We start from the raw sequence: 72,089 nt of genomic DNA on the forward strand, positions 1-72,089 counted from the left end.
AATAGAGGAGTTAAAAACCTTAGGGTTGCTTTTAGTGCTTTCCCATTCTCACCCCTGGTCTGTCAGCCCCCACTTTTAGGAACATGAGACATTAGTCTGGTGTCTCAACTCTAAGTGACCCTGTTTTTCACCAGTCCTCCAAATGATCACATGTTCATCCTACTAGTATGTATTTTGCCAAGATTATTTGCTATTTATGATGGGTCAGAGGCTGTGCCAAGCACCGAGGACACAAAATCCTTCCTCAGTCATAGTTTATGGCTGAGGCTCAGAGCTTGAAATTTATTCCTTCTTTTAGTTTTTTACATGCCAGGCATTCTTTCCGAATTCTGTTCCAATTTTTGTATAATTCATTTATCACCGTAAATCATTCATTAACTCGTTACTAGTAATCATTAACTCATGAAGATCATAATTGCTGGTGTAATTATTAAACATAAAATATTAACTGCCTATACCTCCATCGATTTAATAATTACCATTAACTCTATGCCTTCTCACGTTGGCTGCTTTAGGCTCTCTGTCTTCATATTGAGGCTCTTCCGGATCCTTCTGACCTGTGAGTCCAGGTAAGTGCATTAACTGCTGTCCCAAGATCATGCATCAAATCTTGATTACCCCAGGTCCCTTCTAGTTTCTTTTGCTCAACACCCACATTGTATTTATACCCTGTGGATTGATCTGTTTTCTTTAGTTAACACCTGGCTCTTTATAGCATTACCATTCACAAACCCCCTTAATTAAACATGCATAGGATTATTATTTTCAGGAATAAGACCAACAAAATTCGAAGGTGTACATACTTAGACATGGGGGTTGGGCCAGTCATGACAAAGTGATGTCTGGAATGGGGGTTTGGGTACGGTGCGTACATACATATGCATTCAACCGTAACGATTGCAAATGGTTCAAGAGCAATTCCACTCTCTAAATAATATCAGTTGAGAACTCTTAAATGCCACCCACTCTGAACATGAGGTATTTTACAAAAGGCAGAGAACAGTGAGTCCTCTACAATTGCAAGGTAGAAGGTGGAGAGAAGTGCGCATGCTGTGTGAATGTGCAAGTTAGTATCCTTTGATCAGAGGGCTGTGTATCTAAATCTTTCCCTCACAGCAGCTTAGGGATGGAACTTGTGGTCCTTGTGATCATGGCACTACATGAAAGGACATCCCGAGTGGGGATGCTCTCCAAGTCGGACGGGGACCTGTGCTGGTATGCAACAAACAATAGCTACTACACGTAGAAGCACAAGTCTTACTTTAACTTCTCTGTAATCCAGATGGCGAAACTGATTTCCCACGGTTACCTTTACTCTCCTTTTAGTATAGTTTTGCCACTTTCTCATGCTGGAAATTGATATGGAACACAAAAATGTTTAGACAGCTCCCTGGGAAATTTTTAAAAGCCATTAATTTAGAAACAATTTTGCTTCTATATTTTATTTCTTAATTGGTTATGACGGAAGTCACTGTCATACCCCAAAGGGGAGCATCGTGACTTCAGACAACACAGAAACAGCTACTCTCTTTGGAAACAAAGTCTTGTTTTCATGTAAATGCCCTCAGTGAGGAAGAAAAATAGAATCAGTCTGGAGAGCATAATACTTATGCCAGAACCTTTTCTCAAAAATAATCAAAGTCGGGGCGCCTGGGTGGCTCAGTTGGTTGGGCGACTGCCTTCGGCTCAGGTCATGATCCTGGAGTCCCGGGATCGAGTCCCACATCGGGCTCCCTGCTCAGCGGGGGGTCTGCTTCTCCCTCTGACCCTCTTCCCTCTCGTGCGCTCTGTCTCTCAATCTCTCTCTCAAATAAATAAATAAAATCTTTAAAAAAAAAAAAATAATCAAAGTTGTCAGGTAATAAGAGAAAAGGACGTATTTTATTCATCAAGTCTTTATTTGCTCCAAACGTGTGATTAGGTCAGGTTGTACCTACATACTATCCACTCATTCTTTGAACACTCCACAAAGACATTCTTGATGTTACCAAACACCTGGGATTTCAGTGGCAAGAAAATAAGTTACCTAACCTCTCTGAATTTCGATGTGTTATTTTAAGAGTGAGAACAAAGGTCCCTCCCTTGGGGAATTGTTGGGGGACATAGAAAACAACACATTTAAATCAGCTAGTATGTGCTTTGTGAATGCTTAATGAATGATAACTATTTCTGCCTATGAGTAGATAGGGTTTGTGTGCATTTATGTTGCAGATCATCAGAAGGACAATAAATTCTGGTCCTTCTGTTTTTGAATTTGAATTACAAAAAGTGGCTGTAATTGTTAATGGTATTACAACAGGTTTTTTTCACTTCGTGATATATCATAAAAGGCTTTGTTCACAACAGCGCTCACTGAAAATCTAACCGTGTTACATAAATCTAATGCAACTGGTTTTATCTGTGATGCTCAAGAGATAACATGGCATATTGATATACTAAACTAATTGGGGAGCTATTTCAAAAATGTAAAACTGTTCTGCTCGTACACCTAGCTTCCAGTTGTCTGTGCTGCCATTAATTTTCCTATTTAGAAAACAACAATTCAGCAAACAGCCATTGAACATCTATAATGAGCCAGGCAATCTGAGAGAGAAAAAGATACATGTCACATATCTGAACAGAAATTAATTGCAATTCAGTTTCCCTTAGGGAAGTAAGCCTTCACCAAATTGCTTTATAAGACGAACTTAATCAAAAGCCTAGGGGTTAGGTGAAGACACGATCCCCAAGCTGGAAACTGTGTTTTCTGCCTTCTTTGCCATGAGCTTGACCGAAGATGGGTCAATGGGATATGAAAAGTAATATGTACAGCTTTAAGGCAATATTCAATTGAACTGCTCTCTCTCAAATTCCTTTTTCATCTTCTTGTGCACAAGTCAGAGATCCTGACCTTTGAGCTGGAGGCAGGAAGAGGACAGGTCTTGGGAGTATAAATTCTGGGGAGGAGGGTTGAGGAAATGTGTGGGGAGATGAGTTCACCTGGATACTTGAGTGACCAAAAAGTACCTCCCATGGCAGATGCTTCTATTTGTGCCCTAGCACACATTTCCTCTTTTATCTTTTTAATAAGAGAATCCTTAAGTTTTAGCTGGACACATGCATGACCATATGGAGACTACATTTCCCAGCTTCCCCTGCAGCTACTGGGGGCAGTGACGTACCAAAGTGTCAGCCAATAAATGCCCGAGAGGATAGATCCCCTCCGTGGCCCAGAATTTCCTCTTCCCCTTCCAGCCGGCTGGAAGATGGTTATGGCTGCGATCGTGGTTTTGATGGGCGTGGTGGTAACTGTGTAGATGAGGACAACACCCCAGAAGATGGTGGAGCAACAAATTGAAAGACATGTGGATTCTTGAATGGCATCATGGAACACAGTTGCCCTGCTAGCCCTCACTCTATTTTGGGGTATCTTTGTACATAGCACTCTATTCCATGAAGAATGTAAGTCCCTCGTGTATATGTTGCTTTACTCTTTCTAAACACTTCTAAATGTATTAATTCATTTTACTGTTGTTTTTTTTTAATTGAATGCCTAAGGTAGGGTCAGTCTTACCCTAGGTTTGGAGGATACAGAAATGAATCACACATTCATCACGATGGGGGGTAGCTGGAAAAGAAAGAGGATTTTTTTTTAGGGTGATAGAAATTTGGAAAGACAGGGCAAGGTGGGGCTTGAACCACAGATGCTGGGGTTTCCCTTATGCTGAAGGAGGTCCATCTCTTTTCCTTTAATTCAGTGGTTCCCAGCCCGTGGTTTTTGGCCCAGTAGCATCAGCTGCATCTAGAAATTTCTTAGGAATGCTAATTCTCAGCCTCCCTTACCCAGGCCTACTAAATCAGAAACACTGGGGCCTAATCATCTGTGTTTTAACAAGCCCTCCAGGTGATTCTAAGGCATGCTTAAACTTGAGAATCACTGCTTTAATCCTTATAGCTGGCCTGGAATCTAGTCAAGGAAGTTTATAATGTACCCATTTTATGTATGGAAGAATGGAAGTTTAGGGGATTAAACAATTTTCCTGTGGCTAGTGGTAGATTCTGGGTTAGAATCCATGTTCCGATCTAATCTCCATGTACTAGCACAACTTCACTGTCCCAATTCTCCATTTAAAGGTTTGGGATGATTCCATATATAGTATTTCAACAGAGTAGCAGCACGGAAGTGGATTTTAGACTAGAGACAGAAGGTACGGTGACTGTTGGCTTCTGCAGATAGAGAGAAAAGACAAGATTTTGCATCTGCTGCCTGGGTGTGTTTCATATCGACCCCACACTGGGCCAAAGTGGGCTCAGGGGCCTTTCGACCCAAATCCGTTTTCCATTGCTGGGAGGGTGTTGGTAGTGCAGCATGCCCAGAAGGACCGTTCTGCACAGGCTTATGTGGCCATGGTGACTAGAGATTGCCTTTTATATCCTCCTGATCGGCAGATGTCCAGGTGCTATCAGTTCAGAAACAGTCTATTGCAATACTACCGTGACTCTTCAGAAGGTACCGTAAGCGGAAGTTAAAAAAAAATTCCTCCACATCCCCTTTCCAAAGGAGATAGAGGTGACAGGCACCTGTCACAAGCCGACCTTTCATCACGGACAGAGTCGACGTGCATACGTATGTTTAAAAAGCAGGACAAGCCGCGTTTCTTGGGGTTTTAAACCAGATGACGATTTCAAAGTTGTCTTATTATCCACCCTAATGCCTACAATGAATGAATACGAAAGTCATCTTTTTTTTTTTTTAATTTCTAATCTTCCTCTTTCTAAGCTCTGTTAAGGGGAGTGTTGTGGTAAGAGAGTTTTCTATATAAAGAGAGAGATGACAGAACCCCAGAGGTACAATGGCTGTTGCTTCTGTGAAGCTTCTGAGGGAAAAAAAGAAAACGTGCTCGAAGGACAAAAGGCCAGGACAAGGAATAGTGGGTTATTAGCTGGGGCCTTGGGCCCAAACTGCATTATGAGTCGTGATCTTGGTTTTATTGCAGGCAAGGCAACTTTAATCCAGACTTGAAACAGATCTATGTTCTCCAAATATGTGAGAACTGTCCCTTTCCTCCTAAGTACACCCAGGAGTCTCATCCCTCTGTGGGGAAGCAAGCAAGCCGGTGAGGAGTAAATAAGAAAGCAATGACCTCAAAATTCTGACTTCTACTGGTTTGGGCAGGCCACCCTCAAGAGGAACCCTCTAGCAAGTGTAGCATCAAAGAAATCTTGCCAAGAAGAGAGAACACCTTCCAGCCAGGCTCACGGCAGCAAGACCTCTACACTCAGGCACAGCTGACCAAGAAAACGTTCTTTCCCTTGACCCTGACCCATTCTTGGTAGAGAGCCGAGGATGGGGTGGAGGTGAAACCTCTGCCCATGCCTGCCGATTAACGCAGTAGCCAGGCTGTTCAGAAAACTCAGTGGGGGAAGTATCAAACCAATGAGAGTTGCCTGGCAGACAAGTAACTTAACCAATGGAATTTTTTACATTTAGACTTGTCTTAGGACCCAGAAAATACGAATTTCTTCATCCAACAAATTTCTGCATTGAGCACTGCCTACCAGAATAGCATTTGTGGTTGCAAAGATCACTAAGAAAAAGTCTTGGCATTGAGCCTTCTTCCTCCCCCTGTGAGGAGGTGACCACGCAGATACTGAACCAGCAGAGCCAAATCATGGTAAGCTCTGCCTTACGATTGTAACTGCAAATTTCCTGGAATGGAGCCATAGGCCAAGGGCAGAAGAATTTGGCTTCTTGAGGAATTCTGGGGTACCTGTTTGCACTGGTTGGGCAGACCTCCACCTAAGAGCAAATGAAAAGTCATGACCAGCTTCCTTGGTTGTATGGGTGACTGTGCAAAACATGATTTCAAGCTCCTTTCACCTTCGAGAAGCACCGTATCTGAGGAAGATAACAAACCGAGTGACTTGATCCAAAATGACGGGAGAAAGAGAGAATGCCCGCTGAGCCTTGGTGCAGGATGGGCATTCTCATTTCCTTGGAAAGCTAACCCTTAAGAACTCCAAGCTCCACACTCCGAAAGACTATGTCAAACAGCTCCAGTGTCTCCAAGATGCCTGATGTTTTTTTGCCTTTGTTCTTTGTTTTTCCGAGCTGACCTTTTCTTAATGATATTTTAGTGTAACCCAGGTTCATGTTCCATCAAATGGTATGTTTAAAAAAAGAAAATCCCATGGGACTTTTCTGGTAATTTTGCAGCAGTTTATTAGAATTTTAAATACTTCAGAAAATGGACTTAAAGAACTCACTTGAAAGAATTTGAAAGCGAAAAAATATTGACCTTTATAATAAATTGATATTGTTATAAAAATATACCCTAGAGAAGACTGGAAATGGTCATTTAGAGCTGGACACTAGCAAAGTAAGCTCTTTAATGTATCTCATAAATATATTTTATATGCCTTTCAAATGGTGAGAGAATAGTACAGGGTATTTTTTTTTCATCCATAATTATTTTCTTCTCATCATAGGTATCCATCCAGTATAATTTGTCCATGACATTTAGGTAGAAGTGGGAACATTTCCACTCCCTGTTTCTAAACACTGCAGCATTAACAATGTCAACTAGATCCCGTGTATTATGATAATGTTGATTCTAGTGCTGGTCACACAGTGATAAGAATTGCATGATGCTTTTTCCGAGGTTCTACCTCCAGAAAAGTGGTCATGGTGATTGCAGTTTTAACACAGAAATAATATGTTGCCCTTTCAAGTATATAATGAAGATCCTGGTTTGAGATTAAATAGAGTTCACCTGGGCATGTTTAGGTATAGAAGAGGATTCCTCCTGGATCTCTTCTTTTTTACCCCCTCAAGTTCATACTCTGAGTACCGGTGGATCAAGAAATGAGGAGAGATCTAAAAGATCAACTAGAAACTAGGAGTGGGACCCTAAGTGAAGAACAGACAAGCCAAGGAAAGGGATTCATTAGCAGAGACTGGCAAGGTCTGCTGAGACAAAGTAGTTGTGTTAGGATATAACGCTGTGAAAAATGAGTCCTCAAATCTTATGACTTAACGTGACAAAAGTGTAGGTTTTACTCTTTAAAGTGCAACAGTGGTTGGTGGAGGGCTGAATTTTCCCAAGACCCAGGAGAGCAAGAACATCTCAGTGTGCGAACTCCGCAGTCGCTGCAACAGAGGTAGAGAGGGCCAGAGGGCTGCTCATCCTTTCTTAAATACTTTGGCTCAGATTGGATCAACATATTTTCCATCATTGTCAATTGGCTAGTATTAGTTAAATGGTCCCATTTGCAAGGGGTGGGGGCCTATGCATTTAGTGAGTGGTACACCCGTCTGCCATACATTTTAAAGGATGGTCCCCAATTCAGAGGTTGTACATATGGCTGAGCCAGCAGCTCAGAGGTGCTGCTTGGGGCTTGCAGTTGGTTCTCCCACTGGCTGGTTATAAGCTCAGCCCCTTGGTTCCCAATTCTGCATTTGCCTGGGAGGTTGCTGCTCTCCCTTGGGCGAAAGCGACCCTGGGTCAGCCTGGTGGGCAGAGACCACACACCAACGTGCTGTAGGTTCCTGATTTGTTTTGCCAATGATACTGATGGAGCCAGGAGTCAAGGCAGTATATTTGTGTGTGGTATCTCCTTTGTCTGTTGTCTCTCCTGGGCTACATAGTTGCCTACGACATGTTTAGTCCAGGGAAGAGTACCCCAGAATTCCTCAAGAAGCCAAATTCTTCTGCCCTTGGCCTATAGCTCCATTCCAGGAAATTTGCACTTACAATCATAAGGCAGAGCTTACCATGATTTGGCTCTGCTGGTTCAGTATCTGCGTGGTCACCTCCTCACAGGGGGAGGAAGAAGGCTCAATGCCAGGTAACCTCTCGGCCTCCAGCTCTATAGCAGCTAAGAAAACCTCGCCAGTCCCCGTCTTCAGACCAAACCAGAATCTTGACCCCTGTTTGCCCTGGTTGGGCAAACCTCCACCTAAGAGCAAATGAAAAGTCATGGCCAGCTTCCTTGGTTGTATGGGTGACTATGCAAAACATGATTTCCTTTGTTTGGGCATCTTCTGGCTAGCTCCTCGGACTCGTGTCCAAAGCCTCTCCCTAGAGGGCAGCAATGGAAGACCAAGAAATGTTAACAGGCTTAGAGCACGGAGAATGCAAAGCATCAGCAGCATTCATGTCAAAAGATCTCAAGCACCAGAAGACAATGCCTGCAGCTTTTGTTAGGACAAGAGACAGGAAATCAAGCCCAGATAACAAGGCTCGTGACATCAGTCACAGTTGCACTCTGCTCAAATGTCAGTCCTTGACACGGGGCACCGGCAGCCCGGTGGGGAGGCTGCCAGGCACTGGAGCTCTCTGCGGTGCCCTGCTAGGGCGGGTGTGAGTGCCGTGCTTTCGGAAGGTGCCAGCCGCAGATGTCCTGCCCTTGGTCTTGGCAGAGACAGGGGGACTGGATCCATAGACAGCAGGGCCCAAGGGAGGAGTCAAGTGGCCTACAGCGTGTGGCAGGCAAGAGGGCTGATTCACAAAGCAAACCAGAGACTGTTCACAATTCTCAGAATCACCTGGGAGAGATCTAAGGGGTGGAATGTGCAAAAAGACTTTGGCCTATGAACGTGACCTCGGACTCTACAGAGACATATGGGCATCGAGGTGGTTATTCTTTTTTTTTTTTGAAGAATTTTTTTTAAAGATTTTATTTTATTTATTTATTTGAGAGAGAGAGAGTGAGAGAGAGAGCACAAGAGGGGGTAGGGTCAGAGGGAGAAGCAGACTCCCCACCGAGCAGGGAGCCCGGATGTGGGACTTGATCCCGGGAGTCTGGGATCATGACCTGAGCCCAAGGCAGTCGCTTAACCAACTGAGCCACCCAGGCCCCCAAGGTGGTTCTTCTTAACTTTTGTTTCTTAAATATTTGTTTAGCACTTAGTGGGGGCAAGTAAAAGATATAAGCCCTTTTTTTTGTTATTAACATATAATGTATTATTTGTTTCAGGGGTACAGGTCTGTGATTCATCAGTCTTACACAATTCACAGCACTCACCACAACACCTACCCCGCCCCCCAGTGTCCATCACCCAGCCACCCCATCCCTCCACTCCAGCAGCCCTCAGTTTGTTTCCTGAGATTAAGAGTCTCTTACCATTTGTCTCCCTCTCTGGTTTCATCTTGTTTCATTTTTCCCTCCCTTCCCCTATGATCCTCTGCCTTGTTTCTCAAATTCCACATATCAGTGAGATATGATAATTGTCTTTCTCTGACTTATTTCACTTAGCATAATACCCTCTAGTTCCATCCATGTCATTGCAAATGGCAAGATTTCATTTTTTTGATGGCTGCATAATATTCTAGTGTGTGTGTGTGTGTGTGTGTGTGTGTATCTTTGGAGTAAATACCCAGTGGTGCAATTTCTGGGTCGTTGGGTAGCTCTATTTTCAACTTTTTGAGGAACCTCCATACTGTTTTCCAGAGTATAAGCCCTCTTTATTTTAAAATAAGGGATTTTACATTATTTTATTTTATTATGATGTATAATTTGCATTTCGTCGATGATACTCATTTACTATGTGCAATTGTTTTGAACCTAACAACTTTTGGGAAAGCATTTGGCACCACATCAGTTTGTAGGATAAAATGAATAATTTATCCCTATTGGCAGCCCCGGTCCCAGAATATCAGTTGGTTCAGTGACGTCCATCAGATGGTAGTTTGAAATCAGCTATGGCGGAAGTAGTCACACTTACGGGAATCAGTGACTGTAAAAATTAGGGCTTTTTTGAGAGGGAAGCCAACAACGCTGTCCCCATTTACATTACTGTCCTCAACTAATATTATGAGGCACGAAGAGTTGAATCAAGTTGGATTTTTCCTGTAGGCAATTGAGAGCTTTTGAAAAGAGGAATAATGTTTTCAGAGAGAGTATTACAGATATGGATATTAATCTGGCATTGATACATAAGAAATGCAAGAATTGAGAGACTTGTGTAGCCAGTAAATAGTTATGAGCCTCTTAAAATAATCCAGGAACAAGGAATTAAGTACTTGAAGTTGAGTGCTCATGGTATAAATAAAAAAGAAGAAATGAGCCAAAGAACCTTTTAGTTAAGACCTTAATTTTGGCAAATAAGGTCAGGATGATTGGCCCTTAGTAGATATTCTTTAAATATGTGTTGTATTAAATTGAATTTGAATGAAACTTTTGTTCATAAATTTAATTCTCTGTTCTTTTTCTTTTCCCCTGTCCTGTCTTGGATCTTTCTTCATTCTTTTTGTTCTTTGCCTATGCCAATTTCTGTTTCTTGGGTTGCTCATTTTTTTCCCCCATCATTCTATTTTTCCCCACTTCAGTTCTAGAACAGTTAGTAACAGATCTTATTTTCTGCGCAGAAATTTGGATAACAAAATCTCCTGGCAGATGGGGTGATAAAGCTATCCCTCCCAGAGATCAGGTAGTTGGTATTCCCCAACAAAGGTATATCAACACAGGGTATTTCTGGATTGAAAAATACTTCCTACTCTCAGCATGCTCTTTCATCTCATTTCAGTAACATATTTTATAGATGGAAACAACAAAATGAATGAAATATGAATCACCTTTAAAACTTGCAGCGTGCCTGTCAAATTAATCGCAAAACCTACACACCAAATTCACTCCTTTAATTGAATGTCTTAGAGGTGCCACCCTTCAGCATATGCTATAGTTAATGATCAATTGTTGCCATAAATGATTTAACATTTGTGTTCACATGAGATGCCATGCCATAATTCATGGAAATGCCAATGCCGTAAAATAACGACAAACAGTGATAAATGGGCTGTCAATTTCTATATAATTACCCCAGATCTATCATCTCACTTTGGTATGTTGAAATGCATTAGTGCACAACAAATGTGCATCATCCCAGTGATCAATATCCTATTTCAAATGAAAGTGTGTTACTGTATAATTATCATGTTATATTTTCTGATGAGTTTTCTGTCCAGCTATGCTGTATTTCAATTTAAAGGTAAAATCACAGATTGTCTACCTGGATTAGAATGCCTACACTGGTCATAATTAGCACATGGTTTGATATGTGCAATTTTAATTTAGACCTTAATTATGGCTTGTGACATCACTTGATTGTTAGATGGTTTAATTTGTCCACTTGAAGTAGTGTCTTTGAAATAGCTATCTTTGGGGCGCCTGGGTGGCTCAGTTGGTTAAGCGGCTGCCTTCGGCTCAGGTCATGATCCCAGGGTCCCCGGGATCGAGCCCCGCATCGGGCTCCCTGCTCGGCGGGGAGCCTGCCTCTCCCTCTCCCTCTGCCTGCCTCTCTGCCTACCTGTTCTCTCTCTCTATCTCTCTGTCAAATAAATAAATAAAATCTTTAAAAAAAAAAAAAAAAAAAGAAATAGCTATCTTTTGCCCCAAATAAATCTCACTCTCTGAGCCTTTGATCTGAAAACTTTTTTTTTTTTTTTAGTGTATTAGTGTGGTTTTTTCTTCCTTCCCTTCTTTACTTTGCTCTCTGTTTCTTGATTCTGTTTATTTCATTTTGCTGAGGTAGGATTTTCTAGGTTAAAGACTGAGGTCAATCAGAACCAGTAATGAACAATTTAAAACTACCTCTTTGACGGGCAAAAAAGACCATTTTCATACATTCAGATACTTCAAAAATTTTTCTGATAGCTTCTAGAAAGAATAGAGGGAACATAAGCACCTCAGTTTTGCAGGCATCCCTGGGCTAGGCATGTCCTCATAAAGGGGCAACAAGCTACACCCTTGGCCTTGCTCAGCACCTCTAAAGATGCATGACAGGGAGTCACCAGTAATTTGATTGACACATGAGCCTGGCTTGCCCCTACTAAGACTGTCACTCAGCTAGTGAGAGCATGACTGATTCCTCAGCAGCTACCTCCCAGGGCTGCTCTGTTGTCCTCTTCTTGCCAAAACAACCGATTTCATTTATTTTTTTGAAATTTTTTTATTGGGTAAATTTGACATGTAACATTGTGTAAATTTAAGGTGTATATGGTGTTACTCTGATTATATATTGTAATATGGTGGCTGTTGTAACAATATTTATCATATTACGTATTAAACAATATTATTGTCTATATTCAATTAACTGTACATTAATTATCTATGGCTATCTTAGTACTTGTTACAAGTTTGTACCCTTAAATACCATCAATCTTATCCCCCCAGCCTCTATTCCCTGATAACCAGTTTTACTCTGTATTTTTTTTTAACATGTTTGATTTTTTTTTTTTAGATTCCACATATAAGTGATATCATAGAGTAGCTGTCTTTCTCTGTCTGGCTTATCTTGCTTAGCATAATGTGCTCAGGGTCCACCCATGTTTTTGTCCAGGACAGGAGATCCTTCTTTCTCATGGCTGAATAATATTCCATTGTGTATATGTGTACTGTATCATTTTAATTCATTCATCCGTTGGTGGGCATTTGAATTGTTTCCTTATCATGGCTCCTGGGAATAGTGCTGCGGTAAACATGGGGATGCAGGTATCTTGTTGAACTCCTGTTTTCATTTCTTTTGGTTATATTCCCAGAAGGGGAATTGCTGGATCATAGGGTAGGTCTATTTTTAATTTTTTGAGGCACCTCCGTATTGTTTTAGTCCTCCATATTGTTTAGTCCTCCATAGTGGTTGGACTAATTTACATTCTCATTGTGCATAAGGGCTCTCTTTTCTCCATATCCTCATCAGCACTGCTGTCTCTTGTTTTCTTGATAGTGGCCATTCTGACAGGTGTGAGGTGATAGCTCATTGTGGTTCTGATTTGCTTTCCCCTGATGATGAGTGATGTTGAGCTTCTTCTCCTGTTCCTCTTGGCCAATTTGATGTCCTCTTTGAAAAAAAAAGTCTATGTAGTTCTTCGGCCCATTTTTTTCAGATTTTTTTGTTATTAATTGTGTTTCTTCTTTGCATATTTTTGATATTAACCCCTTATCTGATATATGGTTGGCAAAAACTTTCTCCCATTCTTCAGGCTGCCTTTTCGTTTTGTTAATTGTTTCTTTTGCTGTGCAGAAGCTTTTGAGTTCGACTGAGTTCATTTGTTAATGTTTGCTTTAGCTGTTTGTGAAAAGCAATCATTTTTAGAAGTTATATAATCTGTTTCTTTTTGGAAAAAAAATAGTCATTCACTGAGAGAGTACTCTAGTAAAGATTTTTTTAAAAAATGAATTAAATTGTGGTCTGAACGTCTAGGCAGGAAAAGTGTGATGCTGGAAAGAAACATAATTTGGGAGGAGGTGAGACACCTGAGAACCCTAGGAGACTTTTCCCGAACTTGGGGATTGGGGCTCTGAAACGTGGGGTACAGTATGTGTCCTTGCTCAGGATCTGTAGCGTAGCAGTGGGGTTTCTCTGCACGTTCTCTGACATCTATTGACCCTAATAAACTCCCTCTGGCCAAGGGAGTCCTGTATTTGCTGACAATACAAACAGGCCAGAGAACACACGGGTGACCCCCTAGGATGACTCTCCTTTGGCCGTTTTTCTGAGGGCTTCCTGACCCCCAGGACTATCTCCCGCTCACCTTTCCACACCTACAAACCCCATTGGGTATCTTTGCCCCGTGCTCTCTCTGGAAGTAAACCTGAATTTCCCTCTAACTTCTATTTTTCAAAGCTTGCATGAGCAACTGAATTCATTATCTGAATTCTTGCTTCCCTCATTCCCATCATCCCCAATCATCTCATTCCCATCATTGCGTCCCATCACTTCTCAATGTGAATTTTAAAATATCCCCTGAAGGCCCCCCTAACATGATTTCATTCCCCATCCAAGCTCTCTTCATGCCAAAACTTCTGGCCCTCGTTCTGTCCTGTGAGCTGGCCACGCTCCATCCTCGGGCTTTTACCTGAGACCAAACAATTCTTGTCTCCTGTTTTTCCTCTGTGAATTCCTATTCATCTGCTAGACAAATCTTGGCTTAAGTGTCCCTTCCAAGAGAAGCTCTTCCTGATCTTCCTGACTAGGTGAAACCCTCTTCTTTTGCATCACTCGTTGCAGTTTTACATTTAGTTGATTATTGGGTTAACATTTTCCTTCTCCACTAGACAGTAAGTGGCCCAAGGGCAGGGATTAGCTGGGTGCTTTTTTTTTTTTAAATTTTATTTATTTATTTGAGAGAGAGCGCGCGTGTGCGCAAACACGCTCGCACACACGTGTAGGGGGAGGGGCAGAGGGAGAAGCGGATTCCCTGCTGATCCAGGAGCCCAATGTCTGGCTGTCCCACGCTCGTCCCAGGCTCCATCCTAGGACCTTGAAATCACAGCCTGAGCCGAAGTCAGACGCTTAGCCGACTGAGCCACCCAGGTGCCCCGATTATAGCTGTTTTTATTCATAATACTTGCTAATAGCCCCTACCGTGTGTGTGTGTGTACATGTGAGTGTGTGTGTGTGTTTAATGAACTGCTGGATAGATGAAAACTCATTACACAAATTTGCAGTTGCATTGGGAAATTAATCTGTACACATAAGGAGAACAACAGACAGCAAATATGGACATTTGTAACACAAATTATAACTTTGCAAGATAATTTCAAAACTTTTCTAAAATAAAATATCCTTAAAGCCATATAATAATGCATCTTTAAAAAGAGAATATACAGAAGACTTTCGTATACATTGTCTCCCTTAATCCTCAGAACAGCTCTGTCTCCATTTCCAAGACAAGGTCTTCCAAGACGAAGCTGAGGTCAGATAAGGTAAGGAGCTTTTTCAAGGATAAAATGTGAACCCAGAATGTCTGATTCCTAGGACAGACCTTTTTCCACAATATAAAACTGCTATCATTTCTAGTATGAAACAGTATAATATTCTCAGTTTAATAGTTGACTTAATGTTGTAAAATGGTAAATTTTTTATTTTAATGGAGTTTTATAGAAGAATTTTCTTTTGTGGGAAGATGTTGATAGAGATTGTAGGGGTTCACAGCCAGCCACCCCAAAATATGCCATCCTGGCATATTGATTATTTTGAATTAAAGGCCCTTGAAAAACAGCAGATGCATGAAGGGCACCCTGACCTTCCTTTTTCTTCCTGAAAGCAGGAGATAAAACTCCCATGTGAAAGGTGCCCAACCTGTACCAGGAGGAAGGAAAACATTCTTATCACCGAGACAGGGAGTCAAGGCCAAGAAATCTATAGAAACAGGTTTTGTTAAACTAACTCTTATCTTCCTAGTTACTTTTCCATAATTAACTGCCTTGACCAAACCCCTTTGTCTTGTCACATTTTCAGGATTTACTACTCTTTGCCCAATCTAATATGTAAGCCTTTGGCTCTAACTACATCTTTGTGGTGTTCACTTTTCTTGGGAAGGCTCCCATGGACATATCAAAATTACTAAATAAAATTTGTATGGTTTTCTCCTGCTTAACGTCAGTTAAATTCTTAGGCCCAGCCAGAGACCCAAAGAGGGTAGAGGAGAAATTTTCCCTTAGAAGGTCAATAGAAAGATTGGAATGTTTAACTGAAATATCAATTTATGTAACATTTTTCCATAACACTGTTATAAACTAACATACTGCAGCTGTTTTCCCATGACATAAAACTGAAACATTTTGCTTTTCATCTAGAGATTTTCAAACATCCATATGTTGAGCATCTTAGCCCTGGCAGGCATATTGCATTTCTAAGATGAATATCATCAAATAGACGCAAAGCTGTGGGGGATATTTGTCTTCACTCACTCTTTGTGGTCAAAGGAGAATCACAAATCAGGAAGAACGCAGTGATGGTTAATTTTATCTGTTAACTAGACTGGGCCATGGGGTGCTCAGATAGTCGGACACACATTATTTTGGGTATGTCTTAAGGGTGTTTCTGAGTGAGGTAAATATTTGTGCTGGTAAACCGAGGAAAGCAAATTGCTCTCCCCAATGTGGGTGGGCCTCATGCAATCAGTTGAATACCTGACTAGAATTAAAAGCCTGAATAACAGGCTGGTTTCTGTTGGATCCAGGACATGATCTTTTCCTGCCTTCAGACTAGAACTGAAAAGTTGGCTCTTCCTGGGTCTCAAGCCTGGTGACTTTCAGATAGGACACCATTGGTTCACCGGGTTGTAAGGTCTTTGGATTTGGACTCGGACTCGGACTATAACTATACCAGCAGCTCTCCTGGGTCACCAGCTTGCTGAATATATCTGTTTCTCTGGGGAACCTTGACTAACACAGATTTTGGTACAGGGAGCCATGGGCCTGGAAGGCAGGACATGGAGCCAAAGAGGATTATTCTCAAACCTTAACATCTGATAGAATTTGCCTTGGTAGCTTTTGAACTTGCTTGGGATACGTCACCTCTTTCTTCTTTCTGATTTCTTCCTTGGGAATGGGAATGGCTATCCTTTACTTGTCTCACCCCTGTATTTTGGGAGCACATAATTTGTCTACTTCCAAAAGAAGTTCACAGCTAGACATGAATTTTGCCTGAGGATCAATTGTACCTTTAGTCTTCACCCATATTTGATTTAGATGATTTGGGGGTAGATTTTGGACATTAGAATTGACGCTGGAATGAGTTAAGACTTTTGGACTGTTGGGAAGAAATGAATATTTTGCATGTGAGAAAGACATGAATTTGGGGGGTCTAGGGGTAGGATGCTATGCTTAATTGTGCCCTCTGCCCATTTGTATGATGGTTTTTGGAGATGGGGACTTTGGGAGATAATTAGGTTTGGATGAGGCTGTGAGGTAGGGTCTTAGTGATGGATCTAGTGCCTTTATTAAGAGACATCAGGACGCTTGCTCTCTCACTCTCTCCTCTCTGTCTTCATGTTGCCAGAAAGAGAAGAGGCTATCTACAAGCCAGGAAGAGAACACTTACCAGAAATCAATCATGCTGGCACCTTGATCTTGGACTTTTAGCTTTCAGAACTATGAGAAAATATACTTTTGTTGTTTATGCCAAGTGGTCTGTGGCATTTTGCCATGGTAGCTCCAGTTAAGACAATAAACATTGAAACTGCCTAGGACACCTTTTTGAAATCATCTAATTGAACTCACACCAGCCATGTTCTTCCTTTTTCTCCCTGGAAACTGAAGTTAATAAAAATACTTAGTAAGAAGACAAGTCACTAGTTTGCTGTGTTTTGCTGAAGGCAGCCACTCTTTCTATTACTGCCTGCCTATCCTCTGCCCACTGGGTGTTTGGATGCATTCTGTCATAATAGCACACTGAGGCTGGCAATAACGTTTAACTTTGAAGCAAAGAACCTTTCATTTGTTCATCAGTCTCCTTACAGTGATGGAAAGCCAGGACCAAGTTTTTTAACGCTAAGAAAAATCGCCAGCAGATGTGTATGTCTTTCAAAGACTTTGTATACATATCTCCTGGCTTCTTACTGTTCACTCTTTTTAAAAAGAAAAAGATCAGGATAACATGAAAACTCTTGTCCATGATGTGTGAAATTAATTATTTACTCTAAAAATATTTTACTGAAACTTCTTCAAAGAGGTGATCAGATAAAAGATCAAAGTGATTACAAAGTTAAATTGTTCAGAACTACCTTTTATTAATTTTTAATATAGGGATGTCACAGAAGTATTAAAGTGCTAAATAGCTCTATGGGACCAAAATCAATTTCTCAAAATGATAATTTAGGGTAAATTTAGATTGAAAAATGACAGAACTATAACAATCTAAAAATACTGTCTTTTACTAGAAGCAAGAGAGCATTGAGTGTTAAATGCATATTTAAAAAATTATATAGGTATATCTCTCTTGGGGAAATATATAAATATATCTCTCTTGGGGAAAGACATTTGGAAGTGTCTCTGTTTATATATGTATAAAAAAACAATTTTACAGGATTCTATGAAAAACTTGCTCTTAAAAATTTAAGTTGATAAAACACTTGAATTCTCATTAAAGTCAGGAAGAAGACAGTGTTGCTCACTAGAACTGTAATATTTAATATTTTTTGGAAATCCTAAAGGAAGGAGATTGAAATGAGAAATACAAACACTGCAATGGAACAGGCAACTCTCTTGTTATTGGCATATGATATGACCATTTATATGAAAACTGGAGCGGTCGTAATGATAAACTAAACAATGAGGGGATTCAGTAGGTGAATCACAAAAAATTAATGTTAAAGATTAATACATTTTAGTATACAAATAGCAACTGGAAAACATAATGAAATAAAATATCTCCTTGACAATAGGAAAAATGCATACAAAAATTATCAAGAAATTTATAGAACTTATATAAAAAAAATTTTACCCAGGGACAAAAAAGAAGAATAAACAGAAAGGCATTTTCTCAGATAGGAAAACTGAATATTATAAAGATTTCAAGTTCTTGTACATAAACATATACATTCAGTATCATGATGCTGAATATCAAAATTTGGGGAGAGGTGGTGTGGTGGGGTGTTGGAGGGAATTTGACAGTTTGTTTCCAATTGCACTGAAAAAATAATCCTGAGAAAGTAGTCAGAAAAATTCTTTAAAAAGAAGAGTAATGTGGGGCACCCGGGTGGCTCAGTCGGTTGAGCATCTGACTCTTGGTTTCAGCTCAGGTCCTGATCTGGGGATTGTGGGATGGAGCCCAAGGTCGAACTCTGCCCTTAGTGGGGAGTCTGTTTCTCTCCCTCTCCCTCTGCACCCCCCCACTCACTCTCTCTCTCTCTCTAAAATAAATAAATAAATCTTTTTTTTTTTTTAAATAAGAGTAATGTGGTGATAATTAAGTGAGAGTAATTAAATACATTTGGCCTTAGGATATGAATAGATGCATTGATTAAACTCTCGTGTCAAACAAACTAGATTCACTCCCTGGTTTCCTCACTCATAGCTATGTGACCTCAGCCAAATTATTGCCATATTCTCCTCACCTGGTAAATGGTATAATATTAGGTAAAGTAAAATGAAACTGTAATACTACTTAAAAACAGGTAAGCTAAAGAATAATATTGTTATGAGTATAGCATTCCTCAATCAATGACAAAGCTTAGAACGTATAAATTAAATGATAGCTAAAATTTTATTTTTAAATTTTTAAGATTTTATTTATTTATTCGGGGTGGGGCGAAACAGACTCCCCGCTGAGCAGGGAGCTCCATACAGGACTCAATCCTAGGACCCTGAGATGATGACCTGAGCTGAAGGCAGACACCCAACTGACTGAGCCACCCAGGCACCCCAAATGATAGATAAATTTTAAATAAAATTTAAAAATTCATTCAAAAACATGAAAAAATAAAAGTCAAACTCAAACATATTTTTAGTAATAGGTAAAACTTCCTTTATGTTCTTACTAATAAAAACTAGATAAGCTACTCAACAAGAACATTGGCAAAGTCCATAATGCAGTTTCATAGAAAAAGACATACATATGCCTTATAGTCTTTTTAAAAAGGCTCAAAATCACTCTCAATTAAAGAGAAGCAAATTAAAATAGTTAGGTATAATGTTTATAATATACATTGTTGTGGAGGATATAGGATATCTTTCTTACAGTTTTATAGGATATAAAACTGGCAGAGCCTCTTTGGAGGGTGGGTTGATAGAGTATTTTGAAATTTTAAAAATGTACCTATCCTTTCACCCAACAAGCCCATATTTAAAATTCATGGATTTCTCATATATGTGCACAAAAATGAAAAAGAAACAACACACATATCAATTAATAGAAATTAGTTTAATACATTTTTTAAAAATTGCCAAGGCACATTGCAAAATGAGAAAATCAAAATGACAATACCATGTATGCAAGGCTTCCAAAATGTGTGTGTGTGCATGTGTTGAGATATACATGCATTATGTAGAAAATTTCGGGGGGGGGCGCTTGGGTGGCTCAGTTGGTTGGGCAACTGCCTTTGGTTCAGGTCATGATCCTGGAGTCCCGGGATCGAGTCCTGCATCGGGCTCCCTGCTCAGCAGGGAGTCTGCTTCTCCCTCTGACTCTCCCCCCTCTCATGCTCTCTCTCTATCTCATTCTTTCTCAAATAAATAAATAAAATCTTTAAAAAAAAAAAAGAAAAGAAAATTTGGGGTATGATACTTAAAAATGTTTAATAGTAATCACATTTGTGAGGGGAGATTGAAATAAAAGAAATTTTTTTGTACTGTTTGCATTTTCAAATACATTCATGTATTATTTTCATGGTAGAAGATTATTTAAATTTAGGAATAAAACACACTGAAGAATCCTAGAACATATTTTTAGAAAAAATTAATAGATACTAGCAAAATCTAAGAAAGAATCCTGCAAAACTTACCAAGAAACATGAGAGGATTCCCAGAGAAAAATATGTAATTCACAAATTACTTTATATTTTGGGATTTTCTTAGAATTTAAAAATATAAAAGAATGTGAAATGAATATTTTATTTAAAGAATAAATAGAATAGAATATTTGAAAATAAAAGTATTGAACACAGAAGAGATTCTTCAGATATTAATTTAATTAATTCTTTGTAATGCTATAATGATTTAAATTATAAAATGGCATTAAACTGAAGTGACAAAATAAATGGACCAGAAAAAGACTTTTTCATAGAAAGGACGATTATATGATGATTAACATCACAAAGCAATAAGAAAGCTGTGGATCGTTCAATAAATATGAAGACTGATTAATCAATATCAATTATTAGATGATTAACCAACGCAAGTCAATAGCACTAGAATATTCGATGAAATTTTTAAAGTTATAAGTTTAATAAAATTTCAAACCATAAAAGACCAGAAACATACAAATAAATAGTTATGAATATCTGCATGGACATCTTCTATTTTGAAAAGCAATGAAAGAAATTGCTTTGGCAATGATAGTAGATTTCACTACAATTAAATGTGTTTTTGTTTTGTTTTGTTTTGTTTTGTTTCAGAGAGAAAGAGCAAACAAGGAGGGGAGGGACAGAGGGAGAGGGAGAGGGAGGATCTTTTTTTTTAAATTTAAATTCAATTAACTAATATACAATGTATTATTAGTTTCAGAGGTAGAGTTCAGTGATTCATCAGTTGTATATAACACCTAGTGCTCATTACATCATGTGCCCTCCTTAATGTCCATCCCTCCACACCCCCCCCCCCGCCCCTCCAGCAACCCTCAGTTTGTTTCCTATGGTTAAGAGTCTCCTATGGTTTCTCTCCCTCTCAGATTACATCTTATTTTATTTTCCCCTCCATTCCTCTATGCTCCTCTGTTTTGTTTCTAAATTCCACATATGAGTGAAATCGTATGATAATTGTCTTTCTCTGATTGACTTATTTCGCTTAGCATAATACCCTCTATGGGAATTTAAATCAACACAGCCCTTTAGAAAGCATTCCAAAGTGTTTTGAGAATCTAAAAAATATTAGTAGCTTTCCATTCACTGATAGAAATTTATCTAAGGAAATAAGATGAAATACCTCATGCATAAAAATGATCCTGGAAACACACCCATGCATGCATATGGAAGAGGCTTACATGATTAACAGTAACGAGATGGTTAAATGAAATGAGATGAACAAGTATGGAGACATTTAAAATGATGTTTGTAAAGAGCACATGTTATATTTAAAAAGAAACAGAAATAGATAATATATGCATATAGTTTGATCCCAACTATGCAAACACAACACATATAGAAGAGAGATTAGAAGAATGAATAAAAAATATTAATGGTGGAGCAGTCAGAAGCCTTGCTTCAGTGTAAATACAGTAGCAAGATCATGTTGTTTTTATTAAAATTTAATAGATTCACTTTATGGGAGCAGGTGTTACTGCCCATCTATGATGATAAGAATTTGATTGAACAATAATGTCTTTTCTGCTATTCGTTAATGGACTTTGAAAAGCATCTACTCAGTGTCTTTCAACCTTAGGTTCTTTTGCTCTCCTATGCTACTAGCAACAATAATACTTCACTCTCACGGTCGTTTGAAAGATAGAATAAGATATGAATGTGAAAGTATGCTGTACATGGCATGCAAATGTTATATATTTTCATTAAATAGTCGATAAATATGGAGTATCCTAAAGTCTGCTTGGGTCTATGGCTGAATTTTACTGACACAAACTCAGTCACACTGGTAAGTTCAAGGCTATCATTGAGTGATGTTCCTGTAAAGAAGTACCTTTGAAAGTCCACCAATGGTACAGATTTGTCTGTCAACATCAAATCAAAGTTATATTCATGTCAGCAAGATATTACACACATAAAGCTGTCGGGTTGTTAAAATAAAAAGCACTGACTAATTTATAAAAGCACTCAGTTGAAAGATAATGGAAAGACAAGCTGCCAATATTCAGAGCAATGTGAAAATTAAAATTGGAGCATGAGACCTAGAAATTGTATCAGGAAAAATCTTTGAAGATTTTGGTATAAAGAATAAGAATGACAGACACAAAGCTGATGAGTGACAGGCCACTGAGCAAGCTCTCTTGATTGAGTAACTATTTTTAATCATTTTTAGATGGAATGATTTTCATTGTATAGGTACAACCTGTTGAAAAGGGAATAAAATCCAGAGAGAACAGAAGAAAAAGGAATGGACTCAAATGCAATGTGAGCTATGGGAATGGATGAAAATCCCGCCACTGTCACTCTCTGGAACTCTGAAGTTAGAGCAACGGTGACCACAGATGAGGCTTGAAGCATCCTCTTTAGGTAAGTCTCAAGACAAGTCTTTTCAATATCTCCCCTTCCCTTCCCTTGATACATTGCCCCTTAAGGATAAATACAACTAGGAAAAAAGGCAGAAATATAAAGCTTACATTAGATAATTGTAGTGTATGGGGTGGGAGAAGAAGAAGAAGAGGCCGAATAAATAGAGGTATATTTATGCATTTGAGGAAGAGAAGTGTAAACAATACATGCTTCACATTACTCTTCCCCCATACGACCAAATGGACATGACCAGGCTCTGGTTTCTGATATAAAACAATTACCTCCTCTGTAGCCTTGTCCTGCAGCTGAGCATATGAAAGGTCAAAATATCTAGTTAGTCTGCCTAATTTTATCACAGCTCTTGCCAACTAATTTTGAAAAAAAAAATCAGTCCAACTAATTAACTGACTGAATTGACTGAATATACCATTTGTCAGACAATTGGTTGCATGTCTTTTGCTTGAATTTAAAATCAATGTGATGTCAGAGTTGGGCTGGAGTCCATGCTTGGCCGCCTTGTTGATATCAAGTTCCCTGTCATTCAATAAATTTTACTATTTTTTTCTATTATAAAAGCAATACATTTTCACTGAAGTTTCAAAATACAGAAAAGTAGAAAAAAAGATTAACATAGTTCTATTATTTAAAGCTACACAATTGCTCATGGGTTGTATTTTTCTGTATATATTTTTAAAAGTATGCATTTTTGCGTATTTATGCTTAACAACGTAATTTATATATATATATTTTTAAAGATTTTATTTATTTATTTGACAGAGAGAGACACAGTGAGAGAGGGAACACAAGCAGGGGGAGTGGGAGAGGGAGAAGCAGACTCCCCGCCAAGCAGGGAGCCCGATGTGGGGCTCGATCCCAGGACCCTGGGATCATGACCTGAGCCGAAGGCAGACGCTTAACGACTGAGCCACCCAGGCACCCCCGTAATTTATATTTTTAATTTAATATTGCTATTACGTATTTCTTAATGTATGTCTTAATGACTGTTGTATTACCTCTAGTTGGTGGCATCATTAACCATTGGTTCACTGAATCATATCTCTTCTTATGGCACTAGATTGTCCTACTACAACTTACACAGTGCTAAAAGTCTTTAATTCTTTTGTACAGTTGAGATTATTTTCTGAAGGTTGATTTCTTTTTTTTTTTTTTAAGATTTTATTTATTTATTTGACAGAGAGAGACACAGTGAGAGAGGGAACACAAGCAGGGGGAGTGGGAGAGGGAGAAGCAGGCTTCTGGCACAGCAGGGAGCCCGATGCGGGGCTCGATCCCAGGACCCTGGGATCATGACCTGAGCCGAAGGCAGACGTTTAACGACTGAGCCACCCAGGCACCCCTGAAGGTTGATTTCAAGAAGATTATTTTCTGATTATTTTCCCTAAGAGTTATCCATGTATGATTCTAAAACACATTATAGCCCTACACCTTAGGAACAACTGGATTACAAGGTATGAAAAGTTGTTAAAGCTTTTAAGATGCTAAAATATATCTTTCTCGTCCGAAAGCCAGCAAGTTCTTAATTAAGAAACAGTAGAAACATTTTCATTAAAGTCAGCAATAAAGCAAATATCTCCATTAACATCACTATTATTAACAATGTTCTGGGGAATATTAACTTACACAATTGGACAGGAGCATAAAACATTGGACTTGATATAAAAGTATTAGAAAGGAGATGTAAAATTATTCTTTGATAATATGACCATATGCTTGGAAAATCCATGTTGAAAAATTACTCAAACAGAGAACTTAGTACTATAGATAGGCAAAAATAACTATTCAGAAATCAATGAAAAGATAAAATTCTTAGAAATACACCTTACAATAAAAGTGCAAAACAAAATGAACAAGATTGCAAAAACAAACCTGCAAAAAACAACAAATAAGCTGCAAAGAAAATAAAACACCTTCTGCAGTGAAATCAATTCTGACACGTTGTTGAGGGAAAGGTAAATTGTTACTTCTTTTGGAGAGCAATTTGGTGAATGAGTTATGTAGTTGGTTGATGGCACAACAGTCCTAACTGTTCCCCTCTGTCTCTATCCACATGATTTGCGATGGGACTTTGCAATTCTCTTCAGTGGATAAAGTCACTTCCTCACCCCTGAATCCGGGCTGGCCTTGTGATTTTCTTGGGCCAACAGAGATTTTCTTGGGCTTTGTGATTCAGTATAAACATCTTTTCATGCTGGCAAGTTCAGTAGATTGTCATATGACAAATATGTTTGGTCTCACTTTTGTCTTATGAAGTTATTCTTTCCATTTTAAAAACTTGTTTCACTGTATGGCCTGTTTGTTTAGACTGTGTTGTGTATGTGTATTTTTGGTTTTGCTCGAGAAATTATCATTACAACTCTAACTTTATAAAAAAGCTTTAATGTTTGGTTTTAGATGGTCTCCATTGACCCCTTACTGGAAGCAAAAATAAAATTAGGGTACATTCTCTTTTCCCCCTCCTTCCTCTCCATCTTCTCTACCCATCTTTTAGTTGATTGTATCATCTTTCTTAGTGTTTATCTTTATGTTGTTGAATAAGTCTTTGCTTCTTTGACTTGGTTAATGAGGAGAGTTGAATGAAGGGGCTATTTATTAATGAAGAGGAACAGGCAGGGTTGAGAGATTCAGCAAGCAATGAGGGGGCATCTAGGAGTAGCAAAATTGAGAAGCTCTCATACCTCCCTTAGGCTTGCAGGGGCAACTGGAAGGAACGGTCACTAGAACATGATGAGAGCTGCAACCAAATGAGAGGGGCTGCTTGCCAGGAGCTGTGGCTCAGGTGCAGGAATACAGCCACAGTCAAGTCCCAGCAGTCCTGCATCTTTATCATCATCACTAAAATAGGAAAATAACTATCTAGTAATGTGGTTGCAATTAATACATGAAAATGAGATATATGACCATCCTAGCTTAGTAGTCATCAAATCACAATTACCACTGGGCGATTAGATGTGCAGATGATGGGTGAGGGGAAGTGTGCCCATGTAGGTACACATAGTCAGGAAAAAGCAAAGTGAATAATACCACTCCAGGAAGGTATCATTCTTTACAATGAAGTCTGACTTGGTGCTAAGGTGAGTGCCCACGCTTTGTGTTGCCTTAGTCAACTGGAACCTATATTTCCTCTCTACAGTCACTTAACTTCTGCTAATCTGCTCCTATGACATGCTTACCTCATTACAAGTCTGGGTGGTGTGTGTTTCTGTGCATGTGTGCACACGAGCAAGTCCTCCCAATTTGCATAGAAGTACTCAAGGTCCTGGGGCGCCTGGGTGGCTCAGTCGTTAAGCATCTGCCCTCGGCTCAGGTCATGATCCCAGGGTCCTGGGATCGAGCCCCGCATCGGGCTCCCTGCTCCATGGGGAGCCTGCTTCGCCCCTCTCTCACTCCCCCTGCTTATGTTCCCTCTCTCGGTGTCTCTCTCTGTCAAATAAAAAAAAAAATAAAATCTTTAAAAAAAAAAGTACTCAAGGTCCAGTTCCACTTGCGTAACCACACAGTGATGTTTCATTGCTGGGGAAAGAAAACAAAGAAATCAGTGTAGGAAATCAGATTTCATTAGAAAATATTATTGTCCATGTCACTCTTAGGTAGATACGTTTCAATATGATTGGGGCTTCCACTGGCAGGCAGTGCACTGGAACGTTCCATGCCATGTCGCAGTGCGAACACTAAAAAGATGAAAAATTTTTGTCTGTAAAGAACTTTTACATTTGGGCACTAAACTGTGGTGGTACAGATGGAGTGATTGTTATTCAGCAAGAGTAAGACAATAGAAAGGATTTAAATGATCTGGAAAAATTAGAATTGATTGAATGAGTACAGAGGAGGGCAATTCTGGGGATGCAGGCTGTGGTGTTAACACAAATATCAAATTCTTAAATCAGACTCATAATAGAAGGCGCAAATGATGTGTGTGTGTATGTGTGTGTGTGTGTGTGTGTGTGTGTGTGTGTATGTAAGAATTCTGGATGGAAAGACTGGCTTGGTTTGGAGAGCTGTGTTTGCAGGGAGGTGAGGGAGTGGGTATTAGTGCTTTTGCCTCCATGGCACCAAAGTGTGGAAGGGGTCCTATACTACGTGGGTGTGAACTGCTCAAAGGAATCAAAGTCTCCATGGGTCATTAGAGTGACATCAGAAGGACATTTGGCTTTTGTTTATACATTGAGATTTCTTCACTTTTGGTAGGGCAACAAAGGCCTATATTTGGAGGATGAATTAAGACCAACGCATTTTTTAATTTGGAGACTCATTTGCCTACTGTTTATAGGGCCTGGGAAGGGACAGAAAGAAATAGCTTCTAGTGGCTCAGCAATTAGTTGTTCAGCCTGAAGACCTGTGTGACATCGGGTGTCATGTGAATTTTCCATTATTCAAAGGCCATCGTCCATTTGTTAGATTTTTTTTTTTATCCTTTAGCTTTTTCTTTCTCTCTGTTGTCTGATGTTTGGGAATAGCTATGATACCTTAACTGAAGGGAAAGGGAAAAGATAACTAAATTTTTTCAGTCTTGCTTCTTTTTAGCAGTTCTGAGCAAATTAGAGAGAGGAGGTAGAAGTTGCTACTTAAAATGAGGTTCCTGGATTGTTTATGGATAAAATTTTAGCAGTGATATAATGAGACAGACTAAAATCTTGTCCAATGTCCCATTCTATGTTGGATTTGTAGCTATAAAAATCTATCTTTTTTTATATTAAAGCTCTTTACCAGGCAAGCATGTTACATGATTAAAGGAAAAGGTGCAATATGCAGATTTTCAGAAGCTACTTTCCTCTCCTTCAAGAAATGGAGTTTCTTTAAAAATATAGCAAAAGCAGAACAAACTCAAATGAGGCATTGGGAATTGGGTAAGGGGAAATACACAGAGGACTTTAAGTTGAGTGGAAGTTTACTTTTATTTTTGCTCAAAAATATATGCCGAGTATGAAAAATATAGATAGTAAATGGAATAACATAAAAATTATACATGTTTCCCAATATTCAGAGGCAAACTTTTCGAAAATATTTTGGTGATTTATATACATCTGTAATAGTTATTCTGTGAATATTTCAAGTATGAATTGTGACTTTTCCAGATTAAATCTTGGGGAGGTTTTAGAAAAGCACATCGGAGAAGTGGGATGAGGAATGAACCTACAGAATCACATGAATGACTTCTTAGCTGGTCAGAGAAAAATGAAACATGGAGAAAAAATTGGGGGGTTGGGACATAATAGTGAAGAGATTTTAGGTAAAGTCAGGTGAGGCATGATTGATATGATGTAGGAAGTCTTGGGTTGAGGTACAGAAAGGGTAAAAATGTAAAAAATAGTAGTGAAGATAAAGATTTATGTCAGACGTGTTTGATTTTATTAAGTGTGAATTGCTGTAGATTTTGTGAAAATCACTTACCTGGGTGTGGATGTGCTGGAGTTTAGGAATGGGTGCTCTGGCAGAGAGGGTTAGTTATCCAAAAGAAATCTGTGCTCCCACTCTGATAGAGTAGTTGTCACCAGGAAGGGTCACCCCAGGCGACCTCTGTACTGCAGCATTCCTTGCATCTAGGTGCAGCCATGTGACTGAGTGCAAGCCAATGAAATGTGAGCCCAGGTGACATGTGCCTCCAAGTTGGTTACCCCAAATAGCAACTAGGTTTTTTTTCCATAATCTTTTATCTTCAAGGTGGCTAGACTTAAAGATACCTCACGACAAACTAGGAAGCCACCTACTGTAGATGGCAGAACCTCTACCAGCCTGGATTCCTGAATGGCTGGATCAAGGGACCGCAAACCTGTCCATCTGCCCGCTATTGCCGTGAGAGCAAAAATATACTCTTACTATGTGAGAACCTTCATACCATTGAGGACCATTTTTTAGCAATAGTTTGGCAACTCTTACTAATATAAGTATACAGCATCATTCCATCTTAAGGAAAAAGATGGGTCTTTAAAAATGCAAAAATATTGAAGGATGACTTATTCATTTATTCAGCAGTTACTTATTGCATGCCTGTTACATGACAAGCACTTTTTTAAGGGCTGGGGATACGTGAGTAAGTAAAATAAAATTGCCATGCTTAAAGAACCCACAATACAATGGAGATTAACAGACAGTAAGTGTGTAAGTAGATACAGAAGTCATGTCATTCCAAATGGTGATACATTTTAGGAAGAAATAGAAAAGTGTGATAGTTTGTGAAATGGTGAGGGGGAGGGTATAGTGGTCAGAGAAGGCCTCTTTGAGGAGGGGATTTTTTTTAAGATTTTATTTATTTATTTGAGAGAGAGAGAGCATGAGCGGGGGGTGGGGGGTTGGGGAGGGGCAAAGGGAGAAGCAGACTCCCTGCTGAGCAGGGAGCCTGACTCAGGGCTCATCCCAGGACCTGGAGATCAGGACCAAAGCTGGAGTCAGACACTTAACCGACTGAGCCACCCAGGTGCTCCAAGGAGGGGATCTTTAAAATGAGACATAAATGTTGAGTCAGAAGCAGCCCCATGATGATCTGTAAAAGAGGTATTCCAGGCAGAGGGGATGGTAAATGCAGACATCCTGAGATAGGAATGAGCTTAGCATGTTCAACAGAGAAAGAATGCTTGCAGCATTGAGTGCAAGAGGAAGAGTAATGGGGGATGCAGTTCTGAAAGTCATGGGAGTGTTGGAAGCTACCGGGAGGGGATTCAGCGATAAGGGAGGATTTTAAGCAAGACATTGATGTGATCTGAATTTATTCATTGAAAGATCTCCCTGGTAGGGGCAACTGGGCATCTCAGTCGGTTAAGTGCCAGACTCTTGATTTCGGCTCGGGTCATGATCTCAGGGTCATGAGATCACGCCTTGTTCAGTATGGAGTCTGTCTGAGATTCTCTGTCCCTCTGCCTCTGCCCCCCTCCCCACTTGCACTCTCTCTCTCTCTCTCAAAATAAATAAATAAAATCTTAAGAAAAAAAGCAAGATCTCTCTGGCTAGTGTGCAGAGAGTGGATTACAACAGGGCACAAAAGAAAATGAGACCTATTGTAGTACAGGCATAACTCAGAGATTGCAGAGACAGCATGGGTTCAGAGATACTGTGGGCTCAGTTTCAGCCCACCACCATAAAGCGAGCGAATCAAATGAATTTTTTGGTTTCCCAGTGCATATAAAAGTTATATTGACATTATACTGTAGTCTATTAAGTGTGCAATAGCATTATGTCTAAAAAACAAGGTCTAGCCTTAATTAAAAAGTACTTTATTGCTATAAAAGGCTAACAATCATCTGAGCTTTTAGTGAGTCACAACCACTGATTACCGATCACCATAACAAATGTAATAATAATAGAAACATTTGAAATAGTGCAAGAATTACCAAAATGTGATACAGACACAAAGTGATTAAATGCTGTTGGAAAAAGGGTACCGATAGACTTGTTTGACGTAGGGCTGCCACGAACCTTTAATTTGTAAGAATCACAACATCTGCAAAGCACAATAAAGTGAAGCACAATAAAACAAGTTATACCTGTAATCTAAGTAAGAGGTGTTGGGGTTTGCACTAGCATAGAAGCAGTGGAGATGAGGGGAAGAGACCAGACTTAGGATATAAAAATAGATAGCACTGGATCGCATTGTTACTCACTGTGACCATTGAGCTATAGGAAAAATGAGAATTAAGAAAACATGAAGCAGATGAATATGACTTACTATCTCTGTATTATTATCTGAGTATATTAAGATTCTTAGACTAATATCTGATTATACTAAATAGCTAGGATCAACAAACTATAGCCTGTGGGCCAAATGCTGCCTGTTGCCTGTTTGGTAAATAAAAGTCTTGGAACATAGCCACCCGGATTCATTTATGCATTCCATATGGCTGCTTTTGCATAATAACAGCAAAGTTGAGAAATTCCAACAAAGACCTTATGGACAGCAAAGTCGAAGATATTTTCTATCTGGCCCTTTACAGAAAAAGTATTCAGACCCCTCGCTAAAGAGAATTATTCTCTACATTTAATTATTTAGCTTCATTGTAAGAAGAATCTGGAATTGAAATAATGGAATCACCAAATTCTCAGGCAGATTTTTGGATCTCTCAGGATTCTAGCTTGGTTCTGTTGGATTTCACCCTTTGGTAACCGATGTTTGCTCTAAGGCAGTCACTAAAATTGAAATTAATGCAAATCAACCATACAAAGATTATGTCTCAGATTTGAAAGAAACCTTAGTCAGCATCTGATCTGAGTCCTTTATTATTATCTTAGAGGAGGAAATGGAACTCCATGGTCCTTGTGTCGCTAGCTCAGAGTTGCAAAGTTAGTTAGTGGCAAAGAGGAACCTACCGTGCCTGCTTCTCTTCTCCCAGCCCATACTCTGTCCACTATACCACACTGAATGCCTTAAAAATAGGCATAAGGGGGCACCTGGGTGGCTCCATTGGTTAATTGTCCTACCCTTGATTTCATCTCAGGTCATGATCTCAGGGTCTTGGGATTGAGCCCTGCATCAGGCTCTATGCTCACCACGGAGTCTGCTTGTCCCTCTCACTCTGCTTTTCCCCACGTGTGCATTCTCTCCCTAAAATAAATAAAATCTTAAAAAAATAGACATAAGAAGCTTTGATAATCATAGATATGAATGGATGAAGATTTCCTTTAAGCATCATTGTCTTTTACATCAAATTTCAAGTGTCCAACGTGTATTTCTTTTGAACTAGTTCATTCTTCATTTTATAAAATGATCCCATTGATTCTATCTTTAAAATTTATACTATGGAAATTCCTAAGCAAGTATAAAAGCAAAGATGATAGCAAAGGGAACCCCTGTGTACCTGTCACTCAGCTTCTACAATTAATCCGTGCTCATCTCATTTCCTCTAATTCCCTTACCCAACTCCCACCCCCACCACCTTCATTATTTTGAAGCAAATCCCAGCTATTCCATCATTTTATCTGTGGACATTTTAGTGTTTATCTCTAAAAGAGAAGAACTTTTTAAAAATTGTAAGCCAAAATTTAACTAATAATTCTTTAATATCATCAATATCCAGTCAGTGTTCAAGTATCCCCAATTGTCTCATACATTTTTCAAGTTAATATGTAGATTCCCCATTTTTTGCTTAAAACAAACAAACAAACAAAAAACCTGGACATTTGTCATTGGTATGTCCCATTTTCTGAATTTTACAATGACATCTCCATAATGAAATGATTTAATTAAAATAGTGATCCTTTAACTAATGTAAGCAATATTTGATTTTTAAAAATGTAACTTAAGAGTTTTTAGAGGAGCACATTTATTGCTGAAAATGTACTCTTAGCATGTGTACACAGAACCTATCCTCACTCTTTAATACTTACCTCAGGTCAGGCCACTTGTCTGCTGGAAACTCTTGTTTTCCCATCTTATCCAGAAGAAGAGCTACCACCTGCCTCTGGTTGCAAGCCCTACATGATTTATCCTTAACTCAGCTCTCTGGCCTTCCCTTATTTCATCCTTCATTCATTGGTATCCAGCCAGCTGACTCACATCCTTATTTCTCTAAAACCCTTGTTCAAGGCTCTAAAATTTTACTTTCTCAGGAGGTTGACACTTGCTGTTCTTTCCCTGAAAAGTTCATCTCCCAGATGCCACCATGGCTCATTGCGTCTTTTCCCAAATATTCCCTTGACACATTCCCTCATCTCCTTCCAGTCTTAGTCAAATGTCATCTTTTCAGTGAGGCCTTCCATAACCAAACTATTTTAAATGACCAACTCTGCTCAGCACTCTCCATCCCCTTCTCTGCATTATTTTTGTATATTGTGCCCCATTTGTGTATTTTCAGTACCTAGGACAGAGCCTGGTTCATACTAGGCATTCAGTAAATATTTGTTGGAGGCATGAATAAATATATGTAGACATATTTGTTTAGTAGAATTTTGTCAAAATGAATAATATTTACTCTAGATCGGAGTGCCACCCCTGAATTCTTGGCTATTTTTCCTATTCAAGTTAATTAGAGAAGTTAAGCTGGAAGAAAATCTACAAGTGCCCTTAATTTTACCCTTTGAGCCTGAGACCTAGAAGAATGTAGAGTAAGTCCTAGTACATGGTTACTTGTTTCTTTTCCTTTTTTCTGAACTCAAATGGACAAATATGTGCTCTTTAGAGATACAGTTTCTTCATAAGCTAAAGGTACCCTCCGGGCGGTGGGGGAAGAATGAGAAAGTCAACATTTGAGAGGAAAAGACTCCCAAGCCCCCTCTCCCATGAATCTTCATAGGCATGATCACTTCACTTCATGGGGGTAGAGAAGGAAGAGAATATTCATCAACTGCTTCATTTTGGAGGATGATTCAAATAGACCTTACCCCAGCTATTTTTTTCTATTTATAATATATGCTTTGTTAATATTGTGGTCTCATCAAATGTGTCATTTCTTTTGCCTCTCCCTCCATCCCTTCCTATCCTGTGACATCTACTGTATGTGATGCTTTCAGGGTGCCTTAAGTCTTCAGGGAGGTGGGAGGGTGTGAAGTCAACAGCAGACTAAGGAATTATCTTTTCAATTTCTAGATGAAAAACAACTGGGGGGGGCATGAATTCAGGCTTTCAGAGTTCTTATTTCAATGCCCTAACTTTGTCACTCACTGTCAATCTTTGCACTGCTATTTGTTGAAATTAGACCTCTGTGGATATTTCACTCACTTGTGCTATCTCTGATTCTTTTCATATGAATAAATTCTCTTCAAACTTGAAAGTGTGGCTGATTATCACAGAGGATATGAACCTGATTGGTAGGAACATTTTTCATTGGCTGGTTCTTTATAGTTTGGGAACTCCAAAGACCATAGTACATGTACCATGTGGCATTGGATAAATATTGATTAGACTGATGGAAAGAAATATTTCATGAACAAAATATTCAAAAAGAATCAAACTAGTCACTTCATTTCAGATAGAGAATGGGATATTCAACTTATTATCATAGCTTAAAAGAAGGTTTAGGCAGAAAAAGATAGAGGGAAAAGACTCCCAAACTAATTCTATTGAGGAGTATTGAACATTCATTTCTTTCACAAACACTTGTTGAGAGCCTACTTTGTCCCCAGCATCATATTTGGTACTAAGTGTACAGGATGAGTTTTGTTCTTAAGGAATGTTTCTAGTAGGGGAAGCAGACAGCTAAATCAGCATTTACAATGTACTTTGATAAATACTGTAATAGAGACAATAGAATGTTATTCCAGCATGCAAAAGTAGTACCAGCTCTGTTTAAAAGAGGGTAGTCAGGGAGTGATTCTTTTTTTTTTTTTATTTTAATTTTTTTAATTCAATTTAGTTAACATATACTGTATTATTAGTTTCAAGGGTAGAATTTAGTGATTCCTCAGTTGCATATAACACTCAGTACTCATTACATCAAATGCCCTCCTTATTGTCCATCACCCAGTTATCCCATCCCCCCACCCACCTCCCCTCCAGCAACCCTCAGTTTATCCCTCTGGTTAGGAGTCTCTTATGGTTTGCCTCCCTCTCTGTTTTCATCTCATTTTATTTTTCCTTCCTTTCCAGGGAGTGATTCTTAAGCTGAATATTAAAGTTTGAGTAGGAGTTAGATAGAATGATGGATGGGGGAACAGATGAGAATGGGAACTCATTCCTAGATGTAGGAAGAAGTGGGTCCAAAGCACAGATGTGCCTTCTGGCAACAGCCAGTATTCTGGCTGGAGCTTAGAGTACTTATTGAGCCATGTTTTGAGATGAGGCTGGAAAAGGAGAAACCATGCCATGGAAGGGTTTGTATGTCATTGTGAGGAGTTTGGATTTCATCATCAAGCTATGAGACACCTTGAAGGATTTTAATGGTGAGGATATGTGAAGGCAGAGAGGTGTCATAATTATAGGGATTGGATCTTATGAGAGTAGAAACTAAGAGCAAGTCTGAATGAGAGCAGGGTGAATACAGGAGAGGTACACTTTTAGAGGTACACTTGACAAGGTTAATGATTAATTAAATGTAGGGGTGGACAAGCAAGGAGAGAAGGAGAATGAGGAGATGCAGGTGATATATAGGGATCCAGAGAGGGATGGAAGTTAAAATGAGGGGCAGTTGTAAGAAAGAAGAGATAGTTAACTCCTTGTGACAAAGTCTCAAAGAAATCACATAGACTAAGAATTACGTATGGGTTGGGCGCCTGGGTGGCTCAGTTGGTTAAGCGACTGCCTTCGGCTCAGGTCATGATCCTGGAGTCCCTGGATCGAGTCCCGCATTGGGCTCCCTGCTCGGCGGGGAGTCTGCTTCTCCCTCTGACCCTCCCCCCTCTCATGTGCTTGCTCTCTCTCATTCTCTCTCTCTCAAATAAATAAATAAAAAATCTTAAAAAAAATAAATAAAAAATAAAAAAAAAGAATTATGTATGGGTTTATCAATTAATTAAATTGTGACCTGTGTCACAGTAGTTTCAGATGAATAGTTACATTAGAAGCCAGTTTTCAATGCACTGAGGTATGAATGGGTCCAAATTATGGATGGTCTTCAGCTGTACAATTTGGGGGGCTCCTTTATAAGAAAAAGGATGCACAATTATGAACTTAAAACCATGTACAGAGCCTTGGGGGGGGTCCATGCAATGAGGGGTCCTGACATATAGCTTCATTTGCTTTTCAACAAATTCATCTTTGGGCTGAAGAATGGGTGGGTGATGATGAAACAGCAAGTGTTAGTTCTTCCTTCCAGAACCTTGGCTTTAAAGGAAAGAAGAAAACTTGGAAAATTACAATGTGTGGAGGTGGAGAACAGAGGGCATAGGAGGAGTGTGTGTGTGGGTGTGTGTATGTGTTTACTTCATGGAGTGACATGAGCATGCTGGTGACATGATTTGAGGTGATGGAGAGGGTGTGGGAGACACACCTGAGAGCATGAAAGGTAGACAGAATACCTGAGGGAATGGGAGAGGATGGAATCAAGAGGACGGAGGGAAGAACATTCTAAGAGTGACCTGAATAAGAGGATTCAAGGAAGGAGACTCAGTGTGCTCTCACACATGTGGAATCATGGTGGTGGTGGAGGTGTCACAGAATTTCAGGGAGGAAATTCAGGAAAGTCTTGGGAATATGGTGCCAAAAAGTGTTAAGTGCAGCTGAGAGGTCCAAAATGAAGACTCAGCATAGCCCACACCATTTGACAACAAGAAGGCTATCACTGGCTTTTAGCAAGAGGGTTTCAGTGTAATGGTGGGGAGAGAAACCCAATGATGTGTTGGAAGTGAACGGGAGATGTAGGATTACAGCAGTGAGTGCGGCCTCAGAATTGGACGTGTTTGTGAGGAGAGGTGGGGAGACTGGGGAGCTGCCGGGGACCATGCAGGGTCAAGCAAAGATTTTTTTTTTTTTTTTTTAAGATTTTATTATTTACTTATTCCGAGTGTGTTGGAAGATAGAGCAAGCTTCTGTGTGTGGGGAATCCAATCAGAAGAGAGGGAGAGAGGGGGGACGAGGGGAATGTATCAAAGAAAAGAAAAGCCTTCGCTAAAAATGTTATTGCCCTAATTCGAAAAGCAATTTGTACAGATAAAGCGTTCAAATAATATAGAAATAATGTAGTATGTGGAAATCTCTTATAACTATACTTTCTAACAGTAAATACTGGTAACATTTTTGTTTGGCTTTTATACTTTAGACATTTTTCTATTGTGAATAGGAATACACATACAAACATACAGATAGACAGGTGGAAAGATTTTTTTTTTTTTACAAGATTAAACAAGACATTCAGTATGTTAATTTAATTTGACCTGAAATTGTGAGGTGATGTTCATATAAGTTCTTAGAGCTGTAGCTCATTCTTTTTGGTGACAAATTTTTATTTTTAAAATCAGTCCTCTGTTGATGGGTCAGTTGTTTTCAGTTTACCACTATTAAAAGCAAGGGTATAATTACCATCTTTGCATATTTGCGTGAGTATTTGTATAGAATTTATGGCTTAAAGCATATTGCTAGGTCAGAAGGTATTTAAATTTATATTGTTACCAATTATTTCCAAGTTTCCCCTCAAAATCTCATTATCCTAATTTATACTCCTGCCCACAATCCGCTGAGTGCTTAGAAAATCATGTTTTCTAAGTGGAGGTGGGTGGGAGGGATGGGGTGGCTGGGTGATGGACTCTGGGGAGGTTATGTGCTATGGTGAGCGCTGTGAATTGTGTAAGACTGATGAATCACAGACCTGTACCCCTGAAACAAATAATACATTATGTGTTAATAAAAAAAAATAAAAATAAATTTAAAAAAAGAAAATCATGTTTTGACATTAAACTTAACTCAGTGAAGAACTCGAGTGATCACACTCTAATGTCCTCTGAATTAGCCAGAAATCCTTTGTGGAAGGATCTCAAATATCTTAACTGCTTACTTGTTCTCCTCTGATTAAAACTTTTATTGAAGAAGCTGAATTCAATAGTGAGTAACAAACTATTCTGTATTGAATTGGGTTATCATTTGATTTGCTAATAATAATTTTTTTACAAACATGCAGGAATCTTAGCTGTCTCATAATAAGGCCTAAATATATGGATATCTAGAACTTTAGGCTTCTAAAGGAGGGATTTGAAGAACGTTCAGAGCACCCTTCTCATTGGATAGCTGAAAAAGAACGTTGACGGTCAGAGTGTCTGGGTTTCCCCATATGGACACAGTAATCTGCACAGGTGCTTCTTTCCGTTGATTTTACCGGAATGCCTTCTTTTGCTGTTTAGCTCATCTCCCTTGTTCTATAAGACAGCATCACTCTGGACTTACCTGGTATTGACAGAATCCACCTGGCATTATAACAGCTTGCTTCTGTGTCTGTTCCTTGTTTCCTACATCTTAAGCTACAAGATTTTTCTGAGCAAGACCGTGTCTTATTCTTACTCATCTTTCAGTCCTCAGTTCCTATTTCTAGGGTATACACATGACTTGCCTAAATCTTTTTGAATTTCCTTCAATGAATGAATCTAGGCAATTATTATAATGAATTGTAAATCATAAAATAGAGACATTCAGTCTGTAGGTGCCTTCTAATGAAGGAACACAGACCATTTCTAAAGTATTCTTGCCAAAAGGGGGAAAAAATACCCCAAGTCTGATCAAGCCTCCAGCTAGACTATCAATATATATTGGACAGAGAGACATGCTAAATGACCACAAGGATGATATCAGCAAAATCTAGACTGGTTCAAATACACAGGACAAATAGTCTCATTTTGTTCAACAAATAAACTATAATGGAAAAAAAAAAGATGGACAGAAAAAGACTTAAGAGATTTATCAACCAAGTACAGTACATTTTGATCCTGATTTGAATGTATACATTACAAAAAAATCATGAGACGTTTGGAGAAATCTGAAGATTAATTGGATATTTGATTGCACTGAGAAATTATTGCTAATTTTTTGGATAATGTCATTATCACTATGTTTTTTAAAGAAAGGGTCATGATATCATGATGTTTTTTTGAGGTACATACTGATGTATTTATGGACAAAATGATATAACAATTGGAATTTGCTTCAAAAGAATTTGAGCTTGGGGCCCCTGGGTGGCTCAGTCGGTTAAGCATCTGCCTTCGGCTCAGGTCATGATCCCAGGGTCCTGGGATCAAGCCCCGTATCGGGCTCCCTGCTCAGTGGAGAGCCTGCTTCTCTCTCTTCCTCTGTCTGCTGCTCTGCCTACTTGTGCTCTCTCTCTCTCTCTCTGTCAAATATATAAATAAAATCTTTAAAGAAAAAAAAGAATTTGAGCTTGATAATTGTTAAAGCTTGGTGATGGGTATGTAGAGATTATTGCACCATTTTCTCAAATTTTGTATATGTTAAAATTGTCTATGATAAAAATAAAAATGTTTTTGGATATGGATAAAGGAATATTATAAATGTATTGTTTAACTTAAACTGGAACAATTTTCCTCATGCCCTCATGCCTTCATTCTCTTCCAGTTGCCTGGCTATGAAAGAAGTGTTTTTTTAAATGAGCTTTAAGCTAGGAAGTATACAGACACTGTTTTAATGTAAGATATAGGAAATATATTGGTAGTAGATTCACCTTTGCAGTACATGAACTCATACTGGTCTTCAGCTATCCAGCTTGAAGCCCAGACAACCGTGAGGCTTTCTTCCATCCCCTCTTTACTCAGATTTCAGGATCTAAAACTCCCCCTCTCCCTGTACAGTGTGGAAACAAATGGAAGCATGAATGGCAGATACCCCACATTGGAGGATGCACTTCAAAGGATTTGGGACTTTGGCATGAGAGGAAGTGGAGGAGAGTGAGAGGAAGAGTGGGAGAGATGGCCCATGAGGGTGGAGAAGAGCACAGAGTCTTTTTTTTACTGGAGAATGATTATTTCCCTGGCTCCATTTTTCTCAGGTTGATTTAACTCTTAGGAGTCTTCTAACACTTTCTGCATATAAGCATTACCTGACTGCTGGACAGTCTCAGGCATTTCTGAACACCAGATTACCTGCTAGAGGGGACCACTGTTTGTACCAAATTTTCCCATGTTGTTGACATTGTACATTCCGGGACCACAAGGGTCTTCTGTGAATTCAGGGACCCATTGATTAGAGTGTTCTGTGTTACTTAGCTGTGTGTCAGTAAAAAGACCTAGTTAAAAACAAATGGAAGAGTAGGTCTTCAGGGAATACCTCTCACATACCAAGTATATTTATGTGACACACTGTTTCCTTGGTAACTCACGGAATGGGGAGCAGGACAGGCTTGTGAGCTTGCTCCCACAGAGATGGAGGGTGGTAGTTGTGGGAGGTTATGGTTTCTTCTCCACACGGTTGAAATTCACAGAAGGGTTGCTACCAGCCTACTTTTGTACTTGTGGGATACTAAGGGAATCACTTGGAGATGAGATTCGTCCAGCTGCACATTTCTACATTCAAACGTTTAGGAGAAGAAATTGCATGACTTACATTAGTATTCACTATTAGTCAAAGACTGGTTAGAGTCTTATTTGGAGTTCCACTAGCTTAGATACGTGTAGACATTTTTAAGATTATCTAAGAAACTAACCAAGCATTTAGTTTGAAAATAATACTCTGTTTGCAAAGGCTACTGGGGTAGGGATTATTTAACCTACAAAAATGGATACAGATTTTTTTCAATGTCTGAAGACAGACTTAGTTGTTTCTAGGTACTTGATAGGATTGAAATATCATGCGCATTAAGATTTTAAGTTAAGGTCATATGCACACACACTACATATACTATATACTCTGTGTACCATATGTACGTACATACACACACACTAAAGGATGGGAAAGGAATATTGATAACAAAGACCAAAAAAAGTGAGGATTCCTAAAGACCTGAAGAACCTTAGGAACTGATTAACTAAGGATAATAAGATGTCAGAATTGGTACCTTCAAGATTTTCTTTCAAATCTATAGTTTCCTTTATAACCCAAGTGGAAAACTTTTAGCCCCATCCTTTACCTGATGGAGTGAAAATCTCAGTTCCTGTTTATAATTGTCCTACAGATTTCGGATTATGTAAGAATCCCTCAGTTAGACCTGTTTCATGTGGGAAGAAAGATTGAGGATGAATCTTTTGTTCAGGAAATTGATTGGAACTAGCTTGGGGGCCAGTTCTTGCTTGTCAATCATGTTCTTGTCTTTTCAAGATAATGCATCTGTTTTTTTTTTTCCTTCTTATCCCTTGGCTAAGAATTGATCCTAAAACTGAAAAACAACAAAAATTATCTGTAGCAGCAAACTTAGTCATATTAAGCATATATATTGAACTTAAAATGCTCCTCCAACTTACAGGGTCTAGGCATTAGGTGTTTATGTGTCAGTTTGAAGTTACAGGTTATTCTGAAGAAATTGAGGTCAGCTATGAAAAATAATTAAATGGCCATGAAATGTTTCCCAGTATTTTCTTAGTACAAATCACATCTTTTCTTTAGAAGGAGAGGGCTGATGTTATTTTCAATAATTTGAGGTCTAGAGAAGAATGAAAACTTTTACCTAGAGAATCGCATGAGGGGGTAAATATGTAGTTTCTTTCTTTTTCTTTTCCTTTTTTAAATTTAAATTAAATTATCCAACATATAGTACATCATTGGTTTCAGATGTAGTGTTCAATAATTTATCAGTTGCATATAACACCCAATGCTCATCACATCACGTGCCCTCCTTAATGCCCATGACCCTACATGAGTTTCTTTTGCACCCAACCATACCTTAGGGATCACTGTCCATACATATCATGCCTACCGCAACTGACTGGTAGCAGCAGCCTTATCAAAACTTAAGTGGTATTTCCTAGAAAACGCCCATTTATTAAGTGTAATGTTGCCTCTTGTCCCGATGCTTGCAGAATTAAGTCTATGCACTTCTTATCTGTTGTCCATCCTCTCACCTGTCTGCCTGCCTTCCCCCTCCCTTTGAACTAAATTACTTCTTTGGCTAGCCAAATGGTTATATTGAAGAGCAGAGAGAAGAAATAGGAACTACAGAGAAGGAATATTTCGTGAGTGTTTACTTTAAGATATCTACTATTGAAAATTATTTTCACGACTGAGGGTCACAATCAAACTATGTCACGGATCTGAAGAGTCCTGAAGCAATCTATTTGGGAGTACTGAAGCAGGAACCCTTGTAAGAGCTCTTAACAGATGTGGCTTTGCCTACCATGCTATGCTACTGAGCCCAAGAGAAACCATTCTCCCAGTGATGCTAAATTCCCTTGTCACAACATGGTTTTATGTATGGATTGAATGGAGACTTCTATCAGAGGCTGAAAAGCAGGGGGAATGAGATTGGAATCTGATGTCATAGGCAGAATGAATATTAGATATTTCTTTTTAAAAATGAGGATCTGGGGGCGCCTGGGTGACTCAGTTGGTTAAGTGTCCAACTCTTGATTTCAGCTCAGGTCCATGATCTCAGGGTCGTGGGATCAAGACCCCCAGACAGGCTACGAGCTCAGTGCAGAGTCTGCTTGAGATTTTCTCTCCCTCTCCCTTTGCCCACCCCCCACTCTCTATCCTTCTGTGAGATAGATAGATAGATAGATAGATAGATAGATAAGAGGATCTGAAAGGATAATAAAATCTGTTATCTTGATTTTGGGAGAAACTGTATAAAGCCATTACAAAGACATGGGCATTTTTGAAGAAAATTCTCTATTCTCATTATTTGCCATCTTTTTGGTGAAAAAAGTTTCACTAGGAGTGTTTTCAGTGTAAGAGTTTTAAATTATTGCCAGTATGTGCTAATGGAAGCATGTGAATGGGAGACCACCATTTTCACTACAAAAGCTCTAGAACAGAACAGTAATAGATATTTGGGTGCTTGGGTTGAAAATTGCAAACAACGAATAGAGGAAGAGAAGAATATGTTTTCAGAATTCTGTAAAAATTGGGGATTATTAATTATTCCTTTATATAGGAGAACTAGAGGTGACAGCCATTTGGGGCCAGATGGGAAAGTGGAAAACAGGGTCTCTTCAGTGCAGAGGAGGGCTGAGAAAAACTTTGCCTAAGAACAAGTTGAAGATCGGGTAGAACGAGCAAGAGAATATTCACTTTATTCATAGAGAGAGAAGTACTTGATCAGGAATGGAATGAATTTAGGCAAGTAGAGAAAGATAAGTAGAATTTAAAGATTGTTAAGAGCCACGATTTAGAGAATGTCCAGAGGTTAGTGGATGTAAAGTACTATGGTAAACTCTACGTCTCCATTAAACCCTCGTAGCTGACTCTTTGCTTATTGTATAATATGGTCAAAAGATGTTATCACCTAAATAGCTGGCTTTAGAATTGCTCTTATAAGAGGGAACTGTCTTTGGCTGGAATTTTATTTAAGTGTTTGCAGAAGGCATTTTGGTGCCAAGACATCAGAGAGAAGGGCAAATATGCTAGTAGAAAAGATTTTATGCTCTTCATGCAGTGAGAAGAGAGGTGAGGGGGCAGAGAGAGAGAAAGATGGAAGAGAAATAAGGCATAACGTGATATATACTGAATGCTGTGTCAGGAAAGGTCCAGAAGACACATTTGCTAGCAGGCTGACCAGAAAGTTCTTTTGGGTAAAGAAATTTCTTAGATTCACATGCCTTCCTGGTCCTGCAAAAACAACAACAACAACAAAACAAAAACAAAAGCAAACAAAACCCCACACTACCTAAGCCAAAATAGTGAGCTTGTGCACAAAAACATCGTCAAAACATGTCCCCTACCCACCTCTTCTTCGAATTTGATTGCTGTTCATAATCTCCTCCTATGCAGAAATTTGAAGCTGCAACAGACTCCAGTTTTTCAAAAAAGAGATCTACTATACTCCCAAATTCTTTCTGTGGGTTGGGTTTTGGGGGCAAGTGGTATAGGAGCTAAATTCCATGTTCAGTGTGATGCTGTGCAGAAAAAAGTCACTCATTAAGTCACTAACGCCAATCAAGCTATTTATTTTTTCTTGAAATGTCTTTATTTTAAAAAGATAACTAGAAACATCATTAAATCAGATGCAAACTATAGCTGCCTATCTGACACACTTCCTAAACCAGTGATGGCCTCCTTGTTTTTGTTTTAATAGTTCAAAACTATCAAGCAAAAACCAAGTTGAATGTGGATTAACCAGATTCCTCCCACCCCAAAGGTTGATATCCTTGATCAGAGAAAAATTGGTATTTCCTGGCATTGACATACCGGTGTCTATCTGAATATATGAAATGTATTATATGTCATAATTTCTTTTTCCAATTTGGAGATATGTGTATGGTGGCAAAATGGTTATAAATAAGTAGAGAAAGAGCTGAGACATCTGGGTTGTAAACCAAGATTTACCAGTAGCTTCTTCTGTAATATTGGTAAATCAGCCTCCATTTCTGGATATGAGTTGCCAGATTTACAAAATAACAAGGCTGGATTTGACTCTCCTTAAGGACCTTCCTCCTTCAAATATCTATAAATGTTTGAAGCTACAACCAAATCAAATGACTGTTTTGAAGTCTTATAAAAATATCCTAACACTGCAGTCAACTCCAGAAAGAGCTGATGCCATTATTTAGGTACTTCGAATCATTCAGTTTATTTAGTTTAATCCCTAGATAATTAAAACAAGTGAGTCAAAAGCAATAAAAGAATTTGAGCAGTAAGGCAATAGGAATTAGATCCGATCACCTTGGAAAATAATCACTTCCTAGAGTTCATCCAAAAAGATTATATGAAAACAGGTAGTTAATTATTACAGTAGCCATAATCTGGCCTAATTTTGAAAAATAAGGTATATTTTGAAAGAAGAATGAGTTCATATTAGAGTAACAGGCAAGGACAAGATAAAATACTCAACATCACCAGTCATAGAAATGTAAGTTAAAACAAGAAAATGTTTTGCCTGTGAGATTTGAAAAGCCTAAATAGAACACAGCAACGAATGCTGATAAAGTTTCAGTGAGTGGTGAAATACAAGTTACAGCAGCCAGATGCAGAATTACTTGCAAGCAAAGAAAAATAGTGGCTCAAGTATCGCCATCCTATTAGCCTCAATAGTATTCGGAGAACGGCCTTGATATAAATCAGTGAAGGAGGTGGTGCCCTTCATATATATATGTATAATACATTGTATAAGTGTGTATGTATGTATGTGTGTGTGTGTGTGTATGAGATTCTATAGTTTAAGAGACTTATTCCCTTCCCAGTAGCTTGCTTGCTTTCTTTTACACTTTCAGGTAGGAATCGAAACAAAATGGCACTGAGATTCAGAATCTTGAAAGATACAGTAAGAATAATTAATCAGTATGGATACTATGGGATTTAAGAAAAAAGAAAGAATTCTGATTCCTGATCATTGGATAAATTCAAAGGGAAAATTGGGATTAAGAGATGGCAGTGTCGGCCGAGGAGTACTCTGAAGCTTTGGCTGTGAGAGCAGAAGGTGCAGGGAAGGTTGATGGCCACTGAACCCTGATGGAGGGTGGAGCCCTCCAGAATTGTCTGTGATGCTCATGTACACTCCATCTCACCAGAGAGAAGAGTGCATGTCCCTATCAAAACAAGTGGCAGCAGTGGATGTTTAAAACCTGAGGACTAGTTTGCCCTATAAAAATGTTGAATTTTGAGATTAGGAAAGAATGCTTCAGGGCTATATGTATAAGAGGTATGAAGTCTCGCTGGGGAAAATTGTTCTTCAAGGGATACAATCCTTCTTGAACATAAACGTGAAGGTCAGAACTTTTAATGAATGATGGTAGATCTTTCTCCCAGCTTAGCTTAAGTAAGAGTTAGGAAATCTTGGACAAGACTCCTATTTCTAGTAGGATACTGGGCTACATAGTCTGAGGGATCCTTCTGCTAAAATATAATGAGATCTTTGATAAATTGCCCAAAATATAATATTTAATTCATTATTTGATTTGCTATAAAGTAAGAAAAAATCTAAGGGCAAAAGTAAACTAATAAAAATAAAATCCAGTGAGCTGAAAAGGAAAGTAAGTTGTAAAAAGGAAAGCAAGCAGGGAATGGTAAAGTGTGGTTACATGAAGGAAAACACCTATAAGGGCGCTGGGATCTAGAGGTCAGCCCCTGGCAAGGTGAGGAAGCTAAACCTGAGAATCCTGCATTAAGCTCTACCAAAGAGCTTTTTTTTAAAACTTTTTTAAACTTTTGTTTTTCTCTTTGGAAATCTGGTGAAACCCATAGTTTTCTTCACATAATAGTGATCCCTAATGCATAAAATAAAATACATAAAAGTATGAAGAAAAAATTACCTAAAAATAGAATTATCGAAGTATTTTTTAAAATTTGTGATTTAATAATACATGTGTTTCTTTATTCATTTATTGAATAATAATATCTAGTGGTGGCTTTAATAACTATAATTTTAAAGTACTTATAAATGTACATGATATTTTGAGATTCTGAAACTATAGAAATATAATATGAAAATATCTATAATTGTTACTAGTTGCAAATACTAGTTTGGCTTTTTTACTACTGTGAAAGAAATTAAAATTAATGAGCTAATTATTCATCTAAAGAGTAAAAAAGCAGCACAATATACTCAAGAGAATATGCAAAAAAGATATAATTACATTAGAAACATAAGTTAATAAAAAAAGAAATCAAGGGGCACCTGGGTGGCTCAGTCAATTAAGCGGCTGCTTTCGGCTCAGGTCATAATCCCAGGGTCCTGGGATCGAGCCCCACATCGGGCTCCCTGCTCGGCGGGAGGCCTGCTTCTCCCTCTCCCACTCCCCCTACTTGTGTTCCCTCTCTCGCTGCGTCTCTCTCTGTCAAATAAATAAATAAAATCTTTAAAAAAAAAAAAAAGAAATCAAAGTAAAGAAGTGAGAATGACAAAACCAAAAGCTGTTTTTTGAAAAGACTACTAGAATAGATATCTGATGAGATCAATCAGAATTAAAAGGAGACAAAAATATCTAATATTAAATATAGAAAAGTATTATAATTACAGATACAGAAAGTATCTGTATCAAAAAGTAATAAGAAAATACCAAGTTTTGGCTTATGTCAATAGATTTAAACACTTAAATGAAATATACAAATTCTTAGAAACATGTATTTTTACCTAAAATGACTCTAGAAGAAATAGAAAGCATGAAAATTTCTGTAACCATTAAATAAACTGAAGAATCTTAATTTTCCCACAAAGAAAAAAAAACTAGTTGCAGGGTGTGTCACAAAAGAATTCTACCAAGCTTTCAAGATAGTTTTAATATTTGACACCTGCCAAATAATAGAAAAAATAAAAATATTCTCTCAACACACTTTAGGAAGCTGATATAATCTTGTTTCTAAAACCACACAAGAACACCATGAGACAAGAAAATAATAATAGGCCATCTTACTTGGGAACATGGATGTATATAAATCCTGAGCAAAACACTGGCACACTAAATCTAATTATGTATAGCAAGATCATATATCCTTAATAAATAGTGTTATTTCCCCAGAAATACAAGAGTATTTTATTTTCTTATGCATTCTATTAATTAAGCACACTACATCAACAGATCAAAAGAGAAACAAATATATGATTTTCCTAAAAGCTAGAAAAAAATTGATAAAAGTAAACACTCATTTATTATAAATATTCTTCAAACTAGGAATAGAAAAAAGCTTTCTTAACCTGAAAAAAGCTATGTGTTAAAATGTTTTTTTTTTAAAACATTATTATTAGTAAAAAAGAAGCATTCCTTGTAAAATTAGGAAGAGGACAAGAATGACTAACAAAACTGCCTCTATTCAGTATTATTTTCTATGTTTTAGTGTATTAAGTATAGAAAAATAATGAAATATATAAAGAAGGAAGAAAAAATTGCCATTATTTGCAGAAAATAGTTGCCCAGATAGAAACATCCAAAATGTCTTCAGACTTATTAGAATTAATAAGAGATTTTAAAAATGTATTTGGCTATATGACATACAAAAGTTAACTTAATTTTTGTACACCATCTACAAACAAAAATGTAATAGCACAAAAATATAAGGGTGCATAGGATTAAATCTAACAAATACTGCATAAGACTTTTATAAAGACAATTATAAAACTTTTTGAAAGACATTAAGGAATAAATGAATAAACAAATGAATCCAATTAATGAATCAGAAATTTAACATCATGAGATGCCTGTTTTCTACAAGTTAAGCTAGGGATTCAATGCAACTTCAATAAAAATACCAATAGAAAATTTTGAGAAATTTGACATGCTGATTCCAAATGTTTAAGGGGAAGTTCAATGGCCAAAACTTTCCTAAGAAGAATCTGGTGTGGAAATTTGCTCAATAGATTGTCAACTTACTCTGTATTTTCAGTGTTTATAGCAGTGGTGTTTATGCTTGGTACACAGCCTGACTCATGAATAAGGATCAAGATCCCAGAAACAGAACCTACATTTGTGACATTTTGATTTGCAATAGAGGTAGCATTCTAGATCAGTGGAAAGTAAGTGCTAACAATTTATCATGTTAGGAAAAAATGAAATTTGATTCTTACCTCACACCATACACATAAAAACGATTTTGGTTTATTTCTCAAAGGAAAAAAAACTGCAAACCTTTAGGAGAAAATATAGATGATTTTTTTAAACTTTATGATGGGAAATATTTCTTAAACAAAATACATAAGAAACAAAATGTGCAAGAAAAGATTAATAAAACTGCATCAAATTAAGTATTTCTTTTTGATGTAAATTTACTAAGAAAGAAAGCGAAAAGACAAGACATTAATTGGAAGATATTTTAATAATATGTAACTGACCAAGGATTAAGAGCTGTGCGATGGACACATACGGGTAAAGTGAGGATAGCTAGCTTCTGGAACATTACTTAAAGAGCTCTAGAAGCTACGGGCGCCCTTATACCACATTTAATCAAATATTTAAAAGCATACCTAATTTCCACAGCAAATCTATTTTTCTATAAAAAATATTGAAATAATTTATTATTTCAGATTTTGAAACTCTTTGTCCATAATGAATTCATCTGATTTACGGTGGGATTGTATCTTCATCACAGATTCAAGCAGTTCAGGCCAATTCTATAAAACGAGTGATTTGTTCTTCCTTCAGAGGACAGAAAGGCCAGCAAACTAATGTGCCTGAATTTCACACAGGTTTCTACTCCTCATTTTGGCCAAGTTAGCCCCACAAATTCTGGAATTTCAGTTGAACTGTGCAGTTTTGACTGTTGACGTGGGCACCAACTATTTTTGACTTGGCCTGCCAGTGGGCAGGCCCCACCAACTGCTCACACACTAGCTAAACAGAGCAGCTGCCTCTCAGGAGAGCTGCCAAATGTGATATTTCACTGCTTTAAATAATCAGATACTTGTGCGTCACGAATGTGCTTGGGACGCCAGCCTGTTGGGTGTTTGTTGGTGCTGCGGATTACTAAGGAGAGAGCAGAGCACGATAAGTGAGATTTAACAGCAAGGATCTTTCCTTGTATTATGTGCAGACCTAAGGTGGGGGAAGGATGAGGGAAGGATTCCAAGTCACATGTTTACCATTCTCCATTCTAGCCGCAATTCTTAGAGCCTGGTTTGGATTCACCAGCAGAGACCAAATGCTCATTTGTTGGGGGTTCTATAGCAGGAGTTCCCCCACCGAATGAGAGATTTGACCAAGATGACCTCCAATGTGTTTTCCAGTTAGAAATTCCCTCATTGTTAAAAAAAAAGAAAAAAAGAAAAAAATCGCCATTTGTGGAAATATGGTGGTGAGAGGCAGAGTGATTTTTCATATAGAAGAAAAGGTTTTTTTCAGATTAAAAGCAGCTGCTACATGTTGGCTAATTGAATTTAAATAAAAATAATAATAAAATAAACCAGTAAAAAAAAAAAAGCAGCTATGGCCTCTGAAAAGAGATAGAAACACATTTAATACTACACTGGGAGCTATAAGATATCAACTCCAATCTGTGCTCTCAAAACTCACTGGACTGACCTTGCAAGTGTTGTCTTGTCTCTATCTACACGGCACCAAAATATCTGGTCATCTCAGTGGGAAGATTAATCAGCTGATTATTGGGGGGGGTTGGGTCTTTCCTTTTCATTTATTTTTAGAGGGCTGCATCAGCATCTTTGAACACGTGAAATGCCCAGTCAGTATGCCATTTTCATTAGCATGATGCAAAAAGCTTGAATTGCACCATTATGAACCGGTTTGAAATTTGGCAAATTATAGTCCTATTTTAGCTTTACATTTTTTAAAAAGTAAAAGAAACTTGAAGTGTATTTTGAGCTAACATCGTTAACTTAGGAGGTGGCAGAGCTTGTGCAATTCAAGGTAAATGAGAACTATGTCTTACCCCTAAAAAATAGATTGCTTTCCCTTGTGATGGTCCATGTTTTCCTGCATCTGTCATTCCTCTTGGGATAAGGGGATGGTAAGGCCCAGTAGGAGTCAACAGCTTCCTCAGGCCCAGGAGCCTGAGGACAAATTGTACAAATGGGGGCCTGTGGACATGTTTTGACTGGCCTATAGAGAATTTTTAAAAATTAAAAAAAAAAATTGTTGCTAAGAGAAGAGTCAGATTTTTTTCACACAAAAATTTTCCAACTTTGCTTGAAATATCAGACAATATGGCAATTCTGGGCCCCAGTTCCTTCGTGGCAACCATTAGCTGAGAGAGAGTACCACAGCTGTCTTTAGGTGGGAGAGTACTCGTTTGTGCCTCGTCTTACATCAGTCCCTATCCTCTGGTTAGTTTTAAGTCATCGACGTTATGCGTCTGGTCCTGTAAGATAATTGAATGTACATAATTGAATGTACTGACTAGAGTCTCCATCTACCAGAACTATCCTCTCCATTCAGTTGAGCTCTACACGGCCTGTTTTCTCAGGGTGTCTGTCTTCTGCTCCCTCCCATCTCTTATCTTTTAAATTTGACATGTTGTAAAGCTCTGATGGGATCCCTAGTACCATTGTTTCCTTGTCTTCATGTTCTATATGATGGCTTCATGGGTGGTTTTCTGGGATCCTGAATGTGAGTAGTTTCTGTTGGCCAGCAATCTCTGTTCTATTGAATCTGTCTTTGGTAAGTAGTAGTTCTTCTATGTTTATACCCGCTGTCCTCGCTGGTACTGGTTGATATGTTCAAAATGTGTCACTTCGGATGTAGCTCCTAGGTATGTATTAGGTTCATTATTTGCTTCCCTGGTCAGAATCAAAGCATTGACGAGTCATCTCTATTTTCTCCGAGGCTTTCTGTACAAATGGCCTTCCATGGAATCCTCCAGAGTTAATTCCTCTATGCTATATAGTTTTTTGGGGATATCTCTCCAGAGGAAGTTATTCAAGGTCTTTATGCTTGTTTAGTGGATGGAAGGCAATCCCAGCTCTCTTATCTTCTTAAATTTATCCTTGACTCAGAGTCATCTAACTTTATCCCTATTGGTGGCTTCATAATGAGAACAGTGAACACATTTCTTTTTCCAGCAATGTCAAACTTTAGGTTTCTGAGGAACTTGGCAATACTTTAAAGGTTTTTACCTTTGTATCATGTGCAATGGGGCATATATAAAATAGAAAAAGACTTATCCTTAAAACCCAAAGTACCTACTTAAATAGAAGTGATCTATGTGGATAAAATTCATTTGTATGATACTTGAATATCAAGGCTTTTATTTATTCAGTCAGTTTGACAAACCAAACTGATCTCCATGTTATAGGTATAAAACCCAATGCTGTTTTTTCCATAGTGGTCCCTACATTCACATTAAAATAGTTTTTATTTCTGTTTTCTTTTTTTTTTAAGATTTTATTTATTTATTTGACAGAGAGAGACACAGCAAGAGAGGGAACACATTTTATTTCTATTTTCAAATCAGCTTTTTGATGTCTATAAATCTTAGATGTGAAAACAACAACCTATATTTAGGATGACAGAATGATGTTGCTGATAAAATCAGGATTATCCAGATTACTATAATATGTGAGAGGCTGTCAATAGGACCCAAATCAATAGAGGTAAAACATTAAATAAGTGCAAATACTTTAACCAAGAAATTCCACTTCCAGAAGTTTATTCTAAGAAAATAATTAAGGACTTGTTTATAGATTGTGCTAACAGATTATTGCCAAGGCATTTTTTTTTTTGTAATGGCAAAATACTGGAAATAAGTGTTTGAAAATACAATATTAGCTAAATTGCATATATTACATCCATGTAATTTACTCACTAAAAATGATGATTTAACCAAAAAGCTTAGAGACATTGTAGATACAGATTAATAGTGTTCTGACTGATAATCAAATAGTCCCGTCACACAATGGAATATTATGCAGCCATAAAAAGGAATGAGATGCTCTCTATCTGCTGATAGGGAATGATCTCCAGGATGTATTCTTAAGTGAAAAAAACAAGGTTCAGAAAAGTATATTTAATACACAACCATTTGTGTATGCATCTGTGCATGTATGTAATAGAATATTACAGTCAAAAAGGGGAACGGATATCAAAGCAAAATCTTCCTGAAAATGCCTTGTTAAATAATGTTGACCTTTGAAACTTAGAAATAATTCACATTTGCAAAATCAAATCAAATCGAAAACATGCAATAGAGTAACCCCTACAAATTAAAAAAACAAAATGAATGAATTTCGCTACATATCAAGTTGGTGGTAGTAACCCCAGAGAGCATGAATTATTTCATGTGGCTTTAGAAACAGTGTGTTGAGGACATATATTTGGTGTAGTATATACTAAGGACAAATAGAGTTACTAACCCATTTTCAGGTTTATTCAGTCCTCTGGTTGTCAGTGATAACATTAGTGTTATTATTTTAAAACTCTTTTTGATCTACTATAGGATCATGTAAGGGTGTAGTAATTTTAATATCAGCAACCATAATTTTTAATGTCATAGAAAAGAGATTCACATTCTCTAAGGCACCTGAACTAACTTCCAAAGAGCCTCATTTCTTCTTAATATCTGAATCCCACTCAAGCAGCTTCCCTCTCTCCTAGGTACGCTTATCTGACCTGCTAGGTTGCCCTTGGTCCCCAAATGGCTGCCTCTGGGTTTTCTCCCCCTTTATTTTCTGTGCACACGCTGTTGCTTTTCATGCTTTGTAGGTGCGGCTGCTTCCTGCCCAGCCCGGCCTCTCGAACACTTCTCCAAGCTCTGGCCCTCCCTCCCTCCGTCTGTCTTTCTTAAAGCAAGCGTTCCTCCCAGGACCATCGCTCTCTGGGTACGGAGCATATTCCTGCAGCTCTTTTCAAATAAATGAATCAAGGAACATGTGAGTTATAAATGGGATTTTAGAAATATTACTCCCATTCCAGGTCCCATGTTAAAATCAGTGGTTAGGCCGATTCTAGTTCTATCAATTGCCTTTCCTTTATTTATTTATTTTTAAAATTTAAATTCAATTTAATTAACATATAGTGTATTATTAGTTTCAGGGATAGAATTTAGTGATTCGTCAGTTGCGTATAACACCCAATGCTCATTACATCAAGTGCCCTCCTTAATGCCCATCCCCCAGTTACCCCATTCCCCTACCTACCTCCCCTCCAGCAACCCTCAGTTTGTTCCCTGTAGTTAAGAGTCTTTTATGTTTTGTCTCCCTCTCTGATTTCATCTTATTTTTCCTTCCCTTCCCCTATGTTCCTCTGTTTTGTTTTTTAAATTCCACATAGGAGTGAAATCAGAGGATATTTGTCTTTCTCTGACAGACGTACTTTGCTTAGCATAACACCCTCTAGTTCCATCCACGTTGTTGCAAATGGCAAGAACAATTGCCTTGCCTTTAAACACACCCCAGTAAAACGCATAAGTATAAAATAGACAAATTACAGAATGATCCTTTTCAAGAGGGGCCTAATGTTTCAGAAATAAGTTGATTCAATATGTTTTTATTGGAACTTGACCAAACGCAGCGCAGTGTAGTAGGTGTTGAGGGGGAGGGTCTTACGCAGCGTTAACTCTCCGAGCTAGAATGGATTAACGGGAATAGACTCTCAAAGGCTGCCAAGTTACCAAGTACATTACCAGACACTTAGTATACTCAAGAGTCAATGTTACATGCTATTTTGAGGATAACACCAAGAGAGGAGAAGTTATGTGTTTCGTTTCAGAAGGATTAAATTTACTCGGGAAATAGAGAAAGCTGCGGATATAGCTTAAGCGTGGACTGCATATGTTCAGCCACACACATGCAAACATACACTTTCTGGGAGAAAACAGAAGAAATAATTAAAAGTGGCTAAAGCAGAAGCGATATGGGCCAAACTGAGTCAACTTAATATTCTTCCATATCATTTGAAATTTTAATACGTGCAATGTTTTATTCTTAGAATGACAAAGCAAATCGTGGAAGCTTTCATCCGTGTCTATCCAGTGCCTGACAGAGCTAGACAGAGAAGAGGTACTTAATGAATATTGGATATCTTGCTCTGCATGTGAAATATAACTTCTAAAATGTTAAATAGGATAATGATACAGTTTAAAATTAAAACCGTACAAAACAGAGGAGAGGGTGAAATGAGTGGAAGAGGCTGATTAATGGAAAGAGTTGAATTAGTGGCATGATCATGGTGACTTTTATTGTTTGGGTGACGAGGGTTCTACGCATAAACAAATTTTTAAACCCATTTGGTAAATGCTTCCCCAGGGGCTTCGGCATGCTTGTCAGGGAGAGGTGGGTCCCGCAGAGAAGTCAGGAGAAGAAAGCTAAACAGTAATTCACTTTAATCTTGTGTTCTGCATTATGAATATGCAAATAGGTTCAGTGAAGTGAGCCCGGTGACGGTATCACTTGGAAACCCGCGTTAAATTATTTTAAGTGGGCAGGATAGAGACCAGCTCAGGAGTTTCTCTCTTCTTTGAATCATGTGATTTTGGTATCATCCTGAAGTGCTTCTGATGAGTTCTCCTTGTGCCACCCTAACAAGTTTTTAGAAAAAGGCATGTTACATAAATTATTATTATTTATTACAGAAATGAAGTGCAGTAGCCTGTAGGAAAAAATAAAGAATTTGTGGTATCTCACAGATCCCGGGAAGAGATGAAGAGCTGTGCTTCAGGGTGGGTGGGAACAAGGGGTGTTCCTTGTTTGGGGTCCTCCCTTCTAGAGTGCTACCATTAATATAATTCTTCCCTCACCATCCATCACATCCCAGAGACTGACTGGATGTCTCTCATTACCCAGTCCAAAAATCTGAGGATGAGCGCTTAATTGGTCCAGCTTGGTTCAGGTATTTACTGCTGACCAATCAGTTCTAGCCCCATCACAGCACTCCCGTGCTCAGTGGACAGACGCCTGAAATGTATACAGTGCAATCTTTAGTTTCAGTTTTCCTTGTCACTAATAAGACAGGTGGTAGGTACATTCGTGACTTAAATTTTCTTCTAAGAGAATTACCTCTCTTGGTTTCTAGGACCAAAAACACCTGACAAGGAAAATAGTTCTAGAAAAATAGAAGAGGGCTATGAAAGCAAACTAAACCCAAAGAGCGATTGCTCGAGGCCATGGTTTTCTGATGGGAACACCATCAAAATTCACTCATTCCCCTCCCCACCGAGATGTAAAGATTTTAGTGAGAAGGGGATTCTCCTCCTAAAGAAACTTTTCATCACAAGATTTCAACCTCATGACCTGCTGAATAGTGTTGATCCCTTTAGTACTCAGCAGTGGGTATAAGGATGAGAAGTAGAAGAAGGAATAAAAGGTCTGTGGGGGGACTCTTTCAAAGAAACAGGGATTACGATGCTTCCTGAGGAAGTGAGCAGAGAGAACAAGGAGCTCTGCACAAGGCTGGCCTCAGTTCCTTCAGAGAGACCCCAAAGCTCACTTTCCCTGCTGCAGATTGCTCTATGGACCATGATGGTGGGGGAAAAACAGCAATGCCCTGTGATAAGCATTCTGGATAAGGAAACTACTTTGGGCTAAACATTTTCTTGTTTTAATTATTTTTAAAAGATTTTATTTTTTTTAAAGAGCATTTTTAGTGTTACAGAAAAATTGAGAGGAAGATACAAAGATTTCCCACGTACTCTCTATCTCTTCACATGCATAGACTCCCCCACTATCCACATTTCCCATCATAGTTTCTGCTGATAAGCCTACTTCGGCACATCATAATCACCCAAAATCCATACTTTACATTACAGTTAGCTCTTGGTATTGTACTTTCTATGGGTTTAGACAAATGTATGAATAAAGACATGTATCTGCTACTTATGATATCATACAGGGTAGTTTCATTGTCCTAAAAATTCCCTGTGTTCTACTTACTCATCCCTCCTCCCCACTTCCCAATCCCAGGCAACCACTGATTTTTCTTACCATCTCCATAGTTTTGCCATTTCCAGAATGTCATATAGTTAGAATCATATAGCATGTAGTCTTTTCAGGTTGGTTTCTTCCACTTAGTAACACGCACTTAAAGTTCCTGCATGTTTTCTCAAGGCTTGGTAGCTCATTTCTTTTTAGTGTTGAATCATATTCCGTTGTGTGGAGGTCCCCCAGTTTCTTTATCCATTCACTGACTGAAGGACATCTTGGTTGCTTCCAAGTTTTGGCGATGATGAATAGAGTTGCGATAAACATCTGTGTACAGGTTTTTGTGTGGACCTAAGTTGTCAACTTTTTTTAGGTAAATACCAAGAAGCATGATTGCTGGGTCATATGGTAAAAGTATGGTTAGTTTTGTAAGAAACCATTGAACTGTCTTCCAAAGGGAAACTCTCTTCCTTGGGTTCTTTCTAAAAGACAGGTGGTAGGGACATTTGTGACTTAAATTTTCTTCTAAGAGAATTACCTCTCTTGGTTTCTAGGACCAAAAACACCTGACAAGGAAAATAGTTCTAGAAAAATAGAAGAGGGCTATGAAACCAAACTAAACCCAAGGAGCGATTGCTCATGGCCATGGTTCTCTGATAGGAACGCCATCAAAATTCACTGTTTGGAATGGATTAGCGAAATTCAAAGGTTCATTTTGATATCTTCAGAGAGAACTTGTATTTTTTAGGGTTCTAAGAGGTTACATGAATCTTTTACAACCGTCTCTCCATTCTTTATCTTTTCCTTTATCTCCTAAGGACGTTAGTTTGGAGAGCTCTGTCCCCAGGCCTGCCGCTGGTTTGATTGCTGAAGCCGCACTCAGACGGACCGTCAAGAGAGAAGCTTAGATGTTTGGGGAGGGGAGAACAAATTAAGAAGGAGCACCCCGTTTTATGAGTCTTGTTGCTTTATGGTTCTCACTGTGAGTGAGATCGTGTGCACTGAGCAGTTTCCTTGGTTAGTGCTGTGAAGAATCAGGGTTCAGGTAGACCTCTCCATCGTTACACACTTAGCTTCACATCCACAGAGTTTGCTTTTAAACCTGGTCTATCGTGCTTTCAAGGGAACCAACAAAACTGCAGAGAGAGCAGTGCAAATTCACTCCTACCAGTAATTGCATCTTTTTGTTGATGGAGTTGCTTTAGATCCATAATCAAAGGTATCCAATAATAAAAAATATAAATGCTTTCCCTCTTCTCTATTTTGTCTCTTGTAGTTCACAAAATTCAGGATGCCAATTATGGAATGTATTATAAAAGGGTAAGCAGTCAAATGAGATAATTTACAATAATTCTGAACCTGAATGTTTATAACTCCAACTTGTGAGGTTTTGTGCATACCTGCCTGATATGGGATGGCCTTTGTGGAAAGGTTTGGGAATGCTAACTAGGCAAGCAGTTTTAGAGGTGTGCCCACAGAGGGCATCTGGATTTTGTGTGATCATATATATAAATTTGGTACATTTTAATTCCTCTATCAGTAAGTCTTTGATTATTACTCGGTTCCCTATTTACATAGAAGCCAGAAGCACGGGAGAGAAATAGCAAAGCCATACAGAATGGTTCCCCTGGAGAAGTACAAGAATGGTCTTATCATCTGGATCATTTGTTTATTCACTCAACAAACACTAACTGAGCATTTACTTAGTACTTAGCATGGTTATATAGTTGCAAACGCACAAAAAAACTGCACAATTACATAGTTGCAAAAATAAAAATAAACAGGGTTTATTGTCTAATAGAGGACACATATATTAAACAAATAACCAAATAAATTTATACTTAAATTGTAGTGAGTCCTATGAAGGAAAGTTCCAGGGTGTTGTGGGAGAGTAGTTGAAAGGGCCTTGATTTGGCCAGTTGGGGTTTCAGGAAGACAGCCCAATGTCTTTGGGAAGCTAGAACTTTCCTGTGGCCCAAAGCGAAGCCATTCTGTGGTCTCTCCGGTTTCCAGAGTTTTCCGTCGGCATCAGAACCTCACAGTGAGGACGCAGGCTCTGGAGGGACGGGGTTGACCACAGTTTCTTCCAGCTTGTACCATCCGAATACACTTTGCTTCTGCCACGTGTTTCAGCCCTTCAAGTCCACCCCCTGTGCACCCTCCCCTTCCTGTCCTCAGCATCACTGACCTGCTCCGGCACTTCTCATCCTCATCCTTTTCCCTTGCTAATCTAGCACGTGGCTTCCCTCTCTGTCTGAGTAGCCTTACCATAGAGGCAGACCCAGAGGGAGCAGTTACTATGTTTGGTTATGGTGGAATGTTAATTGACTCGTTTCAAACAGGAAGATCTCCGATTACATAATTACTGACTATGCTTTTCATTGCAAAAGTTCTTAACCTCAAAAGCATGTGATAGGGAGAGGGAAGAGGGGTGGGTGTCCTGTGTAGACAGAGGCGATATATAAATGCATCTGGGGAAACAGAGGAATGCTTTCCAAGTCTACTTGGCTATGTCTGCATGCAGCAGGGTACTCGTACTTCTTGGAGGGAGTATTGGGGGAGCAGAGGGCAAGTTTATACCTTAAGTAAGGTTGTTAAAATGACAAACATCTTGGGGCTGCTGGGTGGCTCCGTCGGTTAAGTGACCCACTCTTGGTTTCGGCTCAGGTCATGATCTCAGTGTCCTGGGATAGAACCCCGCATGGGGCTCCCTGCTCAGCACAGAGTTTGCTTGAGATTCTCTCTCTCCCTCTCTCTCCCCAGCTCTCTCTCTCTCCCCAGCTCTCTCTCCCTCATGTGTGCACTTTTTCCCTCTCTCTCAGATAAATAAATATTCTTTTTAAAAAGTAAATAAAATGGCAAACATCTCTGTCAATTTCCACCACTTTCTCACTTCTCACAGAATTATCTATTACTTTTTAATTGGTTTGAGATAATGCTTTTATCTTAATAAAGATCAGTTTGTGATATATCCTCAATATAGAATAATAAAAAGAAGAACATAAAATGATACGTAATTTGATCATCCATAAATAGTCACTGATACATTATGGATTTTTACCACAGAGAAGTTGAGTAACTTGTAGAGAAGTTCTTTGGGAAGGAGTTCCATCTTCAATGGCACTAATGCTAAAATGGCATATTTTACCATACTTTTAATTTACTTTATGCCTTCATATTTAAAGTGGGTTTCTTAGAGGTGGTATTTCTTTTCTTAAGTTATATGATTTTGTTACCTATTGTAATTTTTGTTTTTATTTAAGTGCAGGAACTTGGCAGATTTCTTATTAACTCTTGAGTTGATTTGTGGTGTCTTCAGTCAATCACTCAAAATTCATCTGCGGTATTTGACTTGATATCGTGCAGCTCTGAATTCAGAGAAGATGCTGAGTAAGTGTGAGAGGTGATTGATGAAGTGGAGAAATGTGGAAGAAGCTGTTTAAAATTCAAATATTCACAGATTTACCTCTTACTCAGAGATGTATTTTCTTATTAATAGTGATTTATGTATTCAAGAGACTAAACGTTTTCATAAAATTTTTACTAATAATGGAAATCGACACTTTACATTTTACAAAGCACACGCAGATGTAGGACTTCATTTAATTAACACTGGGACCCTCAGAGAGTTCCTAGATTTACAGAACTACATGATGGGCTGGATCTCACTTAGATTTGAGGCTCTTCAGCTCCAAGTCCTGTGCTCTTTATGCTGCATCACAGATAAGAAATCACAAAGCCATCATCCAGGATGGAGCTGTCCATCATTTTATTTAACCTCTCTTTATTGTTCTGTATGAAAGACACAAATCATTTGAAAAGGTAGCTCTCTCACACCGAAATGATCCCAAACGGTGTTAGATCCGGCTGTCCTTAGTAAAAGAAACCTGCAATCAGAGCGTTTCTCCACTAGAGGGCACAACTCTGAACTCAGCGTTCAGCAGTAGCGCCCAAGGAGATAACGTAGTGTCATCAAATGCTCTGTGCTCCCTTTCATCAGCTTTATAACACCTGGTTGAAAGTCTAAAGCCGTGGGCATAGAATGCAATGAAAAACACTTTTAATTCCAAATGGAAAAAATAAAAGTTGTACTTCTCCCTGCTTGGCAATGCTTTCCCTATGATGTATGTTGTAAATCGTGGCATCTGTTAAAACATGCTGTTTCACTATTAAGCAAAGCTTTTATCCTTGTCTCTGATGTTTGCTAGATTGGCAAGAAGAAGGAAACTATAAGTTCCATTTTTTAACCACATTATTTCTGTTGACCTAACACATTTTAGGTAAATTACTATACCTTGAATGAGTCAGTGGTTCCCATTTGCTAGGGGTGATGAAAATTAGAGCATGAGACACATTTTATAGAAATTCCCTGAGGTACAGAATATCAAGCCTGGAAAGGACCTTAGAGTCCAAATTCCTCATTTTATAAATAATAAAACTAAATCTTAGTGTGGGAAATGACTTGCCCTTGATGATCCAGCTAATCTGAACCGAGGCTGACCCAGAGCCCTGGTTTAGGTTCACATGGTTCCATCTTATCCACAAACTTGTGCACAAGTGTTTTGGTGACACTTGCTACACAATCCTTTAGTGGCCTGACTCTGTCACGTTAAAAACCTTGGTAAGAGATTCTTGATAATGTATATTGTAGACATACATTTTAATTTCCATCGGGAAATACTGTGTTGTGCCAAATCAGTTGATCCACAGCTAGATAAAACTAGAGAGCTTTTTGCATCCCCATGCCCACTGTCTAATGGCTACGTCTCATCCCATGCCTACACTCCTAAGACTGTCCAAAAGATACATTCTTCCTCATTCTCATCTCCACAAGTGGAGACTCACAGTTACGAGATTATCTAATCCTACTGATTAGTAAAGTAATCCCACCTTGCTTTAGTTGGGAAAGAGAGGATGGCTTGGGAAATGGGGTCAGGGTAGGAGGAATAATTTAAGATTGCTGCCTTTTTCATCTGATGATCCAGAAGTACAGAAGGGCTATGTGATTCATCCAAGGCCTTGAAATTAGGTATCAGAACAGGCGGGGCACCTGGGTAGGTCAGTCGGTTAAGCGGCTGCCTTCGGCTCAGGTCATGATCCCAGGGTTCTGGGATCGAGCCTCACATTGGGCTCCCTGCTTGGCGGGGAGCCTGCTTCTCCCTCTCCCTCTGCCTGCCTCTCTGCCTACTTGTTCTCTCTATCTCTCTGTCAAATAAATAAATAAAAATCTTTAAAAAAAGATATCAGAACAGGCATGATATAAAACAACAGAGACCTCATTAGACTTGCAGTCAAAAATTGTAAGTAATGACTCCACAATATAAGTGGTTTCTGAAGCCTGAGAATCATCGGAACACTTTTTTCTTCTAATCTTTCTCTAACTCCTCTCTAAGTACTGTCTAAATACCTCCCCAGTATATTCCCCCTGTACTCTCTCCTCTCTCTCTGTCTTATGCCTTTTTCACCCATGTGCTTAGCACCTTCCAACCTATCCCCCAAATACTGATGCAGTTAGCTGGACCCTCCGCCAAGGCAGTTGTGATCATGTTCCTCCCCTGATCAAAGTTCTTTATTAGCTCCCTGTTGCCCATACTGACTGCTGTTTAAGTGCAATTCAGAGAAGAACGATTCTATTCATAGAGCCAGAATATGTTCTTTCCCTCTCCCACTGCTCATTTGCTTTCCCACCTGGGAAACTCCCCCTCTGGCGTGTCCTCTCTACCCTGCTGAAGTTCAATTCCCTGTGCGTTAAGCGACTGGAAGCCGAGGAAGATTTCCCAGGAATGAAGGTAGCCTTAGCTTCATACAGCAAAAAGAGGGAGAGTATTTTAAGTTATTAGCAGCAGAGGCCTGTACCACATAGTGAATCACAAAGATTCTAAAAGACTACACCTCCAAGAAAAAAAAAATATACACATATGTATACATAGATATGTGGACTGAACAGTCGCTGGGCTCCTGGTGTGACTTACCCTACATTCCTCGTCCCCTGGGGACCCACCTAAGTGTTGGGTAACCTCCTTTCTCTCCTCTGCTTGCCATGCTGTGTTGCCTCTGAACATTTATATTCTACCTCTTTCTTTTGTTTGTTGTAATTTTATATGTGACAGACACTAACAAACTAAGGGAAAATGATGGAGGGTCCTATTTAAATGAAAAATGCAAGGCTGTTAGTACAAGCAAATTCCCTGAAAATAGTATAGCGTTCTCGGCTAAACATTTAAAATAGGAGATAGTCCATAACAGGGATTTTTAAAGCATAAGAAGCTGAGGCTTCATTTCATCCTGGATTCCTCATGAATACACCTTGGAAATGCATTCAGTTATATTTTTGAACCTATAACCAGACCCTCCGTCTACCTCTCACCATGTATAAAAGATGAGGGGAGTTTTCTGATTTTCCCATGGGAACAGGAAGTCGCAGCGAATTAGGGCGGTCATTCAGGAATGCATCCGTTCAACATGTATTTGCTACATAGCTCCCAGAAGCCAGGGCCTCGCCACGGTTTGAGGCTGGAGGTGGGCAGATGGTCAGCAGTACTGACTTGTCCTCCCTCACTTACAGCGGAAGAAGGGTGTTTTTCTGGGAAATTGACATGTCATCAAATAGGCCCATGGTGTGTTTTAGGCTATAATTTAGAAACACATGTAAAGTACCAGAGTGAGAGAAAGCCTAGAGCTTCAGAAGGCAGGTGAGGCAGGCTTCTTGGAGATGGTGTGAGCACTGGCAGAGGCTCCGGTGTGAAGGAGGCGGGAGACCTCATTCAGGACGAGGGGCAGCATGGGCGGGACGACTGGGCTTCTTTCAATATGGTGCGTGCAGCTGCCGGACTCACTGAGGTGCAGGGCTCTGGGGGGCCATGGTCCCTCGGGCGAGGTTAGCCAGGAACCTCTGATGCACTTCAGGAAGTTGACCAGACAGGTGGACAAAATTCACTTGGTAGTAATCTTTGTCATATGTTCTTTGAAAAATATTGATTAGCCTCTTTTAATTAATATATTATTATATTCCATTTTAATTATAAATTATAAATAAGTCTAAAGGGCAGGGGATATCGTTCTCTCTGGTTAGGTAATATGTCATTGTCACTTCCAAATCCAGACCAGTTTCCAGTTCGCAGAGATGAGAGGAAACCTACCTTAGTGGTATACTGGATATCTGCCTTGTATAATATCAGGCCTGGTTGAAGGTAGAAATCTGAGAGAAAAAGCCCCAGTGGAACTTAAATATCCCTTGAATTTACTTTCACCACCAGCTATGTTGACACACCAAAACTAAAGGGTTTCTGATGGGATAAGGAGCCAGACCGCAGAAGTATGAGGTCATGAAAGCAAAGAACATTCCTTATGTCACACAATTCTTTTTTTTTTTTTTTTTAAAGATTTTATTTATTTGACAGAGAGAGACACAGCAAGAGAGGGAATACAAGCAGGGGGAGTGGGAGAGGGAGAAGCAGACTCCCTGCCGAGCAGGGAGCCCGATGCAGGGCTCGATCCCAGGACCCTGGGATCATGACCTGAGCCGAAGGCAGACGCTTAACGACTGAGCCACCCAGGCGCCCCTATGTCACACAATTCTGAAGGCGAGTCAGTGTGGAAGCCCCTAGAGATGCTTTATTTTATTTATTTTATTTTATTTTATTTTATTTTATTTTATTTTATTTTACTTTTCTAGAGAGGGAGCGGGGAGGGGCAGAGGGAGAGAGAGAATCTTTAGGCTTCACGCCCAGCACAGAGCCAATGTGGGGCTCAATCTCATGACCCTGAGATCATGACCTGAGCTGAAATCAAGAGTCAGACATTTAACTGACTGAGCCACCCAGGTGCCCCGCGGTGGTTTATTTTAAGTCCAAGCAGAGGAAGACATACACTTTTAGAACTCTTGGTAAAATACCATGACCTAAACCTCTTGGTTTGCAACCCAGGAAGAAGTACAGTGTGTTTGAATGCCTGTTAAACACAAGTCTCCATACTGTTTTGTTGTTGTTTTGTTTTGCTTTTTGTTTGTTTGTTTACTAAAGGTAGTCTACCTCATGCTCTGAGTTTTGGATGACTCAACAGCACTACAATGAGATTTGCTCCTTGACTTAATCATATTGATCAGAGAGGAACTAACTTTGGCCGTGGGGGGTGATGCTATTTAATGTCCATATGCTAAGTAAACCATTTGGGGAACCTCCAAGAACACCATTGTACTTGTTGGGAAACACTGGCCCTATTTACATGCTTATACTTTTTATCAGCTCAGTCTTAAAATCTGACAGAGTCCAAGTAACTATGCTGGATCCTTGTCTTAGAGCTGCCCCAAAATGCGAGACATGGGACAATTCTATAATGATATCAGTCATTATCAGATTAATCTTTAATGGGTTGTGAAATGCCTTATACTGATTTTTGTTTAGATCTATCTATCTACTGATCAATTGATTGATAGATCTGTCAATCTATTGATCTGTCATCTATCGGTAAATCATGCAGTCTTGTTATCTGGTGTATGAATTGGCTTGCAAGATTTCTGTTGTCTTCCTAGATGTTGGGAGCCATTCACCCTTTTTTCCAATTCCTTGGCCATTGACACTTAAGGCTAGATCTACATGAGTTTTAAAAATTTTTAGCTGGTTTCTTACTTCTTTGCTTAAAATATGGCATTGTATAGATGTTTGCTTCTAGGCATATTTAAAATATTCACAGTTTAATGTGTTTAAAGCACTTCAAAAACTTTAGTCTCATACAAATGCAAATCGGTTTTACTAATGCTTTTTCAGCAAAAAGAAAAAAGAGGGAATAAGAGGGCATAAATATGACTGTCTAATTGAACCTTTAAATGCCTCTAAATGATTTCCTCTTATTTCACTACTTGCATCTTCATCTTCTTTTGTACTTCTTCTAATACATTTGTGAAGTATAAGTGCTTGACATTTGAAGAATTAACATTTATTGCTATGGAAAGAGCCAAGATGTCCATCAACAGATGAATGGATAAAGAAGATGTGGTATATATATATATATATATATATATATATATATATATATATATACAATGGAATATTATGCAGCCATCAAAAATGAAATCTTACCATTTGCAACAATGAAGAATTAACATTTAAATAATTAAAATAATAGAATTCATAAAATAGATTTCATATGAGTTTTATATCATTATAAATGTTTACACTGGGTAGTACATCCTGATTCTGTTCTGTGTTGGGGGCTAACAATTTGTTATTGCCCCATCGGTGACCCTGACTATATTTTTCGGGATGGAAGCATGACAAGGATAACTGCAGGTTACAGTTGCCAGTTGGTTCACTTGTTGGGTAGACATCGTGTTCTGTTTTGGCTGTTGTTCTTCTAGTTTATGTATACAGCCCAGGATGGTAGGTAGATATAAAATGCTTTGAGAAACTAGTGGGAAAAAAATTAAGTGCCTGGACACTTGCCAATACTTTCTATCATAAAAAGCATAATACACACTTTCTATTTTTCCAGGGGGCCTTGCAAAATGAAAACATACATTTAGTTAGTTAGCTGTTTATGCATTTACATATATGCATGTCAACATTACTTGGGAAAAACATTGCTCTCTCTTTCTCTTCTGTGGTGGAATGGTTTGTAAACTGATGAAGTAGTTGATCTGTAGAGTCTTTTGCCAGAAAATCGATCCATTATTTATAAAAGTTGGAAAAATAACACATCTCTATGGCAGATACATCCAGGCTTTGTTTTTATAGCACATCTAAATCAACTGTTCTGTCATTAATTTTTATTTCAGCTATCATGATAAACAATGGCCAAATAATGAAGTAGATCACTGCCCAGTTTATCTGAATCTGTTTTTACAATGACAGGAATAATTCTCTCAGATATGTCATGGTTTAGCTATTTTAGTAACCTCCAGGAACAAATCAAATCTTCCATATTTCAATCCAGTTGATGTTGCAAGGATCAGTGATTATTTCAGTGAAGAAAATGAATTGACTATGACTCAGGGCTGTCACTCTCTACCTAGTGTTCTAGCATAATTTAGTTGTTCTTCCACGGGTTGTCATGAAATCAAAGAAAAGACAAGTATAATTAAGATTCAGGGTGTAGAAGATTCAGGAAAAGATCTGACGCAGGTTCAATTACTTCGTATCATCCGGATGCCACTTGGCCCTCTACTGGACACACAGGGTAGTGATTTTTACTTTGCTTCTCCAAGGATTCTGGGAATTTTAGACAACATTAAGATGTTTGTCCATTTTGAAGGATGAAATCCAACTGAATGTCAAGGAAGTGTAATAGAATGAGAAGGTGTCTGAAGGCTGTCTGTCTCATTCAGGTCCCCAGCTCAGGGCTTCAGGCCTTCAGAGCTCTCCAGCAAACTTGTCCTTGTGGAGCCATTTTGGTTGCTGCACGAGGACATTTTTCCCACAAATGGACTGCCAACTGATATAGGATAGGCAAGTTACCATTCCCTTTTAAATATGTAATAAAAAACTGGTAATCCAAGGATATTTTTCTTTTCTATTCTTTTATTTTCTAGTTGCACTCTCCTGTAATAAATAATGACTTGAGAAAGATGAAGTTATCTCAAATGAGGTTGCCCAGCAGTTTCTTCAATAAATCCATTTAAAGTAATACAACTACACATATATAGACACATCTCTTGAAGGGGATGAGCCCCAAAAGAGGTAAATGGTATAGAGAAAAATAATACTCCTACCAGTTGAACTGAGACTCCCACTCAGTTCCCTGGTTAAACTGCCACGCTAGGCTGTCTTCTAACTTTTCCACATCCATATCCAGGGAAGGAATGCCCAAACTGATTTTATTTCTAATCTGGTGGGGAGGTAGAGGTGGGCAAGGTAAGGAGGGGCAGAGGAAGAGGTATAGGCAAGCTCACTGAGAGAAATGGAATGACTGTCCATATGGTACACTCCAGGGGATTTTCTAAACGGAGGTAAAGAGGTTATACGTTTGCTCTCACCTATGAATGCTCACTGCCCCAAGGGGTAGATTCTCCCAAACATTTGTCTGAGAAGACCATGCCTTAGTAGAAGGTGGGAAGAAGGGGAGCTTACTTTCGAATGGATGGAGGCCTACTTCTCTCTCGCGGCTATGGGAATATCACCTGCTCCTCCACACATGACGACGGACTTATCATATGTTGGCTCCTGAAGGCTAGATTTCTCTGCTCCCTTCACACTGCCTGCCCTGAGCTTAGGGTGGCTTCCTGTGAGCTGAGGTTGAATCTTTGACAAAGTCTTGTGGCCCTCTTGGAAACTGAGGTGAGTTTGGGTACCCCCCTCCCCACTGTCCCCCCATCTCATCGCCCAGGCTGATATTGTACTTAGTAATATGCTTATAAACTGTGTCTTGGCCTGAGTCCTAATGAGTGGACTTTTAGTGCCAGAGTCATAATGTCCACTGTGGGGCAGGTCAACAGCCCTCCCTTTCCAGTGCTCTCCTAATCCTTGGTTAGAAACATTCACTAATCCTATGGCTCTAGGCCTGCTGGTCCCTAAAGGTTCTGGTTGCAACAGAGGCCAGCCTGCCTAATTAAACTCATGCATATGGTCTAAGCACACATTACTGATTTCTCTATAAAACAGAATTCCCTCTTAAATAGGACATAAGTCCTCATGGCTCTCTCAACAACCACTCACCACTCAGGCACAAATGTCCCCTGGAGCCTACAGTCATAGCCTGCAGTTCTGTTTTTCTGGAATCCTCTTTTACAGCCACCCCTGTGCCCCCGTTTTTCTAAAGAATTACAGAGGGCTAGGAAATCACTAGCCCTACACTCTCACCAATAGGCAGCCCAACAGACTGCTGCATAGACACAAGAGGACACAGGCTTCTGTATAATTTCTAGGATCCTGGTTGTAACTCCACCTCTCATTCCTCCTGCTGTGATTGAGTAGTTGGGAATCTATGTTCTAGAGCAATAATTCTCAAACTTTAACATGACTGTGAATCACCTAGGGGACTTGTTAAAATGGCGAATTCCAATTCAGTCGACCGGGAATGAGGAAGATTTTGCATTTCTAGCAAGCCCCCAGCAGATGCCAGTGCTGATGGTCCATGGACCACACTCTTGAGTAGCAAGACTCTAGAGAATGAGAAAGCCAGGTAGAAAATCTGGCCTTCTAGCTTTTAGGATATATTTATGCCTTGACATTTCCATCTTTGTTGGTTCGGTACTTTGGCATTTTCAAAACTGTTATTCATTATTGCCCTTGTCCCTGCGTCCTACGGGGCAGCCTTTATGATAGGAATCTTATGATCATCACCATCCTTTGTCACCATCCAGAAAAAAAGATGTGGACAAGACATCTTGATCATGAGCTTTTATCCCCATTATACTATCTGCTGCTTCTCCCCTTATTTCTTCACCATGCCCAGACCTTTTCCCTAGTGCTTTCTCTGTGAGCATTGAGTTGTTCTTCAAAAACTGGCACAGTAGCTGGTATGTGGGAAAGGCTCAATAAATATTGATTTGAATTGAAACATGCTTGCAGGTCCCTTCTGACTAGGTGTCCCCAGAGAGCAGGGCCTCCCAGGTAGCCCTGTCCTTGGAGGCCACTCAACCACTGAGCAGCAGGGTCTAGTGGTGTGGATATTCTCTCAGCACCCTATGGTACCTTCCTGACCATCACTTTTCCAACTTCACGCCGGAAGCCTCAGCCATTTGAGATTCATGTCACCTCAATGCTGCCCTATGGCCTTTCTTGCTGTCCATCACTTTCTGGATTGTTTGTTTAAGACATAATATAATTCAACAATGAATCATGGAACACTACCTCAAAAACTAATGATGTAATGTATGGTGATTAACATACATAATAAAAAAAAGACATAATATAATTCACTCTCTTTCTTCCCCTTGATCCCTTGCCATTATCATGCATGTGATTATCCAATTATGTAGCCTCAAAGATGTTTAAACTTCTCAACTCTGACAACCTTCACCTACATTCTGCTTCCGCCACCTGCTTGCGTGGCTACAACCTCACTTAGGGAATACTGGAGTCGACCGCATGAAATCATTTCATTGATTTTGCTGATAACGGAATAATGCCAGCTCCTAATTGATTAGGTGAAAGCTTATCTTTATGGACTAGAAGGTGAAAACGACATAATTCTAGCCAGACATAATTAACAGTTAAAAACATAGAGTTTGGCACAGATTATTTACCCAAGTGGAAAGATAAGAAATATATAGTATAATGTAGCATTTTGTCAATATATTTCAATCTCATTTTCATTTAATGATATAAAATGGCATATTATACATAATGGTAAACTCACCCTTTTAAACAGTTTTCTAGCATTTCACTTTACGAATGAACTATAGTTTATTGAATCCAATTCCCTCTTACTAGGCATTTAAATTGTCTGCACTATTATAACCATCAATGCTACCTTAGACATTTTTGTATTCACTTTGCTGTACTCTTTCTTAATTTCCTTAGAACATTTCTCTTTTTTTAAAGATTTTATTTATTTATTTGAGAGAGACCAAGCATGAGTGGAGAGGAGGGGCACAGGGAGAAGGAGAAACAGACTCCCCACTGAGCAGGGAGCCCAACATGGGGCTCCATCCTGGGACCCTGAGATCATGATCTGAGCCGAAGGCAGCCGCTTAAACAACTGAGCCACCCAGGGTGCCCCTAGAATATTTTTCCAGAAGTGAGATGACTGGATTGAAACATATGTATAACATATGAGGTTGTACTTGGGAAAGTTGCAAACTTTATTCTCTTACGGTGCCCATCTTGCCATTCCCCATTACCAATGAATATTATTCATCGTCTTAATTTTTACCAACCCATTAGATAGATAATACCTCATACATTTAATTTGCATTTATTTGACCAGTGCTGAAGTTTCCATATTTTCCCTACATGTATTAGCCATTTGAACATACAGTTGTGTGACTACAACCTCCACATTTTCCTTTATATAAAAGACAATAGGAAGAGCTTGGACTTTTTGGCCTCTTGCTCTATTTGTGTTTCTCTGTGTATGTTAAGATGGATGCCTTCTCTGCTTCAGTGAACACAACAGTTAAAGTAAGTGAAAATTAAATGTTGACTTAGTCAATGAGAAGAGAGATTCACCAAACATTTTATATTCAGAGATTTGGCTTCTAACTATCCTTATAATGGGTTGAAAGTCATAAAGCCATGGGCATGACAGTTTTACTTTAAGTGCAAGTTACACCCTATGCATTTAAAATTCCAGAAGCTGAACTTACTTACTAAAGCCAAAGGAAATTAAAATCTGCTTGATCTTTACAGTTTTTTTCTTTTTCCCTCAACACTCTCCCTACTTTTCCTTCTTTTTTTCTTCACAGAACTCTTTTCCCTCTTAATCTCATGGGAAAATTCTGAGGCTGTCTTCCCTTAAATTACCTCCCTTTATCAATGGTGTGAATAAGGGACCAAGGCATTTGACTCTACAGTGTATTTGAAAGTACCATCTTCTAGCTTCTGGCTCAGTATAGGCAAGTCTTAAACTACCTATCCTACTATCAAGGCTTTTCTTACCCACCCGGGGTTAATTGGGTGCTAGTCCCCAACCAGAACACTGCGTTTCAGACAGCTTGGTGAATCATGGGATGCTACACATATTTGACTCTTTTTCTTCAAAATTTCACATCATGGCACCATTACATATGCCATCTCCCCCACCCCCCTGCCCCAGTTTCCCTCACTTCCCCTGCCCTTGCTCTTTGCCTCTCCAGATCTTCCACCACTAAGGTGGGTTGAATTCCACTTCTCTGCTTTCTAACCAGTGACATCACTCCTGCTTCTTCCCCAGTGGTAGAATACCTGTCGGGATATCTCTGTAATTTGGTCCCACATCCTTTGCACAATTACTTCCAATGACAGGTGACATGGTACATCAGGAGATAGTATACTTAACTAATGAATCATTGAACACTACATCAAAAAACTAATTATATACTTGGCTAACTGAACATAAAAAAAAGAGATAGTTCTTTTATTTTATTCCAGTATAGTTACATACAGTGTAATATTAGTTTCAGGGGTACAATATAGTGATTCACCACTTCCATACAACACCCGTGGCTCATCACAAAAAGTGTACTCCTTAATTCCCATCATCCATTTAATCCATCCTCCCACCCCCTCCCCTCTTGTAACCATCAGTTTGTTCTCTATAGTTAAGGGTCTTTTCCTTGGTTTGCTGCCCCTGCCCCCGTTTCCCTTTACTCCTTTGTTTTATTTCTTAAATTCCACATATGAGTGAAATCATATGGCATTTGTCTTTCTCTAACTGACTTATTTCACTTAGCATTATACCCTCTAGCTCCATTCATGTCCGTTGCAAATGGCAAGATTTCATTCTTTTTGATGGCTGAGTGATATTCCATTGTGTGTGTGTGTGTATGTGTGTGTATACACACCACATCTTTTTTTAAAATTTTTTATTGTTATGTTAATCACCACACATTACATCATTAGTTTTAGATGTAGTGTTCCATGATTCATTGTTTGTGCATAACACCCAGTGCTCCATGCAGAACGTGCCCTCTTTAATACCCATCACCAGGCTAACCCATCCTCCCACCCCCCTCCCCTTTAGAACCCTCAGTTTGTTTTTCAGAGTCCATTATCCATTCATCTTCTTTATCCATTCATCAGTTGATGGACACTTGGGCTACTTCCATAATTTGGCTATTGCAAGTAATGCTGCTATAAACATAAGAGTGTATGTATCCCTTTGAATTCGTGCCTTTGTATTCTTTGGGTAAATACCTGGTAGTGTAATTACTGGACTATAGGGTAGTTAAAAAAAAGAGATGATTCAGACCATCATGAACTAGCTGCTGTATCCAACTCTTCTTATTTCAAGGTATTTCTACCTCTGTGTAACTTATATAGATCCTAATTTTTAAAACAATACACTTTCTGTTTCTCTTTCTCTTGTATATTGCAATGCTTTAAATATTTGGAAACTACTACGACTCTCTTCACTTTAGTCTTCTAATCCATGACATGTTTTAAAGAATCACTCATCAGATTTGTCTCTTTTTTATAGATAGCCTCCTTATAATCTGCCATTCATGATGGGGCATAATATTTCAAGTATGGTCTGACTGGTACGGAGCTCAATGAGGCTAGGATTTGCAAAGTTCGGGATGTTGACTTTTCTTCATGTGGTCTAATATTGCATAGAATTTTTAGTCATTATTTGACAATCTGACTTGCTCACTTAGCAATAAATTAGATATATGTATGTATTCACTACCCCAAAAGTTCCCTGATGCTCATTTTCTGCCAATAGCCTTCTCTACCTCTGACCCAGGGCAACCACTGATCTGCTTTATGTCACTATAGAGTAGTTTGCATCTTCTAATAGAGTTTTATAGAAATGAGATCATACACACCTATATAATCTATCACAGAGGATTTTTCTCCTTTGGAAAATATATAGTTTTGTTTTGTTTTTTCTTAAAGGAGGCTAACTTTTTTCAAAACTGTGTTTGCAGCATTACATTTTTAAGCCTAACTTCAAGAGTTTTGTCCTTTCCAATTTCATCATGTTGGTTTTAGTCCAGTGTTCCTGTATCTCAAGGTGATTTTGAATCCTGAACCTGTCATCTAAAGTATTAGCTGGCTATCCTTTCCAGCTGTAAGCTTTCTGTAGTTTTGATAAATAAATTTCAATACATTATTGCAGAACACAGAATCATAAAATATTAGAGCTGAAAGAACCTAAGTCATGATAAAATAGTTGATCAGAACAACCAAGGAGAAAAGCCTCTGGGGATGCACCAGATGTGTTCTGTCCA

This window comes from Halichoerus grypus, chromosome 12 (assembly GCF_964656455.1).
Source record: "Halichoerus grypus chromosome 12, mHalGry1.hap1.1, whole genome shotgun sequence".
Classification (NCBI taxonomy): Eukaryota; Metazoa; Chordata; class Mammalia; order Carnivora; family Phocidae; genus Halichoerus; species Halichoerus grypus.